This window comes from Pyrus communis, chromosome 5 (assembly GCF_041283825.1).
Source record: "Pyrus communis isolate YQ-2024b chromosome 5, ASM4128382v1, whole genome shotgun sequence".
NCBI lineage: Eukaryota > Viridiplantae > Streptophyta > Magnoliopsida > Rosales > Rosaceae > Pyrus > Pyrus communis.
Window position 1 is genome coordinate 19,008,673 of NC_142569.1, and position 53,180 is coordinate 19,061,852.

Sequence of the window (53,180 nt, forward strand, 5' to 3'; positions counted from 1 at the left end):
CTATAAGAATAATGGCAACAACTATATGAGCAATAACAGTTTCAAAGGAAGAGGGTATACCAATGGGAATAATTACTATTCTGCAGGATTAAGACAAACATAGAATGGAGCAAGATCATGGTCAGGCAATATAGAAGCAAGGCTAAATGTTGTAATCGAATGTTAGATATGTAATAAAAGGGTTCATATTACAGCAAACTGTTTTCGCAGAAACATAAACAATGCTTTAGCTGGTTTTGTTGTAGAATGCCAGATATGTGGAAAAAAGAGGACACTCTGCACTTGCTTGTTTTCATAGGGGAAATTATGCATTTCAAGGTCAACCACCACCACCAACAAACATCATAAATTCTTCCTCAGGACTCATGGATTGTGGACTCAGGTGCTTCTCATCATATGACTGCAGATATAAATGCTTTGAGACAAGTGACTCCTTATCAGGGCTTTGAGAATATAACCATTGGTAATGGTTCCAACTTACCAATTCAAAATATTGGTTCTACTACAATTCAAACTGATAATCAATCTCTGGTTCTCAATAAAGTTCTTCACGTTCCAAATATTGCCAGAAGCCTTCTTTCAGTTAAACAATTATGAAGAACAAAGAATTACATAATCGAAGAGAGAAGGAAAAAGAGAGAGGAAATTGTATTGATTGCTTTCAGAAATATTACAATTGACTTGATAGAATAAGAGCCCTATTCTGTCTTATATAGTCATATATGCTAATTGCAATAATACCTTTCTAACTATATTAACAACCTCACTCACTAGAATAATGCCATGTGGCATTTCTGTTATATCAATTATTAGAGCTCATATGCGAAGTGTAGGGTTCTAGATTAGTTTTCATTTTCAATGGCTCACATGCCTTGTAACTACCATATGTCATAATCACAATGGTTTATGTATTTGAATGGTGATGATGACTGATGTAAGGAATGAATGAATATATGAAAGTGGAGCATCATTTTGCAACAGTTAGAATGTTATAGTTGTGAATATTCTTCTCTCTCATTTTTTCTCTCTCTAACTGCTTCCTTCTATTCTTCTTGCTCCCTTCGAAATCCAAGTGTTCATCAATGAAAGATTACTCAAATCTCAACATGGTATCACGAGCCTAGGTTTTATATGGAATTGGGGCATCGGATCTGTGAGTGATGTGCTCGGAAATCCAACGTGAATTTTTGACTTAGTTCATCGATTCAGGTCTTAAATGGCTGGGTCAGGTAGTAGTGATCTTTGGGCTCTAATATTCAATGGTGACAACTATGAATTTTGAAAGATCCGAATGAGAACTATTTTCAAATCACGTGGAATCTGGGATTTAGTTGAAAAAGGGTCTTGAAATTCCAGAATCGAAGGGGAAAAAGGTCAAAGTGGAAGGGTCATTGGATTCAGAGAGAGCAACTCTGAACGAAAAGCTAATAAAGGATGCTAAGGCATTGGGTATCATCCAAGTAGTTGTCTTGGATGACATATTTCCAAAAATCTCAAACAAAGAGACCTCAAAGGATGCTTGGGATATTCTATACCAGAAATTTCATGGTGATAAGCAAGTGAGATCCATTAAGTTGCAGGGTTTACGTCATGATTTCAAGTACGCAAGGATGAGGGATGATGAAACCTTGTCTGTGTATCTCACTCGTCTTCTCGAGTTAGTGAATCAGATGAAGGGTTGCGTGGAAGATTTACCCAGAGAGCAATTAGTTCAGAAATTGCTCATAAGCTCAACTAAGGAATTTGATCCTGTTTGTTATGTGATTGAACAAACTAAGGACATTGAAACTATTGAGGTACAAGAAATAATTGCAACGTTAAAAGGATTTGCATAGCGCCTTAATAGGCATGCTGTGAGTACCACTGAGAGAGCATTCAATACTATGAGTGTGAATCCAACGAGAGTTTTCAGTAGTATGCATGTGAATCCAAATGGAACTCAGCCACATTCCTCTTTTGGTAATTCTAAACCAAAGAAGAATTGGAAATCGAAGGGAAAGAAATGGGATCCTAGACCTCAGAATCTTGCTAACTAAGGTGGCAAATATGATCAGGGAGGAAAATCTGACCAGTCTAAGGGAAAATGCAAGCATTGTGATAAGTTATTGGTTTAAAGGGAAGCTGAAATGCCATGGATGCCACCGATTTGGTCACCTCATCAAGGACTATGATAAACCAAACAAGGCTGGAAAGCTTGTAAACTTTACAAATCAGGTAATAGAATCTGCAACCATGCTTTATGTTTGTCATTCTACTACTATTGGAAGGAATATGAATACATGGTATGTAGACAGTGCATGTAGCAACCATATGACCTCTTATGAATCTTTTCTTATTGATGTTGATAAGAATGTTAAGTGTAAAGTTAAAATGGGCACTGGAGATTTAGTGCAGTCCATAGGCAAAGGCACATTGGTTATGGAGATGAAGGGTGTGACTAAGTATATCAAAGAGATTATGATTATACCTGGGTTGAATGAAAACTTATTGAGTGTAGGCTAGATGGTAGAACATGGATATTAGCTTGTGTTTAGTGATTACATGGTTGATATTTATAGAGATAGACATATGGAAGATTTGATTGCAAGTGTCACAATGAAAGGAAACAGATGCTTTCCTTAAGTTTGGAATATGTCAATCCTTACATGGCTAATAGAGCAACTGTTGAAGACTCATCTTGGTTATGGCATAGAAGATATGGACATCTAAACTACATTAGTTTGATGCTCCTGCAAGAGAAGGAAATGGTGCAGGGTTTACCTTGACTACAAGTTTTTAAGCATGTTTGCTCTGGATGTGTTACAGGGAAGAGTCATAAGGAACCATTTGACAAGGGAAAGACTTGGAGGCATCATAACCTCTAGAACTTATTCACTTTGATATATGTGGTCCAATGCAGATAATCACTCTTGGAGGTCGCAGATAACCACTCTTGGAGGCCACAGATTCTTTCTCACATTTATTGATGACCGCACTAAATGTGTTGGGTGTTTTTCTTACAACATAAGTCTCAAGTCTTCAACATTTTCAAACGGTTCAAATCCATGGTTGAGCTACATAGAGGCTACCAAATTAAGAAACTCAGGAGTGATAGGGGTGGAGAATACACATCCCTAGAGTTTTCTAAGTTTTATGAAGATATGGGGTTAGAAAGGCAACTATCTGTTGCCTACTCTCCACAACAAAACGATGTTGCAGAGAGAAAGAACAAAACCGTGATTGAGATGCCTAGAACTATGATGTATGAAAAGAAGATTCCCTTGAAGTTTTGGGCTAAAGCTGTGAATATAATTGTGTACTTGCAAAATCGATGTCCAACAAGTTCTTTGAATAACATAACTTTATTTGAGGCTTTTAGTGGAAGGAAACCAGGTGTCAAACACTCGAAGATATTTGGTTCTCTGTGTTATATTCACATTCCGTCATAGAAAAAACACAAATTTGAGGAAACTGGTGAGAATTGAGTATTTGTTGGGTATGGCAGCTGTGAAAAGGGATATTGGGTTTTCAACTTGAGAACTCAGAAGGTTGAATTATCAAGAAATGTGATATTTGATGTGAAAGCAATGTGGAACTGGGAATCTAACGAGGTAGTGCAATTTTCTATTCCTTGGAATGCTGATGGAAGCTCAAGGATAACTGAGCTTGATTCCGAGTCGAGTGACTCACCTCAGTTTATGCAATCTCCTCTAAGATCACAAACAACTAGAGACCTACATACATCTTAGGAATCTAGTTCTCTTGGTTCTCCAGTTTTATTCTCAGAAACTTATAAAGAAATGGAAGAGTTTGAGTGATTATGCTTAATGCAAGATGAGCATTATAGAACCTGAAGATTTTAGCGAGGCAGTTAAAGATGAAGCTTGGAAAAAGGCTAGGATAGAAGAGATGTTGATAATAGAAAAAAACTCTACTTGGGAGTTAGTTGATGGGCCATGCAACAAACCAATTGTGGGAGTGAAGTGGGTTTAAAAACAAAGCTGAATCTTGATGGTTCCATTCAAAAACACAAAGCTAGACTTGTATCCAAGGGCTACACACAGAAACCTAGGGTTAACTTCAATGAAACCTTTGCCCATGTGGTAAGGTTCGATACCATTAGGACACTCATTGTACTAGTTGCACATAAAGGTTGGAAATTGTGGCAATTGGATGTTAAATCAGGCTTTCTAGTGGTGTTCTCGAGGAGGAGGTATATGTGGACCAACCTGATGATTTTATGATTAAAAGGGCTGAAGACAAGGTGTATAGGCTGAGAAAGGCCCTCTATGGTCTAAAACAGGCACCAAGGGCCTGATATAGTGAAATTGACACATACTTAATTCATTGTGGCTTTCACAGAAGCTTAAGTGAAGCAACTTTATATGTGAGAAACAAGGAAGATGTTGGTACTTTGATTGTGTTAATCTATGTTGATGACATAGTGTACACAGGGAGTAGTGTAGGATTGATGGAAGAATTCAAGGCTGAGATTATGTGCAAATATGAGATGTCAGATTTAGGTTTACTGCATCATTTTCTTGGAATGGGGGTAACTCAAACTGAAGGGAGTATATTTATACACCATAAAAAGTATGCTTTGACTCTCTTGGATAAATTTGGGCTCAAAGACTGTAATCCCTCTTTTTGTGAGTTCTAGTGAATAGTTTAGTACAAATGACATTAGAGATTATAGTGGGAGAATGATCCCCTTTCATAGAAGAGAGTTTTTAGCTTTGTTCTGACATTGACACGTGTCATGTTGTGATTAGCCTCTGATATCGACACGTGTCGCACTGTGATTGGCTTCTGATACCAACATGTGTCGTGTTGTGATTGGCCTCCTGGTTGGAGGAAAAGTCTTGTGGGTCCTTGATGGTATGCTGTTGACCGGTGCTTAGTAGTTTCGGGATTGGTCAAGTATAGTACAAACAGAATTAACTTTGGAGGGTAAATTGGTAATTTTTCTTAAGAAATAGTGTAGGTTAACTTTGGAGGGTAAATTAGATGTTAAGTTCGCAACCTATACGAAATGTTAAAAGCTTATAAGCGAGAAAATGACGGTATTACATTTTGAAATGTGTCAAGTGACTTAAGTTGACGAAAAATTGGATAAAATAGCTTTGAATATAATAGTAGGGATGAAATGAGCAAATTTTAATGAATTTAGGGACTTCTTTTACCGAAAAAATAATTCAGAGACCTAATTTTTATTAAGGTGATAGTTCAGGAATTAAATCGGCACTTTACCCATTGGCAAAAATACCAAAAAAGTGATTTCCAACAAGTCATACCTTTTTACTTTTCATACACCCTTTATTAAGTTTTGTCATTTGATTTTCTTCAATTGACTCAGTCCGACAAACAAAAAAACAGAGAATGCATAAAAAAGTAAAAAACAGATGGGTGGATATCACATACTTTCCAATAAACAAGTTAAAAGGCAGTATTGGAAAAGTCACTTCAGTCAATCGTCACCAACCGCGTTTTGGAGGTGTAACAGGTTGTGCGAACCCGTTACTTTCGCCTTCCCAACCGTTTCTGCGAAAGAAAACACAGTAAATTCGTCAGAAATCCGAAAAAAATAGAAACGTTTCGAGGAGAATAAGGTAAAAAGAACGGCGATTGGTGTGTGTGTATGCCGACCGTATCGGAGCTTTTCTACAACCGGAGGTCTCGCTACAACCGAGCCGCCACCGATCCAGGGTTCGACTCTCTCCCTCCTCCTCCGACCATTGACCGAAGCCACAACCACAATCAAAGTCGCCGCCACCACAATTCTGACGGCTGCGATCCCCTCCTCCGCCGAACCCCGCCCCATTTCCGGCACCGTTCCTCCCTCCCGGTAATTTCGTAATTTGCAATTCAATTCCAGAATTGATTGAATCGTGTGTTTGGGTTGACGCTTAGCTTGCGTTTGGGTTTAGTTGCAGCAGCGGGCGCCGGTTGGGCTCGAGCAGGGCGGGACCCACCCGGGTTCTGGAAATGGGGTCGCCGGAAGCAGTGGCGGGTTGAGCGGGAACGAGAGGCTTCCCGGGTCTGTTTTGCTCGCCAGGGAAAGGCTGCTGGAGAGGCTGAGAGGGATGCCTCCTTCAGAAACCAGGTCAGTTTCTGCTGCTCTGCAGCTTAATGTTTCCAAATTGCTCATCTTTTGATGAAATTAGCTGGTTTTATTACTTAATTAGCAATTACACTAGCAGTTACAATGGATTAGACGTGTACTCAGGAACTGGGAATTTGGATGCTGGCTTTACATTAGTGCCCGCAGTGGTTTGTGTGTTGAAACTTGTATCGGAGAGTTCAGAGTTCGGATTGGACTTCATAACTATCACCTTGCTGTAAAATTCTACCATAAGACAGATATTCTAAGATTTGTACATCCATTATATGAAAGTAAGAGACTTTCCATAAATTACCATCAATTACGAAATAGGTTTTGGTTTTGGTTGGAGCACACTAATTAGCAACTGTTAGTCATATGCACTGAGCGGTTTGAACTAATAATTGGTGTAACCATCAATGGGTTAATTACCCATGTAGGAATGATAGCAAAATCTTTGTTCGAATTGAAAAACATGCGTCCCTAATATCGACTCTATGGAAATTACCTAATTTACCTTGATTTTATTAGGCGGCATAGAGCATTGCATCTTTATGGTGGTGGGCTACTACATGATGATGACTTGAGTCCCCTTGTAAGGGATTCGGACGCTGAAATCTTGACAGGTCGTCCAGCCAGTGCCTACTCTTCGACTAACTTGGGCTCCCAAATTGAAAGCCTACATCTCTTGCAAGAATCGAACAAGAAGCCTCCAGGTCTTAGTCAGGAGGTCTTTGATTGTTTGAACCCCGAGATTTTCAGTAGCACAGAAATGGGTGTTGAAGGGTTGGAGTTAGGAGCTTCTCAAGATTGTAGTATCTGTTTGGAGAGTTTTATGGATGGCGACAAGCTTATATGCTTACCTTGTGAGCATAGATTCCATGCTGCCTGCTTGAGTCCCTGGGCTCATATTCGAGGGGACTGCCCGTACTGCCGGAAAGTTATAGTTGTAGATAGTCAAACTGCTAAAAGGAATACATAGTTTCCATTGAAGTGTTTTATTGCTTTGCACTGTGTGTTGTAGAAAAAGTTTTGAAACTCGACTGCCAAATTATGGCAATGCTTTCGAACTGGGTGCAGGTGCAATGCGTCATCGTTTTGTTTGGTTTGTATACTGGTGTATGCTTATAATCTGTGTTATGTAACCTTACAGTTTACAGCATGTTTGAAAACTTGTAAAGCTTTCATGACATATGTTGGGGGCTATGGAAATTGTTCAATATAAATATTTTGTTTGCATCGTACTGCTGAAATAATCAAAAAATTTTTGTCTTTGAGGTTCGCGCAAGTGGTGACTGGGTGGAGATTTTTTTGGTCTCTAGTTCACCATGTACGTGGCCGGTCCTTATTGGACGGGTGGTTCACTTTTTAAATAAGAATTACTTTCCAGATTATTTGAGCCCAAAAATCTATGCATTGTAAACAGTATCATCTCTCTGTAAATAATATCATCTCTGTATAAACATGTTATATATGGTAAATAACAACTGCTAGTAAATTTTTTAAAGCAGATGATTGGATGAAATAATGCAATTTCAAGAGATGAACTCAGAAACCTGTTCGTAATATTGGATTAACATAATCATTGTCGATACAGTGAAACAAATTTGGTTTTGTCAGTGATGGATGTTTTAATAAATATGGTCTAGCCAATGATGATTCTTTTTCGGTCTTCTGTGGCAATTTAATCAGAAAGAGTACTTGATTGTTTTACTGTAGTATAAGCTTTAAGAGGTTGCGATGAATGCTTACTTGAGGAACCAGGTCAGTCTTACATGGCTTCCTTCTATGGAGGAAATCAACTGCATAACTTGTTTCGGAATTAAAACGATATTATATGTGCTAAGTCTCATAATGAGATAATAATAATGTAGTTCAAATTCGCTTCAGTGAAGAGGAATACCAACTGAGATGAGAAAAAAGAAGAATAAATTGAAAGCAAGAGGTCAGTTACTGTATAACGTAGATGCAACTCAAGGCGAGTTATGTTATCATCACCTATACCTGCAGCCCAAGGAATTTCCCCTTTAAATGAGCCCTAAGCAAAGCGAACAAACCCCGCCTATTCATTGCACAAATCTCTCCAAACCAACTGATCCAAATCCTATTTCGTTTACCAGTACACCCACCCCAAAACCCTAATCATGGCTCCCCCTATTTGTCTTCTGGGCCCACCCGAGCTCCGCCTTACCCACCCCACCCCAACCCATGAAGAAAACCCTCCTCTGGGTAAATACCAGTCATCTTCCTCAACCCCAACCTTGAATCCATGCCTTGAATTCTTTTTTAAAGCCATCACCACATCCTCGGAACCTAAACGCCCACAGAACCCTGCCCCCAAATACGGTTACACGTATGAGCGACAGAAGGATCTAACAGAATGTGAAGAAGAAGCATGGAACCAAGACCCTCTCACCACTCTGGGACTCATATTTTGCTTCAGAATGGTGGGGAAACCCAACAAAGAAGCCTTTTACAAGTCCTTCTTGTGGGTCCACAAAAACCACCCTCTAGCCCTAGCTCTAAATCTCAACGTTTTTGGGGATTTGGGTTGGTTCAAAGATTTGTTGGAGATTCTCTCTAGGGTTTTGCAGGACTCCATAGTAAAGAAACGGGAGGAGAAACGTATGAAAAGTTGTTGGAACATGAGTTATTGGTCCTTTTGTGACGAAAGCTATGAGGAGGAAGAGAAGGAGGAGATCAATACAATCATAGATGTTCAAATTGCCAGGGCTAAAGCGGCTGTTGATAGGTACCGAGATACCCGGAGTATAGGTTCTTGCACGATCGTGTATCTGATGTGTTTGTTGAAATGTTGGCATCGGATTTAAGGTCTTTGAAGTCTGATGAGATTGAAAAAATCAGCCATGCCTCCAAATTTTGCCCTTCAATTGATTCGTCTTACGACAGAGCAACTCTAATATGTGAAAACATAGCGAAGAGAATGTTTCCACGGGATGATTATGAAGAGTACATAGATCTTGAAGAAGCGCATTACGCTTACAGGGTTCGCGATTGGTTAAGGAAACAAACACTTATCCCCCTGCGCAAGGCATTGTCATTGAACTGCTCACTGGCTGCGAAACAGAACAAGAAGTCATTGTCATTGTTCAAAAACCGCAAGGCGCTGGTTGCTTTAGAAGACTACAGGAATATCGCTGGTTGTCATGATGGTGGAGGCAACAATGAAAGCAAATTGAAATTCAAGAGTCGCATGAATGTTGTGCAAAAGGTTGTACCAAAGAAAGCAATTATCAATATGTGTTTTGGTGATGAGGTAAAGCTTCCTCACCACGTGCTGGCCTCATTGGAGAAGGAATAAGGTGGGGTTACTGAAAATCCAGAGGTTCAGTGGCAGAGATTGGTCAAAGAGTTGGCTAGCAAAGGGAAACTCAGAAATTGTGTTGCAGTGTGTGATGTACCGGAGAGAAGAGAGGGACATTGAAGGAGAAGGTTTGCATTTCAATGGGCTTGTTAATTTCGGATCTTAGCAAAAAACCATGGAAAGGTTCTGTCTTCTCATTCAACAAAGCTCCAATGCTGAACAGGATCGAAGGAGAGGATCTTCAATCCAAATGCGAGTTCATGAGAAGCTTAGAGTTCGTCGAGAAAGTTGATTTCCTCAAGATTCCTAAAAGGATTTTCGTGTTCACATACAAAGATTTCGCGCACGCCATGAATAACAATTGGGTGGAGGATTACAAAAAGGCTTGGGCTAATTACAAAAATAGTGGGTATTGGAGTGTACCAGAGTTGGTGTTTTGGAATTTGAACGGCTCAATTGCCGAGCCAAAGGTGTTCGGTACCCTGGTGAATAATCACAAAGGGGGGATGATTATTACCGGGTTTTCCGACATCCTGCTCAGCCTTTTCTTCAAAGGCGAGTCGGATTCCCGATCATATGCAGGTCAGTTGCATTCAGTCTATGGTATTGATGTACTGCCTGCGATGAAACTTGCTCCAAAGGTGGAGGACGTGATGAATTGGGCCGTTTCAACATAAGAGTTGAAGAACCTGATTGTATTGGATTGATGTAAATCAAGATCAGAATATGTGTAGTAAGTTTTGTGTAATAAAGGATGAATTTTGTTGGAGATTTCTAATTTGGAGAAATTAGATGCGTTTCTTATTTTTCACTATTTCATCTAAGGTAGGAGGCCTTATGGTTAAATATTCAAATAATACCTAAACCGTATTTATTTGGCTATCAAATGATACTCGGTTCTTTAAAGCGAAGTTTCGCTTATGCACAGGAAGCTACGCCCTTGGTTTGGGTGCTTGTAGCGCCACCTTCCATCGCAGTTGCTCCACTAGTATTGGGTTCCTCGGCTTCAAAGTTTCGTTCTGGACGCTTTTCAGGTGGCAACTTTTGGATGATAGGGCTCAGGGATGAAATAGTGCAAAGAACTAAAGGAAAAGGAAAAGGAAATAACTAAAACATCAAATTTCATTCATGCCTTTCCCAAATGGACAAAGGAGGTTTAAATACAACCCTAAAGGCAAGTGCACCAGATTGGAACAGATCACCATATTCTTTACCGTTAGATAATACCAACTCCTACTAGGATAAAACAAAAGCAGTCAACATATTTCTGTATCCTAACATTCCTGCCCCCTAAGAAAGAGCTTGTCCTCAAGCTTTGAAATCAGGGAAACAGTCGAGAATGGCATCAGCATCCTCCCAAGTGGTATCGTGTTCTGGTAAACCCATCCATTTGATCAGCCAGCGTGTAACAGTGTGATTCCCGCGCTTGAAGGGGCCTCGCTACAGAACGAACTCTGGTGTCCAAGCCACTAGGCCTTTGTCAGACATAGGGGGAGGGTGGAGGAAGCCACGACATGAGATCCAAGCTTGGGCTTGAGGAGAGAAACATGGAAAGTAGGATGGATGCGCGATTCTGGAGGCAAGTCCAAGGTGTAGGCCACCTTCCCAACACAAGTGAAGACTTTGTAGGGTCCGTAAAATAGGGGCGCTAACTCGGGGCAATTGGTGTGGTTGACCGAAGACCAGCGATAGGGTTGGAGGTGGAGGAAAACCCAATCACATAGTGAAACATGCAGTCCTGAGCAACTTGCAAAGTCTCATGAAGAAGGTGAAGTAGGGCGTCGCGGGCTCGAAGTGTAGTATCCACGAGGTACACCGGTGAAGAGCCTGGCAAGTATGAAGAGACACATGGTGGAGGGTAGCCATAAACGGCTTCGAAGGGAGTCATTTGAATAGCTGAATGGAAAGTGGTGTTGTACCACCATTCCTCCCATGGCAGCCACTCAACCTAAGATGAGGGTTTGTCGCCCACAAAGTTACGGAGGTAATGCTCTAAGGTCCGATTCAAGACCTCGGTTTGACCGTCTGACTGGGGATGATAGGCAGAGCTACGACAAAGTTAAGAGCCATTGAGCTTGAAAAGGATTCCCATAAATGGCTTATGAAAATAGGGTCACGGTCACTGACAATTGTTGCGGGCATACCGTGGAGACGAAACACCTCAAGTAGAAAGATGTCAGCCACCTTTGCTGCTGAATAAGGGTGTTTTATTGCGATGAAGTGACCATACTTGGAGAGCTAGTCGACCACCACCAATATCATATTGCGACCCTGTGCAGAAGGAAGGCCTTCAATGAAGTCCATTGCAATGTCGGTCCAAACTTGAGATGAGATTGGCAATGGCTGGAGCAACCCTAGGGGCTTAATGGATTCATAGTTAGTGTGCTGACAAGTATCACAGGTGGAGACAAAGTGCTTCACTGCCTTTTTAAGACCCGACCAATTGAAATTTCGGTGAACCCATTTGTAAGTACGAAGAAAGCCCAAGTAGCCACCTGTGAGGGAAGAATAAAATTCCTAGAGGATACTATTGCGCCAGGGAGACGACTCCACTACAAAAATACCATCTCTGTAGTAAAGAAGATCCCTACAGAGAGAAAAATGGGCCTGTCTTGGCTGAAAGTGTTGGAATGCTATAAGAATCGTGGATGCCTCTGTATCGTGGCCATATTCAGCTTGGATGTCTGAGATACTATCAAAGGTGGGTTGGGAGAGACCCATAAGGGCATGTTGCTGAGATAAGGCATATACCGCTGTGTTCAATGACCCCGGTCAATATTCAAGGGTATAGTTATACCCCAACAATTTGAGAAGCCATTTCTGTTAAGTTGGGGAAGTTATCCGCTGGTTGAGAAAACACTTGAAGGTTTGGTGGTCTGTGAAGATTTTGAACGGGTGCCCAAGCAAGTAAGGGCGCCATTTTTGGACCGCATACACAATGGCCATCATTTCTTTATCATAAACAAATAAAGCCTATGTTTCTCGGCCAAGGATTTGCTTAGGAAAACAATGGGATGGTGGTTTTGGGAGAGAACAGCCCCTAAGCCGACGTCTGAAGCATCGCATTCAATGGTGAAAGGCACGATGAAGTCTGGGAGTGCCAAAACTAGTGTGGATGTAAGAGCCTATTTGAGGTCCAAGAATGCCTTATCTGCCATGAAGTTCTACTTAAAATTATCTTTTATCAGAAGATCTGTCAGTGGGCAAGCAAGTATCCCAAAGTTGCGTACAAATTTGAGGTAGTAACCCAAAGGCCTAAGAAGTCGTGTAAGCCCTTAAGGGTACGAGGGTGAGGCCACTCTAAGATACACTGCACTTTCTGAGAATCGACGGTGACCCTTGCAGCCGAGATAAGGTGCCTAAGGTAAACTATGGATGATTAGCCAAAAGAGCATTTCGAAGGCTTGACTTTTAGGTGGTGCATGTGTATGACATCAAACACCGAAACCAGATGGGTGAGGTGCCTCCATGGTCGGGCTAAAGAGTAGGATATCATTGAAAAATACCAACACAAACTACCGTAGGTATTGTTTAAAGATGGCGTTCATGAAGGCCTAAAATGTGGATGGAGCATTGCAGAGGCTGAACTGCATGACCAGAAATTCGAAGTGCCCAGTATGTGTTCGAAAAGTCGTTTTAGGGATATCTGGTTCATACATCCAAATTTGGTGGAAACCCGAACGAAGGTCCAGTTTGGAGAATACTGTGGCACCTCGTAATTCATCAAGTAGCTCATCAATCATCGGGATAGGGAAAAGATACTTGACCATGACCTAGTTAAGGCCGCGGTAATCAACACAAAATCGCCAAATGCCATCATCCTTATGGACCAACAATGCAGAGGATGAGAAAAGACTCGAGCTGGGGCGAATCAAGCTGGCAGCGAACATGTCTTCCACTTGACATTCAAGCTTCGCTTTCTGAGCATGAGCATAACAATAGGGGCGAACGTTGATTGGATGGGTGCCCGATAATAGGGTGATTCGATGGTCTGTTGGTAAAAGAAGTGGAAGACTGGTTGGAGGTGTGAACAGGTCCTGGTAATTGTCCAATAGTTGCTCAATAGGTGGTGAAGTGGGCTATGAGCCCGCCTGAGATAGGGGAGCATGCTGCAATGAGGATATTGAAGGACTCAAGACCCCACGCAGGGACACCAAAGAAGATAAAGATGGGTAAGCAGGTATATCCAGTGATTATAGGCTCACCAAACGGTAGTTCGTGTCGTCAATCTGAAACTCCATAATTTTGTGTTTGAAATGCCAGCCAATGTAGCCCAAGGATTCCAGCCATTCGGCTTCTAGGACCAAATCACATCCTAGAACTAACAAAAGATGTAGATCCGAGGAAAAAACATAATCATGGACCCGAACCGAGACATTGCGGGCAACTCCTTTAGTGTAATAGAGGCGACCGTTAGCTACCACATGGGCTCCACCACAAAAGGATCAATGTCGAGGCCAAGACTGTCGACGATGGCAGGATTGAGGAAATTAAGGCCGGCTTTTGAGTCCACAAAAACTCGAATAAAACAAGTGTCAATAGATCCCAGCAAGCGCATAGCCTTACCCTGAGTGCGTTTGGGAGAAACTAGTGCATTGAGGGGAATGGGGATGGGTTCCTCTAGGTGGGGTGCATCAGGCACTGGGGGATGATTGTCTGTCTCTATTTCGGAAGCCACCTCAGAGATGGCTGTGGCATCGAGAAAGAGCAGATGAAGGGTTGCACAGGTATGACCCGGAAAGTACTTGTTGGGATAATAGAGGCATTAGCCGCGGGTGTGACGCTCTCGAACCTTCGCGGGGGAGAGGCGCAATGGTAGCCAAGCCGTAGGTAACGGAGATGGTGAAGGTGGGGTTGAGGTAGGTGCGGAGGCGGTGGAGGGGGACCGGTTGGAAAATGGGCAGAAGGGGCCCCAACGAAGTTGGTGTTTGTTGTCATAGATGCGAGCTAGTTCAATGACCAGGGCCAAAGAACTAGGAGCTTAGGCCAAAACATCATCCTAGAGGTCCATTTTAAGCCCCCCCCAAGGAAGACCCCTTGGAGTTGGGAATCAAACCAACCTTGGGCTCTACAGGACAATTTGATGAAATCATTGATATATGTGTCTAATGGGCTTTTCTGGGAAACATGGGAGAATGACATATTGAAGTCCAATTGGTCGCCCGACCCAAACTGTTGGAGCAAGGATTCCGTGAAAGTGGACTAAAGCCCAGACCCAATATGCACCTTGTACCATTTCAACCACAGGGCAGCAGCACTCAAGAAATGGATCCCAGTTATTGTGACCCTGTCGATGGCGGCAACCCAGTGATATTTGAGATACTCTTCCGCTAGTGCCAACCAACTGTATGGGTCATCCTCGGAGAAACGGGAGAGTTTGGTTTTCATATGTTTTGGGCTAGGGGAGGGAGGTGGTGCCCTTGTAAAAAAAGATGGTGGTGGGGAGGATGAAATGAAGAGGAGGGTAGGTGGGTCCGAAGGGTGGTGGTAGCAGTCGAGTAGAGGGGAGAGGCGGGCGGGTAACCGGTGATTGGGTTGGGTGTATAGGGGAAGGAAAAAGACGGGAAGTAAGGGGAGCCCCATGTTGAAGGAGGGCCGGTGAAGGAGGGCTGAGAGGGTTGGGGAAGTAGGGTGGAGGTTGAACTCAAGGGGATATGAAGAGAGCTAATCGGAATATGGGGGATAGTGGTGGGTACTGGCGGGGGTTGCCTGGAGGCACGGATCTCTTCCATCAAATAACTCTGTATGAGACTGATATTAGCCAAAAAAAGCTTGAATATCTGTCAGATTCGACTGAAACGACTCTTGGCGAGTGGCGAGTAAAGACACCGAGTCATGAAACCCATTGAGCTGCTCCAAAATTTGGTGTTGTTGATACTTGAGTTACAAATCAGCCTCCGTCACATCGGCTGCGACCATAGAGGCCTTGCTCTTACCCATGGACAGCAGCAACATGGCGCTGATACCAGATGATAGGGCTCAGGGATGAAATAGTGCAAAGAACCAAAGGAAAAGGAAAAGGAAATAACTAAAACATCAGATTTCATTCATGCCTTTCCCGAATGGAGAAATGAGTTTTAAATACAACCTTAAAGGCAAGTGCACCAAATTGGAACACATCACCATATTCTTTACCGTTGGATAACACCAACTCCTACTAGGATAAAACAAAAGCATTCATAAAGGATAGCTGCCACATATTTCTATATCCTAACACCTTATGGCCTTCATAATGAAGGTTGGGGTTATGAGAGAAATTGAGCGATTTTGGCGAACTTGCCGGTGGCTGGCCCCAAATCCTTTAGTTTTTGCAGAAGGCAGAAAAAAAGAGGATTTAATCCGACGTTTTCACTTAAATTGCCCCCTAATTGCTCTCCACAGAGTTCATTCGTTCACATCTCCCATCTCTCCTCCAACACTATTCAATACGTAACACCCAAAACTCCTTATGGATTCCTCTTCAATACACCAACAACCATAACTCCTCATCTAGTCACCGTTAATACCCTACCTATGAAGACCATTCAAGTCCTATTTCATACTTCCACCCCCCCAAGAGTACGTAAAAGAGCTCACAAGCCCGACAAGGATGTTTAGGGTTAAATCTCCCTTCTTATATATTAACTACTAGTTCTTATGTACATTTTGCGCACTTTTTGAAGTATATTGTAATGTCAAGCTTTAGTAACTGACTCAAGTGTTACTCAAGTGTTATTGGCATCAATGTTCATAAACTATCACAAATATTCATAAACATTCATCATCTGTCATAGCTTTTGTAGGCCAATTCCCAACACTGGTGTTATACTGAGTTTAGAAACACAACCACGGTACAAGATAATTGTACCCCTATCTCTAGGGGACAAAAACACCCCCAGTGATGAAAAAAAAAAAATTAAAGGTATAAGATAATTGTACCCCTCTCTAGTAGACAAAAAAACCCCCACGAAAAGGTATAAGATAATTGTACCTCTCTCTCTAGTAGACAAAAACACCCCCAACGAAGGAAAAAGAATTAAAGGTATATTATAACTGTCCCCCTCCCTCTAGCAGACAAAAACACCCCCAATAAAGGAAAAAAAAAAAATAAAGATATAATATAATTGTACTCTCTAGTGGACAAAAACACCACCAGTGAAGAAAAAAAAAACATTAAAGGTATAATATCTCAAACTGTCCCTTATGTTTTATTGTTGTGTGATGATAGGAGCATATTTAGGCGACTTACTTAGCTTGTTTTCGTGCATCTATGTTGTTAATTCATAGTTGTTTTAGTAGTTTAAGCCATTTTCGTGTGTTTTTAGGTTCATATGGCTAAGGAAGCAAAAAGATGCATTTTGGAGCATTTTGGAGCAAAATTGGGCTTGGAATGGATAGCATATGCTTGGAGCCAAAGTGTTGGACGAATTTGAAAGCCTTGTATGCACTTTGGACATAAAACAAAGGGCCTAGCCCAATCAAACAATCCTTTGAGCCATGCAAAACCTCTAGCCCAATCAACAACCCTTAGCCACATGCATTTCCACCTTCCTACTTCATCATTTCATCATTGCACCACCATTCACACACACATGCACTTACTCTTTCATCATTGCACCACCATTCACACACACATGCACTTACTCTTTCATCATTGCACCACCAATTCAACACATGCATTTCCACCTTCCTACTTCATCATTTCATCATTGCACCACCATTCACACACACATGCACTTACTCTTTCATCATTGCACCACCATTCACACACACATGCACTTACTCTTTCATCATTGCATCACAAATTCAACACATGCATTCACACACCAACAACCTAGCTCTTTTTCCATCATTATTTCATCCACATGCACTCTCAATCATAACAACCACATTCACTCTTAAACAATCACCCACATATTCTCCCATTCCCCCTATAAAAACCCATGCATTCATACACAAAAATCACATCTCATTTTCATACACAAGACACCACAAACACATCCAATCTTCCCCTTTGCCGCAAGCTCCCATTCCATTTCTACACAATCTCTTCTCGGCTTCATTCCATTCCATACACTCTCCCATTTGCAGAAACCATTCAACCTTAGCCGCTCCACCTTCATTTACAACACACTTGGAGCACCAACACCAAAGGCAACTCTTAAGGGATTTCAACATCAGTTTTGCTTCAAGGGTTCTTTCTTCTTAATCCTATGTTCACTCATGTTATATATTTTTATGTCAAACCTTTTGTAAACATGAAGTGTAACTAATCTCTCTCTAGGGATTCGATGTAGCCTTGCAAGATTGCCATGTAGTTAATTCAGAATTCTCATTTAATTTATCTATTTCTTGTTTCATTCTCCGATTTAATTGTGACTTAGTGTGTTGATTTTAATGCTTGATCATCATTTGAATTAACCATAGGTTGTTTAGCCAAGATTAAAGCACACATCATGCATAATCTTGGTGGATATGTGAATGAATGAAGGGAATGTTTTGCAAACATCCTGCTGAGTGTTCCCTTTGGTTTTGTGAAAGTTTCTTGTGCACTACATATTCTTGATTAGGAACCAAAGTTGCACATCACAATTAGGCTCATGATTAGAGACATTTGATCAAATCCACACATCATATGGTTGATCATATCTAAGTGAAACAAACTCAAGAAATAGGTAGATGACTGAGTATAAACTGATTTAACAAACATGGCCTTGGGTTAGCAATGGTAAAATCGAATCCCTAGCTTCATCTCCATTGGTACTATCTCATTTTATTAGTTCTTGATTCATTTATTTGTGTTTACTTCATTTCCTTATGCTTTCAAGTTACAACAACAAATCTGCCTACATTGATTAGTTTTATTTCTCTAGTAAAAAGTTCTTGCAAAACAAGTGATTATATAGGTCCAATTAGTCCCTGTGGATTCGACACCCTTACTTGTGCCATTATACTAAACATATTCTAGCACGAAGAAGGAAAACCTCAATCAAAATGGCGCCGTTGCCGGGGACTGATTTCAGTCCCTTATAATTGCTTGTTTTGATATTAAACCTTGTTCTTTTCATTTTAAGTAGATTTCTGATTTTTATTCAAACTTGTTTTATCTTGTTTCAGGTAGTATATGTCAAATAGACTTGCTGAATTAGGCCAAAGAATTGAACGGTTAAAGGGCAACACTTTGGAAAGCTTTGTGCCAACAAGTTCCTCCATTGTCCGTGAAGAAGAGGAAGGGAAACCGTCTAGTCCAACAAGTGAATGATCTGAGCACTTTAATTGGGAAAGAGAAGAAGAGATGGCGGGCAACCAAGATGATCTTCGAGCTTTGGAGGATTTTGCTCAACCAATCATACCAAATTCACCTTCATGCATCTTGCTGCCCACAGAAGCTAGAAACTATGATCTTAAATCTTCACATTTCCATATGTTTCCTTCTTTTTATGGCTTACCTAATGAAGATCCTTTAGCTCATATTAAAGAATTTTACAATGTTGTGAGTGGTTTACCTTTACAGGGAGTAAGTGAAGCAAATCTGAGGATGAGAGTGTTCCCTTACACCTTGAAAGATAGGGCCAAGGGTTGGTTGATGACTCTAGTACCTGGTTCACTCACCACATGGGATGCCGTGGCTAAGAAGTTTTTGGAAAAGTTCTTTTCCACTCAAAAGACAGCCACATTAAGGGGACAAATCTTCAACTTCAAACAAGATGATGGAGAACCTTTCAATGAGTGTTGGGAGCGCTTTAAAGGCCTTTTGTTGCAATGTCCACACCATGGGTTACCTCTTCACTTACAAATGCAAATTTTCTATGATGGACTAACCCAAACATGTCAATCAACTGTTGATAATGCAGCAGGTGGAGCTTTGAAGAAAAAGAATGCTCAAGAGTCATATAACATTTATGAGATGTTGGGATCTAATGCTCAACACAAAGATGTAAGGGGTAAGAGAGTTGGAGTATATGAAACAAGCTCTAATCATGATCTTTCTTTGCAGGTAGCTAACCTAGAAAAGAAGCTTGAATCTGTGCTCAACATGGTGCCAAAAGCAAGTGAAGTGTGTGCCATTTGCAACATACCAAGCCACCTTACTCATCAATGTCCATCTAGGGAGGCTTACCCCGAGTATGTCCAAGAGCAAGTGAACCTCATGAATTCTTACAATCAAAGGCCAAGGAATGATGTGTATTCCAATACATATAACCCAAGTTGGAGAGATCATCCCAATCTTTCGTGGAAGAACAACAATCAATTCCAAAACTTCCAACCAAAACCTACTCTTGAGGATACGGTTAAATTGTTAGCCCAAAATACCTTGCAATTCCAACAAACCACCAATAGCACTCTCCAACAACATTCGGCGGCTCTAACCAAAATGGAGACACAATTGGGGCAGATTGCAGATGCCTTGAGCCAAAGAGAGGTTGGAAAGTTTCCAAGCCAACCTGTGATACTCCAAAGGAACCAAGAGCAAGCCAAAGCAATCACTACACTTAAAAGTGGTAAGGTTATCAATAATAGAGTTGGCAATGAAGTTACTAATGAATCTGATCATGTGAATGCAGGGGTTACTCAAGGAGAAAATGAGAAACCAAATGAGGAACCAAGCCATGCTACTCCCTTGTTTGAAGCACCAAATCTTCACAAGGCCGAGAAACCTTACACTCCACCAATACCATTCCCTGGAAGACTTGCCAAGAGCAAGCAGGATAAGTCATTTAAAGAGATTTTTGATATTCTAAGTAAGGTAAATGTTAACTTACCTTTGCTTGATGTCATTAGGAACATGCCAGCTTATGGGAAGTTCTTCAAAGAGTTAAACAACTACAAAAGGAAGTATGGACCACATGAGAAGGTAGTGGTGTCCGAGAATGTAAGTGCCGTATTGCAAAGAAAACTTCCACCAAAGCTCAAGGATCCAGGAAGTTTTTCTATCAACATCACCATAGGAGACGAGAAGGTAGAGAAGGCGATGCTTGACTTAGGTGCTAGCATCAACTTAATGCCTTATTCCGTATACCTTCAACTAGGTTTGGGGGAATTGAAAGCCACCACCATCTCATTACAACTTGCGGACAGATCCGTGAAATATCCAAGAGGTATAGTAGAGGATATTCTAGTTCAAATTGATAAACTAATCTTGCCTGCGGATTTTGTAGTGTTGGACATGGAAGAAGCTCCTATACATGACCGAGAATTGCCTATTTTGCTTGGGAGACCGTTTATGGCCACGGCCAAGACCATTATTGATGTGCAAAATGGACTCCTCACTATGACAGTGCTAGGAGATACCGTTCAATTCAAAGTGTTTGAGTCTCTTTCACATCCTTCTTCATCTCTTGATTGTTATGCCATTGATGTGCTTGATTCGCTTGTTTTCTCTAAGTTCTTGCAGGCACAATCTAATGAACCATTACAAACTGTTTTGAGTCAATCTTAAGATGAGTTTGATGAAGAAGATGCACTCATGGAAGAGGTAGCTGCCTTGGAAGCATTGGCACTGTATCCTTTGAATATTTTACCTCTTTTAGAGCCTTTAGAACCATCGAGGTCACATTTAACCCCTTCCACTGTTAAGGCACCAAAACTTGAACTTAAACCACTTCCACCACATCTAAAGTATGCATATCTAGCTGAATTTGAAACTCTTCCAGTTATCATAACTTCTGACCTCACCCCAAATGAAGAAGATAAACTAATTAGGGTGTTAAAAGAGTTCAAATCAGTTATTGGTTGGTCTATTGCAGATATCAAGGGAATAAGCCCTACCATGTGCATGCATAGGATTCTTTTGGAAGAAGGAGCAAAGTCAACCCGTGAATCACAAAGGAGGCTCAATCCACACATGAAGGAAGTTGTGAGGAATGAAGTGTTGAAGTTGTTAGATGTGGGGATCATATATCCCATTTCTGATAGCAAATGGGTGAGTGCTATTCAGGTGGTACCTAAGAAGGTGGGAATCACGGTGATGAAGAATGAAAACAAAGAGCTTGTGCCCACAAAACCCACGGCTAGTTGGCGTGTTTGCACCGATTACAGGAAGTTGAATTCTAGCACTAGAAAAGATTACTTTCCTATGCCTTTCATAGATCAAATGCTTGAGAGATTGGCAGGTTACTCACACTATTATTTTCTTGATGGTTACTCAGGTTACAATCAAATTGCAATTGCTCCGGAGGATCAAGAGAAAACTACCTTTACTTGCCCGTTTGGCACATTTGCATATAGAAGAATGCCTTTTGGACTTTGCAATGCTCCAGCAACATTCCAAAGATGCATGTTGGCAATCTTTTCTGACATGGTAGAAAGATTCATTGAGGTATTTATGGATGACTTTTCAGTGTTTGGTTCCTCTTTTGATGAATGTCTTAACCATCTCTCTTTAGTACTTCAAAGATGTCAGGAAACAAATTTGGTTCTCAATTGGGAAAAGTGCCAATTTATGGTGAAACAAGGAATTGTGTTGGGGCATGTAATCTCTAGCCAAGGAATGGAGGTGGACAAAGCCAAAATTGACATCATCACCAATATGGCAGCTCCCACAACCGTGAAGGGAGTAAGAAGTTTTTTGGGACATGCGGGCTTTTATCGTCGTTTCATTAAGAACTTTTCAATGATCACTCGTCCATTATGCAATCTGTTAGCTAAAGATGTTGTATTTCATTTTGATAAAGCTTGTATGGATGCATTCAATACTTTGAAACATGAATTAACCTTGGCCCCTATTATTATGGCACCAGATTGGTCTTTACCTTTTGAACTAATGTGTGATGCCTCTGACTATGCTATTGGTGCAGTTTTAGGGCAAAGGGTGAACAAGCTCCCACACGTGATCTACTATGCAAGCCGGACTCTAAATGATGCTCAACTTAACTATTCCACAACTGAAAAGGAGTTGCTTGCTATTGTTTTTTCCTTAGAGAAGTTTCGGTCATATCTGGTTGGATCTAAAGTTATTGTGTTTTCTGATCATGCAGCCCTTAGGTACTTGATGACAAAAAAGGATGCTAAGCCACGCTTAATTAGATGGATACTCTTACTACAAGAGTTTGACATGGAAATTCGAGATAAGAAGGGAAGTGATAATGTTGTGGCTGACCATTTGTCACGGCTCAATGAAAACCATGGAGTTGGACAACCTTTGCCTCTAAATGAATCATTTCCAGATGAACAACTCCTTGTTATTCAAGAAAAAGAACCATGGTATGCTGATTTTGTTAATTATCTTGTTTGTGGTATAATTAGAAATGACCTTTCTTTTCAGGAAAGAAAGAAGTTCCTTGCCATGGTAAAGCACTACGTTTGGGACGAACCATATTTGTTTTAATATTGCCCTGACCAAATCATTAGGAGGTGTGTCCCAGAGAGTGAGCAACAAAGCATTCTAATGTTCAGCCATACATTGGCATGTGGAGGACATTTTGGTGCCAAAAAGACATCTCTAAAGGTTTTACAATCTGGTTTCTTTTGGCCTACTTTATTCAAAGATGCTTTTGATTTTTGTTCTAAGTGTGATAGGTGCCAGAAAATGGGGAACATTAGCCGAAGAAATGAGATGCCATTGAACAACATTTTGGTGGTGGAGCTCTTTGATGTTTGGGGAATCGATTTCATGGGACCATTTCCATCCTCTTTTGGTTACTTATACATATTAGTGGCAGTAGATTATGTATCCAAATGGGTTGAAGCCATTGCTACAATAACTAATGATCATAAGGTTGTTTTGAATTTTCTTAAAGATGTGATTTTTTGTAGGTTTGGAACCCCAAGAGCTATTATTAGTGATGGTGGTAGCCATTTCTGCAACAAACCCTTTGAATCCTTGATGAAGAAGTACAACATCAACCACAAAGTGGCAACCCCGTACCATCCTCAAACCTCAGGACAAGTGGAGATTAGCAATAGGGAGATCAAGAACATTTTGATGAAGACCGTAAGCCCTACAAGGAAGGATTGGTCACTGAGGTTGAATGATGCACTATGGGCATATAGAACAGCATATAAGACCCCCATTGGCATGAGTCCTTATCGCCTTGTGTTTGGGAAAGCTTGTCATTTGCCAATGGAGCTTGAACACCGTGCATATTGGGCCATCAAGAAGTTCAACTTTGATTACAAGGATACTGGAATAGCAAGGAAGCTCCAACTTAATGAGTTGGAAGAACTCAGAAATGAAGCATATGAGAATGCCAAAATCTACAAGGAACGGACTAAGCTCTATCATGACAAGGCCATCCTACGGAAGGAGTTTCACCAAGGTATGAAAGTACTGTTGTATGACTCACGTTTGAGACTTTTTCCAGGTAAATTGAAGTCTAGGTGGGTGGGACCATTTAAGGTGCTGCAAACATTTCCCCACGGAGCTGTGGAGATAGAGAACATGAAGAATGGCACCTCTTTTAAAGTCAATGGGCAGCGATTGAAACCATATTTGGAGAAAGTGGAGGAAGAGCAAGTTTATCAAGTTGTAGATTTTCTTGAGTTTACAACACCGTGAACAAGCTACCATGTCTTGCCTAGACATTAAATAAAGCGCTTACTAGGAGGCAACCTAGTGTGGTTTGTGTTCTTTCCTCATTTTGTGTTTATGTTGTCACCATTCCATATTCTTTGCCTACTTGCCTTGTGTTAGTTGTGGTTAAGTGTGTTTTTGCTTACACGAATGTATATGAGGGCTATGTTTGTAGACAAACTATTGGGTTGCTTTGAAAAAGGGTTTTATGACACGGGACATGTCATAACTTTCGAGGGGGTGTTTATTTGTAAGTTCATGTCGGAGCACAAAGGTAAGCCGCTTCCCCGAATTTCAATTTTCTTTTATACTAATATGTTGTTAATGATTCAGGCATCCACTCTAGAATTTAAACCATTACCGGATCATTTCAAGTATCACCCTCCATTCAAAGATCAATTCCATGCCGTTTGATTTGATTAAAAGAAAAAAAAAAAAAAGAATAAAAATAAACATGGAGAAAGATGGAGCTTCACAAAGGTTGTTTACGTGAAGCCCCACTACGAGGCGTCGGAGCGGAAGGCATAGAAGCGGGAGGCATAGAAGCGGGAGGCATCGGAGCGGAAGGCATCGGAGCTAGAGCATTCCAGGCCTCAATACTTGGCCAAGCGCTGGATGACCCAGGAAAAAGGTGCCTCTGGAGATAATTCGCAAGCCTTTGACGGTCACTGTGAATTCGACCCTCAGATTCTTGCAGCTCATCAAGCTTCCTCTTCATGCCCGACGAATAGTTATTTGCAAGCACATGCAAACTTCTATTCTCGTACTTAAGCTGCTGGATCTCTTGTTTAAGACTTTCCACCTCTACCATCAATGATTCCACCTGACGGGAGCGGGCAAGCAGGCGTTGGCCCATATTGGACACAGAACTCGCACACTGAACACTAAGTGCGAGGGACTCTTGAACGGCCAACTCATCGGACCGTCCTGACAGCAGCCTACTATCTTTTGGAGTGAGGAGGTTCCTAGCTACTATTGTAGCTGTTGTGGCGTCCTGCATCACGGAGTCTTCACCTGTAAGAAGACCGTTAGAAGATAAGAAAGAAGGGCGCCATACGTTACCTTGACACGGCGCGCCCGTATCACTGCTAAGGCTCAATTCCAAGCTAAGGTTTGATGGGTTTGCCATTTTTCAAAAGTGTTCAAAGAGAAGGGATGGAGTTAAATTTCAAAGGGCCGGAGTCGATTTTCAAGAATGGGAAATCTTCAGTGTGTGTTTGTTGGCGGTGATCGATACCTCTATAAAAAGCCAAGGCGACGCGTCCACCGATTCAAAAAGCCGGAATTTTCGGCGTAATTTTGGCGACGTTTTCTCGGCTTTTCAGAAGACGTGTTCAACTTTGTCAAAAGATTTCTTCTTTTCAGAAAACACGTGGAGGCCATCATCACAACTACACATCTTTAGCCGACAGGCGCAAAGTCCGGCAACGCTTTCTCTGCTTTTCAGAAGACGCGTGCAGCTTTGTCAAAAGGAGCCGCATCTGCACTACCACGTGTCATTCAGAAAGCGAAGGGGCGTCGTTCAGAAATCGAAGGGGCGCCTACTCAGAAATCGAAGAGGCGCCAATATTTCAAAAAGCCGGATTTGCGGGATCAAAACGTCTGTCGACAAGGGTAAAAGAATGGTACCACCACTTGTTATTATCTCTATATATGTTGACCTTCATCTTTTATGGCAAGGAAAACCTGAAGAAAATGCCCAACTCTCCCTCACCTCTGAGGGCGCACTCCCAGCAAAGCCTTTCGAAATACTCAATTCTTTCTTCTTCCCCAAAGATGATACCGGATGCCTGGAGTACAGATGACCCAGGAGGAAACGGCGGATTGAAGTGTGCTGATTCATTCACCGCTTCTTCAAAAGCAAAGGTATCTCATATCATCAAGGTCAAAAGCAAAAGTATCTCATATCATGCTCTTTCCCTGTCTTTTTCTTTGTCCTTGTTCTTACTCGCATGGCAAAGTGAAAGAAGCAATCAGCCAGCACTTGGAGTCAGTCTTCTGTTCTGGAGCCAACTGCCTGGAATCTATTCCTGATTGCTTACCTAGCATTGCTCTCGAGTAGTCATCTTCAACGGTTGATACACTTCCAGAGAAGGGACCACTCCTGCAAAGATTGAACAAAGAAACAGATAAAAGGGGTAAGCTCAGACCTTCGGGGAAGACCAAAAGAATCCTGCTGCCCAGTTCAAGATTATGTAGCACAAAGGAAAATCAACGATGGGCGGAAACCAGTTCAAGAGAAAGCCTGTGGAATCACCAAGATCAATGCCTCAATGCAATCACCAAGGAGAAGAGGGAATTTACACTCCATAACCAGATTTGCGTCCCTAAACTCTTCTCTTTGTTAATTACATTTTGCCATGTTTAGTATGTTTAAGTGCTTTTTGTGTGTTTACTTATGTTTTGTGTGAATCTATGCTTAAAACATTGAGGACAATGTTTGATTTAAGTGTGGGGGGGGTAACTAATGTTGTTAATGCAAATTCGTGGGGTTTTATCACCCATAACTTCAAATGTTGTTCCTTGCTGTTTTAAGGTGTTTTTAAATTGTTTTAGAGTGTTTTAGTGTGTTTTGTTTTATAACTCCGAAAATCACATAAAAATTTGAAAAAAATGTTTTGAAAAGCCTAAAAAGAGTGTTTTGAGTCGTTTTTGTGTGTTTGTGTCTTAGGGTACCTTCCAACACAATGATAAGGATTTGGTTTGTAATTGCATGACGGTTAAAAAGAGTTATAAACATGGATGAAAGTTTGATTTACTCTTGGTATATGCTTGGTTATGGTTATAATGTATGACTTCACATGCAATCATAAAAGAAAAATTCGTTTTTGTAACATGCTTGAAGGAAGGAACTCAAACAAACGCTACAACCTTGTGAGACTTGAGCCTAAACATTCTTTGGAGAGTTATTTTCTGTGATTCTTTGTTTTCTAAAGTTGTTGCATGATCTCATTATTCCTTGCTTGGTTGCTACTTAGAATGCAATTGTATCATGCTAGAACTAAATGCTAGAACTTATATCCATTTCATTCAAAGCATTGAATTGCATAACATATATCAAGATAAAGTTGTGTAGTTGCCACCATAGCCAAATAGCCTTACTTCCCATATTTCGTATTTGTTGTAAGTTTTAACCCCTTTGAGCCTTGTTTAGCCTATGTTCTTTGTTAACCCATGTTATCCTTACCTAGCCTAGAATAGGACCATCCATGCCTTTGTTCTTAAAGCATAGTAAGCATGATGGAAAATGAATTCCTTTTTGATTAATATGTTGCAGAAAATAAGTGTGGGGGAAGGATTATTGATGAGAGTTGTTGTGCCATAGGCACGGCTAAAAAAAAAAAAAAAAAACAATTGAAAAAAAAAATGAAAAAGAAAAGAAAAATAAGAGTTGTTTGAATTTCCCCTATTAGTCTAAAAGTTGTTTTCCACGCTCTAAAGGGAATTCTAAGTGCCTAATTCAATACTTTGCTCACTATTGCTTTAAGAATGTTTGTTTATCCTTCACCTTTCATTGTTAACCAATACCCTAGCCCCGTTACACCCCTTTGACTTCTATCTTGATCGTTATGTGTTCAATAATGTGGAGTTTGGATTTGATATGAGCTTATGGAATCACTGGTTCTCATTCTAAGTAGTAGCATTCCATTCATGAGATCATATTCATGTCATTATTGTAAATCCAGAAAATGCTTTCTTTGTTATAACATATGTGAGATACTAGTCTTTCATGTTTACATCAATCTCTCACATATAACTAGTGTAGGGTGTGTAGTCAGAAAATCTGTGTGAAAATAGAGTGCATTCTAGTAAGGAATTGAGTAAATTCTCTAAAGCATGTTACTACATTTGAAATGTGTTTTAATTGCTTAAATGTGAACTAGTATGTGGTGACTATGATTAAGAATGTACTTAAGTGTAAAGATGGCTAAAATCTGTGAGAATAATGATTTTTAACTTGTCATGTGCATTGGAAATCCCTAAGACGGTTGTTGGAAGGTTTAGGTTGTGTTTTACTTGTTTAGTGTCGTTTTGTTTATTTGTTATTATTTTGTTTTGCTCGAGGACTAGCAAAAGCTAAGTATGGGGGAATTTGATAGGAGCATATTTAGGCGACTTACTTAGCTTGTTTTCGTGCATCTATGTTGTTAATTCATAGTTGTTTTAGTAGTTTAAGCCATTTTCGTGTGTTTTTAGGTTCATATGGCTAAGGAAGCAAAAAGATGCATTTTGGAGCAAAATTGGGCTTGGAATGGATAGCATATGCTTGGAGCCAAAGTGTTGGACGAATTTGAAAGCCTTGTATGCACTTTGGACATAAAACAAAGGGCCTAGCCCAATCAAACAATCCTTTGAGCCATGCAAAACCTCTAGCCCAATCAACAACCCTTAGCCACATGCATTTCCACCTTCCTACTTCATCATTTCATCATTGCACCACCATTCACACACACATGCACTTACTATTTCATCATTGCACCACCATTCACACACACATGCACTTACTCTTTCATCATTGCACCACCAATTCAACACATGCATTTCCACCTTCCTACTTCATCATTTCATCACAATCTCTTCTCGGCTTCATTCCATTCCATACACTCTCCCATTTGCAGAAACCATTCAACCTTAGCCGCTCCACCTTCATTTACAACACACTTGGAGCACCAACACCGAAGGCAACTCTTAAGGGATTTCAACATCAGTTTTGCTTCAAGGGTTCTTTCTTCTTAATCCTATGTTCACTCATGTTATATATTTTTATGTCAAACCTTTTGTAAACATGAAGTGTAACTAATCTCTCTCTAGGGATTCGATGTAGCCTTGCAAGATTGCCATGTAGTTAATTCAGAATTCTCATTTAATTTATCTATTTCTTGTTTCATTCTCCGATTTAATTGTGACTTAGTGTGTTGATTTTAATGCTTGATCATCATTTGAATTAACCACAGGTTGTTTAGCCAAGATTAAAGCACACATCATGCATAATCTTGGTGGATATGTGAATGAATGAAGGGAATGTTTTGCAAACATCCTGCTGAGTGTTCCCTTTGGTTTTGTGAAAGTTTCTTGTGCACTACATATTCTTGATTAGGAACCAAAGTTGCACATCACAATTAGGCTCATGATTAGAGACATTTGATCAAATCCACACATCATATGGTTGATCATATCTAAGTGAAACAAACTCAAGAAATAGGTAGATGACTGAGTATAAACTGATTTAACAAACATGGCCTTGGGTTAGCAATGGTAAAATCGAATCCCTAGCTTCATCTCCATTGGTACTATCTCATTTTATTAGTTGTTGATTCATTTATTTGTGTTTACTTCATTTCCTTATGCTTTCAAGATACAACAACAAATCTGCCTACATTGATTAGTTTTATTTCTCTAGTAAAAAGTTCTTGCAAAACAAGTGATTATATAGGTCCAATTAGTCCCTGTGGATTCGACACCCTTACTTGTGCCATTATACTAAACATATTCTAGCACGAAGAAGGAAAACCTCAATCATGTGACAATTGCTGAAAGCAACCTTATAGGTAGTTAATGACACACCCCGATCCCGATGTCCAGGGGACAATGAGATGGCCACGTGTTGGCCGACACCCGAGGGTGACGCAAACCATTTAAAGAATGCATATGCCAAGAACATGTGAAACATGCATATAAATTTCGCATGAACAAGACAATATACTACTCAAATATGAACCTTACCAAAATAATATAATAATACTTAGCCGTAAAAAAAAAAAAAAAAAAAAAGATAGTGATAATGCATGACATGTTCAGAGCATACATCTAATTCAGAATACAAGCGGAAGGTGAGACAGAAAATGCTATTACAAGTGATATCAAAATCAGAGAGGATGACACGATATCACTGGTAGGGAAATACCTCATAACTCGGATTGTAAGTCTTGTTCCTATGTCCTGAGGGGGCGCAAAATAAACATGAGTGGGCCAAGTAGATATATAAATAGTACTAACATGAGTGCGCAAAACAAACATGAGTGGGCAAAACAAACATAATTAATCTTTAACAACGTACTAACCCCCAAAGTTTATGAAAACTCATATAGTATGATAAGTAGTAGGTTTTTCAAAAACCCTAGCATGCCATAAAACCTTTCAAGAACATATATAATATATAGTGTGCTAAATAGTGGTATCAGTATCGCCTGAAGGCATATAGAACTTTTCTCTAGAACACTTCATTCGCCCAAAGGCCTTCATTCGCCTGTAGGCTCCTACAGTACCCATCCGAAGGCATATAAGTATCAATTGCCCGTAGGCTCCTATAACACCCACCCGAAGGCATATTGTGACCACTAGATAAGCACAAAAATCATTGAATATAATCTTTCCAAAATTCATATATCTCAACAGAGCTCAGTAGCTCAAACATCATATCTCAAAACATCTTCATAGTATATAGTCATCTATCATATATACTACAAAGAACGTAAAAATCGATAAAGTATGGTATTCCAGAATATTCTCAGTAAAGAATGATATCTCATAAAAAGCAAAATCTAATTTACTCATAAAACGTTTCATAAAACATAACCATTAAATCATTATTTTCATGTATGCATTTCTAATAGTAAAACATGCATTTTAGAAGGGCTCAACTCACAGATACTCTGTCATTGAAGAGCCATGTGAAATAAGAGGGACGAAAACGCCGCTAGTAAACGCACCTAAGCACATAAAAGGTCCAATTAATAAAACTATACTATAACGATTGAACTTCAGAAAACAGATGTCATAAACGGATTTAAGATGTCGAAAAACATAAGGGGGGACCTCGGGTACCCCCACACGCCGCCACAAGCCCCGATGGCTATGCGCTGAGATAAGTCGTCGGAAAAGTCACCGACGCCACTGTGGTTGGCGGCGGAGCATAGTACCTCTGGCGAATGCGAGTGTTCTCCATGCACCGAAACAGACGGTTTTTCACGCGCGCCCCCGCAGAGGGCCACGAGCCACTCACGCATGGCTTGGGTTCTGGGGTCCAATTGGGTCTGGGTCGGATCCTAGGCTTAGGCTCCCTAGGGTTTAGGCCTGCGGTTCATTAGGCCAAAGGCCCAAGTTGCACAGCCTAAAGGCCTAGTTTGGGTCTCAAGTTTAATGGGTTCAGAAATGGTATTGGGCTTGGGCGAGTTTTGGGCTTAAGGTTGGGCCAAAAGGTTTTAGGTTTGAGCTTGACAATTGGGCTGGTTCCATGGCCTAAATCTTTGGGCTGGCTAAGGTTGTGGGTCAGGTTTAACCAGTTTTCAGGCCAAGGTTTGGTTGGTTTTTGGGTACAACTTCAAACGTCTATAACTTCTTCGATATTCAACCCAATCAAGTGATTCAAAAACCAAAGTTGTAGTACTCAACAAGATGAAGTGAAAGGTACCTTGCACGACAGCTAACTCACTGTGGTTTGGCTAGAAAATGCCTTGAAAGTGGAAATTCTCGCCATAAAACTAGGAAAAGCTACTTCGACCTATTTTATGCGTTTAACACGTATGTACAACTTAAAACAAGCTTCAATCTACTCTTCAAACACATCCCAAGGGTTTCTAGAGGCTTACCAACATCAGGAAATTTATGAAACACGTCAGAGTTCGTTAGGGGAGTGAGCATCGTGACTGTCGCGGTGGAGTTCCAAGTTTGCTTGTGGTTTTGAGGTCCAACATCCAGTGTGTGGTGTTTTGGGATGGTTGTTGTGTGTGATTTTCAGAGAGGGGAGGGGGTTCTTGCAAAGAGCCTTTGGGGGAGAGAGGGGAAAGTTAGAGAAAAGAGAGAGAGAAAGTGAGAAGTGAAGGAAAGAGATGTTAGAGATATTTTTATATGTATAGATAACTCTAATACAGGCAAAGGCAAAGTCACTCATTAGGACTATTTCAATAAATGATTTACATCCAAAATAGTGAATCCATAGACAATAGATCGATGGAAGAAATAATCTAATGATGTTAGACTGCAGAGACCTTCTTCACGTAACCATAATGTCCAAAAGGTTCCTGGTCATAGGATTGTCAAAGGGACACTGACAATACATAGACCAGTACATACTATGCCCCCTTCAAATGGGAAGGATGGAAAGTCTCAAGCCATTCATGTAATGACACTAAGACAAGTATGCAGGTGCTCATTAAGGGAATGAGTTCACTGAACACAATCAAACGAGAGTATTTGCATAGAGGTCTACTCACATGTTAAGCAAGTAACTCTACTAGTTGGAATAATGTAAGTAATCCTTTGACCTGAGACATCATAGTTGTCATAGGGATACGTTGCTGATCATTTGATAATGAGACGTATATTGGATGTGTTTTATGCATTGTTGGGGTCAGTGATTTATTCTCAGAGGCATGTGAATGATCAACAAAGGATCTCTAATCGTTGTTATGAGAGGAAGAATACTTTAAGATATGATTCAGGAATCTTCAGCCGAAGTATCAAGCGTAATAATGGAAGGTGTTCCTATACTACTCAATTGAATCATATAACTTAGTATAATCACATTAGGGGTTTGACATAAAGTATCCATACCCTAGTAATGTGATTGTGAGTATTGTATTAGAGAAGGATTGAATTACATTGTAATTCCAGTTGAATAGGTTCTCCGACCAAATTTTACATTAGCTTCGGTAACCATGGTATGTGGTTAGATATCACTCATGGTTTGTGGGTTCTTCTAGATGATTAAATAAGTAGTCATCAAAGAAGAAAAGGAGAATTAAAAGTAATTTTTAATTCACTAAGTGATTGCATAAACACTAATCACTTGGATTGACACTAATCACATCACTGCCTCGTTAATTGGAACCTAAAATGATTATACACCGATACACTCGTGTGTTGAGAAAATTAACGGATGATGGAATTAATTAATTGGATTAATTAATTAAGTGTTATGATTAATTAGAATGTCTAAATAAATCATAGACACAATAAAAGATCGTTTTGGGCTTAAAGAAAAGTTCAAGTACTTTTGGGTCCATTGGGCCCAAACCCATTGGGCTTTTAATTCAAGCAAAAAATGACATAAATTAATAAAAGCCAAAGCCCAAACTAACACTTAGTGGCCGGCCATTAGGATGAGTAAAGGAGAGAGGGTAAAAGTTAATTGTTAACTTACTTATCTCACCTTTGTATAAAAAGATATAGGAAAAGGTTCCTTAGGGTTTTTGTGTGAGCTTTTGCCTCAAGGGAAAACAATATATATATATATATATATATATATATATATATATATATATATATATATATCTCTCTCTCTCTCTCTCTCTCACACAAGGCCAGCCACCAAGAAGACAAAATAGCTAATCATCTCTTCTCCTTTTGGTTGTTCCAACATCCATCTCACTACACTAGTGGGTGTGGATCTTTAGAGGTCTTCTACCTTGGAGACTAGAGGAAAATCAAAGGAGTTCCAAACCTATCGAGGTGGAGGAAGCAAGGAGGGAGGCTAGGCTCAAGAACTTCCAAGAGGAGAGGTCTCCTTAAACTTGTTTTTCAATAAGTTTCTTAGATGCAACAAATATAAACCTATGCTTCTTGAAGGAGATTTGCATGACTATAGCTTTGATAATATGCTTCCATTGCTTATGTATGTTAATTTTGAATTGAATATGCATGCTAGTCACTTGAAATCCCACTTAAATCTTAATGTTTCCCTTCAAGAGAGAGAGAAAGATGTAAAGAAAATATCTAAAAAGTGGTTGGGAGGGGGGGGAGGAGAAATTCGGATGGGGTAAAGGATAGGGGACAAAAATCTCCATGTGGGTCCCCTTGGTTTGCAATTTAAGAACGTAATAAACGAAACACAATATATCTGAATTCGAATTCGTTCGCGGCTACGCGTTCATGGTGATAAGTACGTTAAGAATCATTTAATAAAATTAAAACTACACATTTTGACGAGACGATCAAACAAGGTGAACTCAAGGGCAAAATGGTAATTTTATAAGTCTGTTAATATGAAAATACACTAAATTTGGGATGGGGTTTCACAATCTACCCTCTTAAAAGAATTTCGCCCCCGAAATTACAATCTCAAATAAATAAGTACAGATACTAACTCTTCATCAGTTCCTCCGTTTCCCACATCGCTTCCTTGACTGCATGGTTCCTCCACAACACCTTTACTAATAGAATGACTTTGTTGCTCAGATTTTTATCCTTTCGGTCGATGATCGCCACAGGTTCCTCAACATAACTCGTGTCCTAACTCACCTTTAACGGTTCCGGCTGAATAACATGAAAGGGATCCGATACATACTTCCGTAGCATAGAAACATGAAATACGTTGTGAAACTGCGATAACTCTAGTGGTTGCTCCAATCTATAAGCAACCCCACCAATTCTCTCTGTGATTTGATAAGGACCGATATATTGAGGACTCAACTTCCCCCGTTTACCAAAATGAACCACACCCTTCTAGGGTGATAGCTTCAGAAAGACAAAGTCACCAACCTTATACTCATGATCCCTGGAATGTCAGTTCGCAATGCTCTTTTATCGATCTTGTGCCGCCTTCAAATTCCTCTTTATTAATTGAATGTTAGTATTGGTGGTGTCAACAATTTTTGGCCCCACTAACACCCGCTCACCGACCTCAGTCCAACACAACGGTGTTCGGCACTCATTCCCATAAAGTGCCTCAAATGATGCCATGCCGATACTGGAGTGGTAGCTGTTGTTGTAGGCAAACTCAATCAATGGCAAATAGCTATCCCAACTACCCTTCCACTGGAGAACATACATTTTCAACATGTCCTCCAAAGTCTGAACTATCCACTTAGATTGACCATTGGTCTGTGGATGATAGGTAGTGTTGTACAACAACTGAGTATTCATGGCGTCATTGAAAGCTCTCCAAAATCTAGAGGTGAATCTTGGATCTCTGTATGAAACAATGGTGACTGGTACACCATGGAGTTTGACATTATATTGATGAACAACTATGCCAACTTCTCTAGTGTGTAAGTTTGTCGAACAGGTAAGAAATGAGCAGTCTTGGTGAGTCGATCCATAATCATCTAAATGCCATCAAACCTTGACTATGTGCTTGGCAAACCACATACGAAATCCATGGTGAGTCGATCCATAATCATCTATGTCTATCTGTCTTCATGTTCTGCCAAATAATACATCTCTTCACATACTCTGCCACATCCTATTTCATCCCATACCAGTTGTAGAACGGACGAATAGTGTGATACAATTTGGTACTCCCCGGATGCATGGCATACGTTGAGATGTGTGCTTGATCAAGAATTTCCTTCTTCACCATTTCATCATCCTTAGGCACAAATAGCCTATTTCCCATCATTAAGGCTCAATCTCTTCGGATTTTGAAATCTCACCTAGAACCATTCTGCACTTGTTCCTTTAGGTCTGCACACTATTGGTCGAGCTCCTGAGCTTCTCGAACCAAATCCACCAAAACAGGCCTAATTTGGAAGTGTGCCAACAATGCCCTCTGTGAATCCGGTGTCACAACAACGCCGGTTTCTCGAAGAGAAAGCAAGCGGAACATGGATAGCTCGAAGGAAGGCAAATTGTCCATAAGATTTTCAGCTAAGTGTGTCCGCTATGACATTTATGTGATCAGGATGATACTCAATAATGCAATCATAGTCATTAATGAGTTCCATCCACCTTCTGTCACGCACCAATCCCGACATACGTCCAGAATTGACACGTGACGTCACCAAAAATCCGTATCTATCATATCTCACCTCCGAGATATGGGCAAGCACAACTCAATAATCGAATCACATAGTTATTTTTCGTATGCTTTATGGCTGCATCTAACCTCCCCGTTAGACTGCCTACGTACGCTAAACAGGGATCAAGCCATTCGTAGTTCGTCATGCACAATAATTGACATATAACACAGTCCGATTAAGTCGAAAGGTATAACATTTCTTAATCAATCAATAGAACTTGACAAGCATGAAAATACTAGACCCAGGGTTACATAACAACCCATCTGAAAATCATGATTTACCCTCCATCAATATATAGGCCATTATGTCACAACATGATACCGCAATTCACAACATACATCATTTCAAAGAACCAACGATGTACAATACCATTCTCGAGCCACATTTATCAACAAGTCTAATCATAACAATAACAATGATATCCAACATAACAATCCCACATGACGATTAACATTTCCACTTCATCCATCACATAAATCATCACGTTTCCCACATAAATTCGCGTTTCATAGCGTGTAACATATTTAAGAATTAACAAAGAACATACTATTCTCTAGAAATATTAATCAACTAAAATACTCATGATAACTCCACTCCTATCCAACGTCATTCCATAATCACATCAATCAATAACACATACAACAAGTCGAAACGCAAGGCTAGAGCAACACAATTCAGTTGAAGACTACATCTTTGGAAAAGGGGATTTTGGACCACCCAACGGACCAAGGCTCCAAAGGGGATTCCGGACCATCACTCAACGGAATCCAAACAGAACTCAGTTCCAATCCACCCAACCGAATTGAACGGAAGTCCAAGAAACATAACAACGGCTCGAAGGAACAAGACATGATTCAAGTTACTCAATTCCCAAAAACTCAACGAAACGAAACAATATCGAGCAACAAATCCACTTCACAATGGGTTATCATCCAATTACTAGACCTCACATCTCCCAAGCAATTCAATATGCGTTTCAAACACATATCACAACCATTTCCAATACACAAGTCAAATCACATTTCACTTCATCATACTAATCACTACACTTCCAACATTATATTTCAATACATAGCTTGTAACATATCAAAGAATCACGAAGTACAATATTAACATTTAATTACGTTAATCAATCAGTGAGATAACATATCATTTCACGAATTTAATTAAAAAACTCTACATAATTCCCAATTTGGGTTAAGAATAATAACATGGTAATTCTAATTTATTTTCACAATATCTATTGTAGGTAATTCCCATCTACTCGAATTTAGGATTCTAAATCACCTTACGGAATGAACAAGAGCAAGGATTCCGGACCACTCAACGGAATCCAACAACATTGGGTTCCGGACCACTCAACGGAACCAAAATATCAAGCGGTTTCTCATAATCTACCCAGACCTGTCATGTGTAAAGTCAATGCCAATATTATGGAATTGGTGCACTGGCAATTCAGGCACTCAGATAAGCTGAGAGGCTCCGGTGAGGGACAATAAAATAAGCATGTAATGCAATAATAAAACTAGCCATCAATCATAATTTATAAACCTTGAATATAAATCTTTCATAAGAACTCAATACCCTACTTTTGAAAACTCCAATGGAGTCACCCAGACATCCAAAAGTTCATTCCAAACAACCATAACATCTCACACCCATATTCACATACACACAATGAAAATAGAATTTGGGCGACATTGTTCATCCAAAGCCTACACCTTTGCAACCATCTCAAACTAAACTCAATGAACTAATGCGGATACAATCCCGGACCATCACTCAACGGAACCCAAACCAAGATACGATTCCTGACTATCACTCAACGGAATCGCAGAGTGGAGTAGGAATGATTCCGGACCATCACTCAACGGAATCCAAACCAGGACACTATTCCGGACCATCACTCAATGGAATCGCGGAGTACATTGCATAACCACCAACCAATGAAACAACACATGACTCAAGTTACTCCAGTTATAAAGGCTCAACGAAACAAGATATGAAATAATGAAACGAGCATTGACACATGTTTCAAAACAACAAACCCCATGACAATGGGTTAACGGTCCACCACTAGCCCTCACCACATCATATCAAGCCAATCATACAAAACAAACCATATTTCCCATATGCACGTCAAATCCCACTTCATATAACTATATCATTGGCTAAATATGAAAATTAACAATTTATAGGAAAAATGATTATAAAACCATTTCATATTCACATATCTTAAAGTCACTCACATTTCAACATAACATACCATCTATGTAAATCAAACACCTTTCGAATATGCACGTCAATTCACATATCACGATCATCATAAGTGCACAAGCCAAATCATGTTTGATAAACATAGGCCTATGGCTAAATATATATAAATATATATATATATATATATATATAATCACATTTCAATAGAATCACATTATAAGACCAAGTAAAATTCACAGATGATATCAATATAAGAAATCAAGATAATAACCATACCACATATGTTCAAGTCACTCTCTAACCATTGTAGGCCCATTAGACTTCACTTAAGTCTCCCCTAGTACTAATTTTATTATTTAGAACGTTCCGAGACATCTTGACCACAATTCAACTCTCGGTCAACGATGGGGTCCACAACAATCCGCAAATCAGATTTATGATCCATAACTTCCCAAAGTCCACATTATGCTTCGAGGATAACATACTAAAGTTTCATTATGATCCAATGGTCGAATTGTCGTCAATCACACAAACAAGTGGCGGTCCAAATTGATCACCCCACCCAACAATTGAATCTTTGGCAACCAAGCTAGACATAGGTTCACATGATCACCAGAAGGTATTTGAAACCTAAACAACACTCGTGAACGATCCCACGCACCTCCACATGCGGTGGAAGTCAAGGTGGAGGGTTTACAAACCCCGAATTTCAACATTAACTAGATGAGCTCAAATTTACGTGGTAGCTAGAGCTCAACAAGGGAAACACTTTTCACAACTATGCCGACGATAAATTCTAACCGGAAACCGTCCAATTTCACCGGAGAAAACCGGATTTCTAGGTGTTCTAAACACCCAACTCTAAAATGAATACGAAAGCACAAACTAAGCATACCCACTTGAAGATTATGAAGAGTAGATGAAGTTTCATACCTCACACGAAGGAAATCGTTGCCGGAATCGCCGGAAAAATGATAAAACCGCCGGAAAAGTCGTGGACTTTGCGACCTCGAGCTGCAAAGATGGAAAGTAAATGGGGAAATCTAAAATCACAGAAATGTAGGGCTCGTCAAGAGCTTTCCATGGACACCAAGATCATCCAAAACGGAGCTCGGACGAAAAAGATACAAGCAGGTCAAGTTTGGTGGTTTTATAGGTCAATTACCCCCTAAAACGGGTTAGGCAGCACCCCATTCCCAATTTCTGAAAAAAGCTTCCCATTTCTGGAGGTTTCCCCCCAATTCATAGCATTTTGGTAATATTACCAAAATGCCACCAACTTCAAACGACTCTAATTTCTCCGTTCGGACTCGGAAATAAGATCTGTTTACGCCTACGCGCTCATGGAATTGAACTCTACCTAACCAATTCAAGAGTTGACCTAAAAGGTCGAGAAAATTGGAAATGACTAAAGTACCCCTCACTTCGTTTTCTTAAATTTGGAGAAATAAAGAACTAGTTCCAATCAAATCTTCGAAATACGTCAAGAATAAAATAAAATAATAATTTTGGGGACGGGATATCACACCTTCCCTACCTCAAATTCAACTCCTTCTAGGTGAAGACATACTTTAAACTCTTATGATCGATATAGATGCAGCACTTCTCGCCGTATAAGTAATGTCGCCAGATTTTTAGAGCAAAGATTACTGCTCCAAGTTCTAGATCATAAGTGGGGTAGTTTCTCTTATGAGTCTTAAGCTGCCTGGAAGCATAGGTGATGACTTTCCCATGCTACATCAAAACATAACCTAATCCCGACAAGGATTCATCACTGTAGATCTCAAACTCACCGCCATTGTCCAGAAAAACAAGGACGGGGGCATGAGTAAGATGTTGTGTAAACTCTTGAAAGCTTCTTTCACAATTTTCATCCTATTCGAATTTGACCTCCTTCCAAGTCAACTTAGTAAGAGGCAGGGCGATCGCTGAGAAGTCCTGCATAAAATGTCGGTAATAGCCAGCCAATCCCAAAAAACTCCTCACATCAGTAACATTCCTCGGTTGTTCCCACATAGATACTGCAGAAATCTTCTGATGGTCCATACTAATTCCCTTAGCAGAAACCATATGCCCGAGGAAACTGATCTGGTTTAGCCAAAACTGGCACTTACTGAAATTTGCATACAATTGATGTTTCCTCAATCTCTTCAACACCAACTTCAAATGTTTCCTGTGCTCAGCATTACTTTGCATACAACTTATGTTTCCTCAATCTTTCCAACACCAAATCCAAGATGTCATCAATGAATATAATCACGAACCAATCAAGATACGGTTTGAAAACCTTATTCATCAAATCCATGAAAGCTACAGGTGCATTGGTTAACCCAAAAGGCATCACACGGAACTAATAGTGTCCATACCTATTACGAAAAGCAATCTTCGGTACATCTTCGTTTCGGATCAGCAGCTAGTGGTAACCTGAATGAGGGTTAATCTTAGAGAACACCTGAGCACCGCTCTGTTAGTCAACAGATCATCAATCCGAGGTAAGGGATAACGGTTCTTCACTGTCACTCGATTCAGTTTCTTATAGTCGATGCAAAGTCTCATCAACCTATCATTCTTTCTGATAAATAATACAGGAGCACTCTAAGGAGATATGCTGGGCTGGATGTAGCCTTTATCCATGAGCTCCTGAAGTTGAATCTTCAATTCCTTTAACTCAATTAGTGTCATTTGGTATGGTGCTAAGGAAATGGGGTTGGTACATGGAAGTAAATTGATGGTGAATTCGATTTCCCTCGCAGATGGTAACCCTGGCAAATCATCAGAAAATACATCGGTGAATTCATTCACCACTGGCACATCTCCAGCACACAGAGAATGTTTGCTTGACCACATCATCTAAGAATCCCATACACCCCTTTTGTAATAATTTTGTCGTCCGAATGGCAGAAATAATACTATTTTGAAGGATCCGTTGCTTACCCTGAAACATGATCACTGGTCGTCTAGGCCGATTAAATGTCACCAGTTTCTCTTTACATCCGACATAAGCATTGTGCCTAGATAGCCAATTCATTCCCAAAATGACATTGAACTCCGCAAGTTTAAAGGGAATTAAATTGGCCTCCAAGATTTCCCCTTCAACCACAACCGGGCAATCCTTAAACTCCCACTGTGCACAAAACAAATCTCCATGGGGCAATTGAATGAACATATCAAATCCGAGCGATATAGGTTGCGGGTTTACAACCCGTGCAAATTGTGAAGATATAAATGAATAAGTAGCACCTAAATCAATCAGAACATCAACCCTATTACCATAAACGAGTAACGTACCAGTGATAACTCTGGGATCCTGCTCCGCCTCCTGCTAAGTCATGGCATTGATACGCCCATGGACCTGACGTCCCAAACCACTGTTATGGCTACCTCGAGTCTTAACACCCTGGCTATTGCGGCCCGCTCGGTTTCCCTGAGTATGACTGCCTGATGCTGTTATAGAAAACTACGGCAGCCTTTAAGTAGAAACCTGAGTACTCGGATTGCTACTCACACCATAACTCTAAGTAATTAAATAATTACCCCTACCGTAACTCGAAGTACTTGGATTATTACTCCCACCATAACTTAAACTAGAAGCATAATCATTAGTTGGATGCAGACTAGTGCAATTATGGGCAATGTGTCCAGTATCAGTATAGAGATCGAGGCTTTATTGAATACAACCAGCTAATATCTGTGCTCCTAGTAGCAAAACAAAACAATGAGCTCCTAATGAAGAATCATCAGTCTCGACCTACTGGATCGGCACCATTCCCAGAAGTGAATGTTGCTTCCCTTGAAGGGAATACCATATCCTCTCGTGGCAATAATTACAAACAAAGGACGTGGCAATAAGCGAGGCCGGTGGAACGGGAAAGGTAAGAACCATGGTGTCCAGTTTCACAAATAGGTTTTAAGGCATAACTCAGGCCCGAGCTTCAAGAATGCAAATCGCTATAAAGGCAAAGCTCATATGAACAAAGTTCCTAGAAACTCTGAAAGGTGTGGTGGCAATAGGCATTGGGCCCGTACCTGTCATACCCCAAAACATCTGCTGGATCTATATCAAGCCTCTCTCAATGAGAGGGGTGTAGAGATCATTTCCTCAACCAGGCTAAACCAATGGATATACCTGTTCCAATGCTCAACTTATCAAGGAAGTTGAACACAACCTACCTAGATGCTTCAGAATTCATTATGGAAAGAGGGAATGAAGTGTACCGGTCCGATTGAATCATTTATGTTTAAGGTATTTTTTATTATGAACTTGAAGTTTAAAACTCACATTTCAATTCAATAAAAGTGGCATTTCAATTTCCTTTTATGAATAAGTTTTTTTTACTTGTGATCCCCTTTACTCAGAAAACGTGGATAAAAACTGTGGTTATTCTCAAAACATGAGAAATGGCAGAGATATTTGTCTTGCAGATAGCGCAACCACACATACAATAGTTCGTGATCGAAAGTATTTCTTAAGCTTAATGCTTACAAAAGTAAGGGTAATAACAATAGCAGGCCAATCAGATGTAATTAAAGGCTCAGTGAAAGCCCAAATTATGTTACCAAATGGAACAATATTGTCCATATAAAATGCGTTGTATGCTACTTGATCTACTCGAAATTTGTTGAGTTTCAAAGACATACGTTTAAATGGATACCACATTGAAACAAAAAGTGCAGAAAATGTGGAGTATCTATGCATTACCTCGAATGATACCCAGAAGTATATATTGGAGAAGTTGCGTGGTTTGTCAAGTGGATTATATTATACATTCATAAAGACAGTTGAATCACATACTGTTATGAACCAGAAGTTCATTGATTCAAAAGTTTACATGCTTTGGCATAACCGTCTAGGCCATCCAGGATCCACCATGATGCGTAGGATCATTACCAACTCTAATGGACATCCATTATTGAGCAGACACATTGCTATCTCAAATGATAACCCTTGCAAGGCTTGTTCTCAAGGGAAGTTGATAATTAGACTATCACAACTAAAGGTTGATGCTGAATCCCCATCATTTTTGCAAAGAATTCAAGGGGATATTTGTGGGCCTATTCAACCATCTTGTCTCGACCCATCTCTTCACTGGAAGATTCCCTTATCGCTGCATAACGTGAAAAGTCTTCTCGACATGGTCGATCCAAACCTTAGATTTCACGGGCCCCTCATTGCCAAAGAGATTATTTATCTGAAGATGGGATACGGTCACTAAGGTAGTCCTTTGGGGAGGATGAAGTGTAGACTGAATGGAGTTGGTGATAGCCTCACCGAGTTGCCCAGAATTAGGAAAATTAGTCTCAAAAGGGACGGGTGATAGCCAAACTTATGCTCTGATACCAAACTAATACACCTCATCCGGAGTCGAGGCATACTGGCTGTCACCCGAAGGTGACGTAACTAAGAAGGGAAGTGAAGCATAGAAATATGGATGAATTTAAACCAAAACAGACATTTATTTAATCTAAAGTAGTGAGTGCGTAGTAGTGGGAAGAACCCATAAAACATCAGTATTCAAAGCATAGATCACCTAAAAGCACACACTGCGAAAGAAAGAAAATAAATAATATCAATATATCTCCCTCCCTCTCTTTATCTGCCATCCTTTGTGTTATAGCTACTAAAGTTATAGTGTGATATTTTGCACCCGCTTTGCTCCTGTCTTTAGCAAAGGTTATTTCTCTAACTTTTGCCTATTTATAACAAAACCTTCATTAAATGAGCAAAACAATTTGTCCTTTACTCATTTTAGGCCTTTACATAAAAACGTAAACTTTGGGGCCAAAGTGCAAATACACAAAAGTATCAAAACTTTATGTAATTGCATAAAAGCCCCAAAAGTACCCATCTTATAGGGTTAGCCAATTATGGTGAGTAGTAAATGGTTGGATGGCTTTTGATGAAAAGCGAAGTCTTAAAGTCAAGTATGTTGAAAAGGTGATGGGCATGATGTTGAAAAAATAGGTATAGGTGTGTAAGAGAAGTACCAATCATGTACAAAAATTCACACACATTTTCAACTTTCAATCACTTTTTCAAAATTGTATTGTTGATTGAAAAGTCACACCATCCGTCATAAAACAAGACTTTATGTATATAACCTAAAACTTTGAATCAAAAAACCAAGCTTTTTGTTCTTGGTATGAACAAAGCAAGAACATTGAAGAACATCCATGAAAACCCATAAGAGCTCCATGAATGTTTTCACTCAATAAAACTTAAATTTTCACTACTCAAAAGGGGGTTAACATCCTGGGGTACTTAGAAGTTCCAAAAGTCACTTTAAAACATTTTAACAAGACAAACTTTTGGATTTGGCCAAATTTCCCCATAAACATGGCACCAAATTTTAGCTCCAAAATTCATGCTCATATGAACTACATCTACAACATATGAGATGACAAATTTTCAAGCAAAATTTACATTCAAAGAAGCAAGAAAAAAGCTTGTAACAATTACAACATTCAAATCATAAACTATGAAAGTACAAAACCCAAAAGGATTCACCAACTACTAGACCTAGGCTCTGATACCACTTGAAGGAAATATTTGTGAAAACTAGCTCATTTGATCAACATCTATGCATGCAATTAACAATTAAAAGGCGGAATCATGCTTGTATGCACTCAAAAACAAAACTTTACCCATGAAATTCAAGGCCTAGTGAGTGTGGTGAATCAAGACTCAACTCAAGAACAAAGTGAGTTGAGAAATATTATACCTTTGTTGATTCCTCTTTGCAATCAAATCTAAGACTGAGAAGGAATGAAATAGAGAGCAGCGTACTCTCCTTTATAGAAAACCATCATTGTTCATTTCGTGTTCTTCAATATTTTCCAGAAAATCCATTTACAAAATCATATGATCAAGGTAAAACAACACATGAAACCAGTGGAAGCTATGAGCCTGAAGAATCAATTGACGAGTCTAAAACAAGTTTGAGTGATGAAAGCAGTGGACATGATCAGTATGAAGCCTATGGAAGTGATAAGTCTAGAAAATATTGAAATGTAATATTGAGATGGGGCAACAATGGACCAAATGCTGAAATTAAGTTTAATTTTACAAGTGAGGTTGTTTTCCCTTAAGGGGGATAGCAACCAAAGGAAATCGTTCGCAAGGCTAGTCAGAAGAGACTGTTTAAAGTCACCAACGAACCTAAGCACACGATCCATTTTCCTAGAATTTGTAAACTTCTGATGTTTCTTTGGAGTAAAATCTCTACACGTCACTGGTGTAAGTGATGGTTTGTTGCTAGTTAGAGCATGAAGCTGCTATATAATTTTTTAGAAATTGAATAATATGATGGCCACCAATATTTCATGAACCCTAAGACCAACTTGACCCGTTTTTTTTTCCCACTTACCAGTGAAGAGGGATACCACGAAACCGTAGTACTAAGTGATTATTAGCGCCTCTAGTGAGCTTTTAAAAGTTTTAAAAAGATGTTTGGCCTCCCTGTTGTCTTGGCCCTTGGAGTTGGAAGTGAATTTCAATTCCAAGGTTTCGCTTGTTGATTTATAAATGCAAACCTTTCTATTGGTTTAACCTTCAATTGAAGACTTATTTAGAGGAGTTTTAGTGTTGTAAGGCCCCTTGGGCAATAGGTAACTCAATCTCCTTAAATAATTAGTAACTACCTGCAGTCGACAGTAACTGCCCAAGTGCATCTACATCCCTAAAGTGAATAGCACAAGCATAAATGATCAGAGCCTACCATAGTGGAAGGCCACGAAAGAGTGTTCAAAGCACTCTCAAGCTTGTCAACTTAATAACGGTTTAGTTGAGGCTTTTTAGGTCTCATCCTAGATAAGCATGCATTTTAATCTCATGAAAAAAAATTTGGTCCTATTACAACTATTCATCCATGTGATTGATTTAGTAGTATATGATACTCCCACTATGCTTGTAAAATGATTTTTAAAGTAAGAGTGTATGGTACTACTAACCTAAGCTTTGCATTCATTGATGGACTATATAGTTGCCTTAGGGCCTTAGGATGACTATGAACCTTTGATTTGATCCAACACGAGCCTAGTGTTGGATCTTGGTTTACGGATGGTGATTGATTTTACTTACACATTTAATCACATCAAGCCGCATTTTTTTATTGGGCCTTGTATCCAACTACTCCAATTTCATGCATATCAAATAAAACAAGAGAGGAGTACTTCAAAGTAAAGAAAAGCTTATGCTCTTTTACAACATTTGATCATATCAAATTACAACCAACAACTAATCTACACATTCCCATGGTTCAAACAAATTTGAGAGACGGCCTTTCACATAGCTCAATTATCGTAGGCTTAGGTTCATAGTCACCCTTTTGTTTAATTAATTAACGCTTTAACTAATTAAACTTGAATCCAATATTGTCATTTGGTTTTTGTATCCATAGAATAGATTTAAATGGAGCTAAATGAAATGAAAATCCAATTCTCATTTAAAGAGACAAAACTATTTTGTTCTTAACTAATTTGGGCCAAAATGCAATAACCTCAACTTTTGGGCTATATTGCAAAATACAAACTTTTTGAGGTCACTTTGTATAAACACAAAAGTCCACTACTTCATGTAATTACAACTAGAACCCAAAAAATTTCAACAAATACAACAAACTTCATTAAAGGAGCAAAACAATTTGTCCTTTAGTGATTTTGGGCCTTTACGTAAAAACATAAATTTTCGGGTCAAAGTGCAAATACATAAAAGTATCAAAACTTTATGTAATTGCATAAAAGCCCCAATAGTACCCCCATTATAGGGGTGGCTGGTCATGGTGAGTAGTGATGGTGTGTGTGAGTTGATTTGTGCGTTTGAAAGGTCATTGAAAGTTGTAAGTGATTGGTATAGTGTGAATAGTAAAAAAAGGTATGGGTGTTGTTTGAAAAATCATACCATGCATCACTAACAAAAACAAATAAACAACCAAACACTTTTGAATCAAAACAACAAACTTTTTGTTCTTGGTATGAACAACAAGAACAAAGCAAGAACATTGAAGAACATCCATGAAAACCCATAAGAGCTCCATGCATGTTTTCACTCAATAAAACTCAAATTTTCACTTACTCAAATGAGGGTTAACATCCTAGGGTACTTAGGGTTTCCTAATATCACTTTAAAACACATTTAACAAGACAAACAAGAACCCAAAAATTCACCCCTTGGATTTGACCTTATTTCCCCATAAACATGGCACCAAATTTTAGCTCCAAAATTCATGCTTAAATGAACTACATCTACAACTTTTGAGATGGCAAATTCTCTAACAAAATTTACATTCAAAGAAGCAAGAATAAAGCTTGTAACAATTACAACATTCAAATCATAAACTATAAAAATACAAAACCCAAAAGGATTCACCAACTACTAGACCTAGGCTTTGATACCACTTGAAGGAATAATTTGTGAAAACAAGTCCATTTGAGCAACATCTATGCATGCAATTAACAATTAAAGGCGGAATCATGCTTGTATGCACTCAAAAACAAAACTTTACCCTTGAAATTCAAGGCTTGGTAGTTGTGGCTAACCAAGACTCAACTCAAATCTTAAAGAAAAGAGCTGAGAAAATTTTATACCTTTGAAGCACCTCTTTTCTTAGCAAAGGATATTCACCCATGTGAGGGCCTTCTTTCCTTAGTCTCCTTGCTCCTTGGCTCCATGGATGTGGATGGAGGAACTTTGCTTCTAGGCTCTGTGACTTCTTGGATATGGATGAAGGAATGGTTTCTCCCAGTTCCCAAGAAAGGGAACCTCTAAGTTTCCACACCAAGGAGAGCATTGAGGAAGAGATGAGTGACCTAGGAAGAAATGGATGCTAGTCGATTCTTCCTAGGGTGGCCGGCCTCCTAAGAGAAGAGAGAGCTTTTGTGTTTTTCTCTTTTCTCTCTAGAAAAACCATACGAGGGAATGGGTTATAATTGCCTTTCTATAGCCACTTACATTGAGTGGCATAATTGAAATTAAAACCAATTCTCCCTCATGCTCTCTATGGCCAGCCATGTGGTTTTGGGATTTTATACCCTTTGTGTTTTTCAAGTTGTCATACAACTTGAGTTATTGGACTTGACATTTGAAGCCCATTAGGCCTTGAGGCCCAAAACTAACCCGAGGTCTAAAATGAACTTATTCGTTTGATTAATTAATATATTAATTAATCATAGCCATAAATAATTAAACCATTTAATTATCCTTATTCATCTCCGTTGTTTCTTCAATCTTTACCTTACACGGTGTACGATCTATTAGGTTCCTTTTAGCAAGGCAATGGGCGATTAGAACTCTTCAAATCAATTGTGAATTGAAACTTACTTTTCAATTCTCCCTTTAGTGATTATACACCTTTAGGGCTTCCATAAACCATGAGTGATACCTAGCAGAAGAGGTGGAGAACCTATGCAGTTTGGGATTACAATGCAATACAATCTTTCTCTAATACAATAATCTTGACCACATTGTTTGATTTGATAGTTTATTCATGTCTACTATCCAATGTGATTCTCTTACTTATATGATTACCTTGAATATGATTTGGAATGAATTCCTAAATCTCATTCATACTCTGGCCAGAGATTCTTAATCATATCATAGAGTATTCTCCCTCAAACTGTTTGAAGGTTAGAGATCCCTTGTTGTGCATTCACTTGCCTCCATGGCTAAGTGGCTTAACTGCAACTATGTCGTGGACACCCTTTGACAAAGTGACTTCGACATAGTTAAAGACCAAGGACCTAACCACAAGACAACTATGATGCCTCAGGTCAAATGACTACTTTGCATTATCCCAACCATGAGTTTTTATGTGACATGAGTATGAGAACTCATTGTTGATCATGTTCAGTGGACTCATTCTCTATTGAGCACCTATATGCTTGTCTTGGTGTCAGTCACACCAATGACTCAAGACCAGTCACTCTCTCTACGAAAAGACATAGCACGTAGTGATCTTAATGGACTATTAATGCCCAATTGACAATCCTATGATCAGGAACATTTAGCATATGTATACGAAAGAGAATGGTCTCATGAATATAACTTCTTTAGATCACATTCTCCCAATTACACATTCCTTGGACTTATCATTTAAGTATATAACATTTATATGAGACAGCTTTAAACAATAATCTTTGCCCTGTATATTAAACTAGATTACTTTAACATGTGAAATGTCCATAAAGTATCATAATATGATTGGCTTTAGGGCACATTTCCAACATGATTTTGGTCGGAAGGTTCCCTGAAATTGATGCTAGCTTTTTATGGTTAATAATTGTAATTTCACTTAGGATAAACACCACGTCTTAAGGATTGCATGGTTTTTCAAAGGGTTTTCATAAAGCATATTGAGTGTTTCATGTTCATATTTGATCCAAACGTCCGGATGGGTTGCATGTTAAATATACGTTTGCTAATTTATTTAATTGTTTTTAATATTTTAGGTCATAAATCACGTTTTTTCCAAACTTTGTTTTCAAATAATTAATTAAGATATGGTAGTCACATAAATTATTCATTCAATCCCTGGAAAGCAACCTTGTTTGAGTTGTTAAACTACGACAACCTTGTACTCTTTTAAGTCTTTTAAGTCTTTTAAGTATTGTTATCCTTACTTTTGCAGGTGGTAAAAATCCTATCACCCGACCCTCTACTATTCCCACTAGAGGGTAGGGGCAGATCAGGCTAGAAGAAAAGAAGTTTGGGATGACTCAGCAAGTGGGAGAGACTAGTGGAAAAGGTTTGCCCATAAATGTAGGCAAACCCCTTCCTTACAGGCCACCACTGTTGGCTAATAAAGGAAGGAATGCTAGGTGGAGGCAGCCAGAACCACAGAGGGAGGCTTTCTCAGGCAATAAGTGTGGCCGGAAATGGGGACCTCCTTATACCCTGCACAACAATTTAGCTAATTAATAACTTAGAAATGAGTTGGCAAAGCTAAGAAGGATGGTGGTCCATAATGCTCAGCCACAGGCTCGCCCAATGTTCAGGATCACATACGAGAAGCCTTACCCTGATTACATCGATAAGCAGAACCATTTTCGCCTCAACTTCAAGATGCCTACATTCCCAACCTTCAGTGGGATGACTGTAATGTGTCTTCCAGATACCACATCTTCAAGTTTTCCAACTACTGTGTAGCATTTGAAGACAACTCTAACTACAAGTTAAGACTGTTTGGGAATTTGTTAGTAGGCTTGGCATCTTAGTGGTACTCTCTATTACCCCCTAATTTCATTGCCAACTAGGGGCAAATGGAGATGGCTTTCCACAAGCAGTTCTATATGCTAGAGCCAGAGATGACCATCAATGATTTAGTAAAGGTGAAAAGTATAAACATGAGTCTACAGAGGATTTCATGATGAGGTTTAGGAAGACCAGGATGAGATGCCAGTTCCCAATCAACCATGTTCAGCTCATAACCATTGCTCAGAATGCTCTAAGGCTACCTTTGAGGAAATAAATTTATGATGTACAGTTTAATGAACGTCAAGAGTTGGTGATCACAACTACTAAGTATGAGAAGTTGTTGACAAAGGAACAACAAGTGAAGTACTTATCTAAGGTACCTCCTTTCTACAAAAACAAAGCCCCAATACACTAGTTAGAGTTTGAGGGCCTAGAATCGAGAGAAAGTGAAGCAGTTCGGGAGAAGGGATTGAGTTATGTGCAGTAGAGATCACTACCCCTTTCAAACCTTTAATGCTGAAAAGGTTGGTCCAGCCAATCAAAGACCAGAAGATAGTGATGGATGATATAGGATTTGTGCCTATGAAACCCCCAAAGTACCAGGTATATTCTTTTAAACTAACTAAGGCAGCAGACATATATGAGGAACTAGTGAGGGCTAGAATGATATTGCCCGATAGTACCAAGAATATGCCTAAGCTTGAAGAGCTTAGAGGGAAAAAGTACTGCAAGCTTCACTACACCTTCAATCATTCCATAGCTCATTGTATGCAGTTCAAAGATTGGATCCAAGATATTATAGTCAAAGGGAAGCTGTTATTGGAGAAACCTTAAGCTAATATTATGATAAACACGGATCCATTCTCGGAGGCCCCCATCAACATGATCAACCTTAATTGGGTTGAAAAGGGAAAAACAAAGGCTACTCAGGATGAAAGGGGACAAATAAGGCAAGCTGTTTGGCCATTAGAAAGTGTTAGAAGGTTGGCCGACAGACCTCAAGTGGCTGTAGTCAAAGGAGTGGTTTATGTAGTAAATGTCAGTGTGAATGTGAACTTGAGGTGCCAGCATCGGGCACCATTATTGATCTAGAGTTAGTTAGAATAAGAGAAATAAAAGAACAAGATGCCCACAGAAGTGTTATTTGGGCAGCTGAGAAAGAAACCTCCAAGAATTTCTTTCAAAAGTTAGGAGGAGACTCAAAACCTAAAGGCCTATCTAAGGTGCTCATAAATTATGAAGCCTCTGAGGAAGCTAAAGATAAGGAAGCTAAAATGCCAAGATGGGTGGATGTGAGACCTCATCAGCCAAGTTACCAAAGCAGCATAAGACAAGGATGGCAAGAAAGAACAATGAACCCAATTTCCCTAGTTACTAAGAAAGATTCAGCCTGACTCGGTCGAAAATGGTACATAGTTAGGAAAGATGGGAGGCCTGTTAGAGAGATGGGGGCATCTATGATAAGGAGGGTTCAAAAGCAGCATACTGTGCACATAAACTCAATGAGAATCCCTAGCATTTCATAAGCTTCTGGAAATGTCAAATTTGAGGAATTACACAAGAAGGAAGAAGACAACTCCAATGGAGAAGTAAAAAAGAAAGAGAAAGAAAGAAAGGGAGAAGAAAGAGAGATAGAGAAAAAGAAAGAGCTAATAGTAAAGCTAAGGGTGAATGAGACCATGTACCCCAAAATCCCCATCCAGGGAAGTACAGGATCTTGAGGAGAGCCTAAAAGAATGTGGCGATGATGCCTGCACCAGGGTGGAATCTAGAACCTATCTATTTCGGAACCATTTCACCTGAAAGGGTGATACCGTCACCTCTATTGGTAGATACTCCCTGTGAAATCCCAAAGCAATTACATGACCTTGGCATGACAAAAGAAGAAGAAGTGCCCGAGTTAATGCTACCAAAAGATGCACAGGCCTGGATGGACCAATTTGTGTATCAAATTGGAGGAAGAATAGAAGAGGTACCTGGACCCAACAACTTCCATGTAAACATGACCAATGTTTTATCAGCCATGTTCTATACCGAACCTGAACAACCAGCAGCGATGGAAGGTGATTATTTGGCACCAGAACCAATGATAACACTTATGAACATTGAGGAAGCTGGAAGAGAAGAATCAAGCTTAGCAAACATACCCAACCTTGCAGGAAAAGAGCCCGAGAGGGTTTATTCTGACAGAATGGTGTTTAGTAAGCCAAGTATAGCCTTGGCAAACCATTTGAAGCCAATATATGTGACAGCTCATCTAAAGGGAGTCTCCTTCAAGAGGGTATTGATAGATGGTGGGGCAGCAGTTAATGTTCTCCCATTCAAGCAAATGAGAATGCTGTGTAAAAATGAGGAAGATCTTAATCCCACTGATCTTACAATTTCTAGTTTCTCTTGGGTCATTACCAGAACATATGAGATATTACCTTTGGAGGTAGACTTGGGGTCAAAGCAAATCATGTTGGCATGCTTTGTGGTGGACAGCAACTCTACCTATGGGGCATTGCTTGGGAGAGATTGGATTCACCAAAGTCTATATGTGTCATCCACCTTACATCAACAAGTTGTTGTCTACAGGCCAAAACTAAGAAACCAGCATTTTGGGAGATAGTAGAGGCCGAATCACGACCATTTCTCCCTACAGCTAATGTTGCAGAAGCAAACTTTTACAATCCTAGTGTTGGAATTTTGTAGTGTTTAGGTGCTGATAAGAACGGCCGCCCTACCAAGGTGACTGCCCAGAAGCTACTAGAACAAGGACTTTCTCTCATTAAAGAAGAATGGGACAAACCTCATATTGTCCTTGCACACCAACACCAATGATGACAAATCAAAGAAGGAATGACCAAGTGATTGCAGTCAGGTCCTTAATCAAAAGACTGCTAGTGTATAAGAGAGAAAAAAAAGGAGATTAGAGAGAGCTCAACTAAAGAGGTGGTAGAGTGGGAAAAATGAACTTCAAGCACCAAGGATAGAGAAGAAAAAAATGGGAGAAGAAATAGAAGCAGTCATTCACATGGATGAATGTATATACAACTTAGACTAGCTAAATGATGTCCCCAAGGGTCCAAAGTCAATTGAATGTTTGTATACAGAGCCTGGTAAACCAACATCAGAAGTACAAGATCCCTTGGAAACCATTA

At 39.8% G+C, this 53,180-nt stretch overlaps 2 protein-coding genes and 1 non-coding gene across 4 annotated transcripts; 2 read left to right on the forward strand and 1 right to left on the reverse strand.

Moving 5' to 3' along the window:
* Nucleotides 1-5,452: 5,452 nt before the first annotated feature.
* LOC137726334 (putative E3 ubiquitin-protein ligase RHY1A) lies at nucleotides 5,453-7,323 on the forward strand. Of its 2 annotated transcripts, none has more exons than XM_068465249.2 (3): nucleotides 5,453-5,824; nucleotides 5,907-6,082; nucleotides 6,611-7,323. In XM_068465249.2, exons 1-3 carry the CDS (start codon nucleotides 5,618-5,620, stop codon nucleotides 7,059-7,061), a joined length of 834 nt encoding a protein of 277 aa, XP_068321350.2. In that variant the 5' UTR covers nucleotides 5,453-5,617; the 3' UTR covers nucleotides 7,062-7,323. The 2 variants fall into 2 exon arrangements, with proteins under 2 accessions (XP_068321350.2, XP_068321351.2); XM_068465250.2 differs by having other exon boundaries at nucleotides 5,472-5,824; nucleotides 5,913-6,082.
* A 900-nt stretch (nucleotides 7,324-8,223) lies between these two features.
* LOC148696937 (uncharacterized) lies at nucleotides 8,224-9,401 on the forward strand. Its single transcript, XM_088693404.1, has 2 exons — nucleotides 8,224-8,831; nucleotides 8,912-9,401. Exons 1-2 carry the CDS (start codon nucleotides 8,224-8,226, stop codon nucleotides 9,399-9,401), a joined length of 1,098 nt encoding a protein of 365 aa, XP_088549530.1.
* A 9,651-nt stretch (nucleotides 9,402-19,052) lies between these two features.
* Nucleotides 19,053-19,163, reverse strand: LOC148696938 (small nucleolar RNA R71). The gene has a single exon (XR_015963242.1). It is a non-coding gene; the product is annotated as a small nucleolar RNA R71 (small nucleolar RNA).
* Between the last annotated feature and the right edge of the window lie 34,017 nt (nucleotides 19,164-53,180).

Coding starts and splice junctions, on each gene's coding strand:
- LOC137726334 (XM_068465249.2), top strand. CDS start 5,618: ATGCCGACCGTATCGGAGCTTTTCTACAACCGGAGGTCTCGCTACAAC. Junction 5,825..5,906: donor GGCACCGTTCCTCCCTCCCG/GTAATTTCGTAA, acceptor GTTTGGGTTTAG/TTGCAGCAGCGGGCGCCGGT. Junction 6,083..6,610: donor ATGCCTCCTTCAGAAACCAG/GTCAGTTTCTGC, acceptor TGATTTTATTAG/GCGGCATAGAGCATTGCATC.
- LOC148696937 (XM_088693404.1), top strand. CDS start 8,224: ATGGCTCCCCCTATTTGTCTTCTGGGCCCACCCGAGCTCCGCCTTACC. Junction 8,832..8,911: donor GCTAAAGCGGCTGTTGATAG/GTACCGAGATAC, acceptor ATCGGATTTAAG/GTCTTTGAAGTCTGATGAGA.